The sequence below is a fragment of the Protopterus annectens genome, chromosome 17.part0 (assembly GCF_019279795.1).
Source record: "Protopterus annectens isolate FY-2018-M chromosome 17.part0, PAN1.0, whole genome shotgun sequence".
Classification (NCBI taxonomy): domain Eukaryota; kingdom Metazoa; phylum Chordata; order Ceratodontiformes; family Protopteridae; genus Protopterus; species Protopterus annectens.
Window position 1 is genome coordinate 51,581,080 of NC_056751.1, and position 72,089 is coordinate 51,653,168.

General features: G+C 41.6%; 1 protein-coding gene across 2 annotated transcripts; it reads left to right on the forward strand.

The window, feature by feature from the left end:
* The first annotated feature begins 17,850 nt into the window (after positions 1 to 17,850).
* On the forward strand, positions 17,851 to 31,297 carry LOC122791758. Of its 2 annotated transcripts, XR_006363194.1 has the most exons (3): positions 17,851 to 17,986; positions 23,287 to 28,590; positions 28,684 to 31,297. XR_006363194.1 is itself a non-coding variant. In XM_044059682.1 (2 exons), the coding sequence occupies exon 2, from the start codon at positions 25,361 to 25,363 to the stop codon at positions 26,456 to 26,458; it is 1,098 nt and encodes a 365-aa protein (XP_043915617.1). In that variant the 5' UTR covers positions 17,851 to 17,986; positions 23,287 to 25,360; the 3' UTR covers positions 26,459 to 31,297. The 2 variants fall into 2 exon arrangements, 1 of the variants encoding a protein (XP_043915617.1); XM_044059682.1 differs by having other exon boundaries at positions 23,287 to 31,297.
* Positions 31,298 to 72,089: the final 40,792 nt, after the last annotated feature.

Below are 72,089 nucleotides of genomic sequence, written 5' to 3' on the forward strand. Positions count from 1 at the left end.
AAACTCACCACATAGCTTTGCAGAGGCTCTCACTGGTCCAGCAGCAGTGAAGCCAGCATAGTCTTCTGGAGCTCCTGGGTTTGTGAGACTGAAATAGGCTCACAAGGGCCAGTGTTCTACTCCTGTCAGCATTTTTAAATAAGTAAAATATGCAGGCTGTTAGACTAAACCCATTTTCTAGTCCTGCTTGCTCAGACAGTTAAGACCTTACTTCACCCTTTTAACGTCTTCATTCCTCTTTTGACTAGTCACAGCCGCATTGCCATGGGGGTTGAGATTCAGGATGAAGCAAACTATCATTGTCAGCTGGTTCAGACTTTAATTCTTCCCTATGTCAGTCTCACCCTACTCAGATCATGCAAGGATGTCAGTGTGAGCAATGCTGCAGACTGGTGTATGTTCCCATTGTTGCAGAAGAGCTGGAGTAACTAGTCTGCAACATGGACTGTAGTCCTTGCTGAAGACTGATGCCTCTGTCCAGAATAAGTGAACAAGCAGAATTGCTACTCTATCCTACCCTTATAGCTCCTCAGGGATTGTGTCCACTAGCTGAACCTTAGATACCGGAATCTCATTCAGGACTCCATATATTGCTTAGACTTTCTGCATTAAGGAGTCCTATGTTTTTATTGCAGGGGTTATGTTTAGACTAGATGACATCACTTAGAAGAAATAAGGCAAAAGATGGTTATTAGCTGAGAGATGTTTTAAGTCATGAATAACTATTAAGATTTACGGGAAAAGCCCCACCATTGCCAAGGCCTGCATGGGCACAGAGTGACTCGGAGGAGGAACAACCTGAGCTTGCCCCAGTATGCAGAAGGAGATGTGCCCAGTATGCCCTGGCCTTGGCAAAGAGGCAACGCATAGCACATACACTGACATGGGAGGGACCCAGGGAATAACACCTCTCTCTGACTCTCACATACAGTAAAAGGAATGCCAAACATTACACTATCTGTGCCTAACCATGTGTAGGGAGTGTACTATGTGCATCTGATATAGACAGCCCTGTAGCACCACCCTCAATACTGGGACACCCACAAGGTAAGTGACTTACACATGCCAGTCGGGGGGGGGGGGTCACATACCCAACAACAGTCACAGCTAGCAGGACATGTGTAGACAAACACAAACAAATCCTGTGCTATGGCCTCTGAATGAGGCCTATGGGTAACCCCCCCCCAGGCCTACACAGACAGACTACAGCAGGCAAGGCAGTGGGATGTCAGTTGTGAAGGCTAGGAAGCCAGACACTAATATGTAGGTAATTAAAAGCTAAGATCTGTAGTACACTGGTATGCCTCTAGCCAGCATGATAGGTAAGACTACAAACTGAAATGGAGTACCCAACACACCAGTACAGTCCTATCAAATGTGGACAAGTGTCAGGTGTGCTCCCCCATCCTATGCAGACATATAGTAACAGTAAGGTGTATCCCCCCAATCCTGTGTAGAAATAGTCAGGTGTGCCCTCCCCTCATCCTACATAGAAATATAGTAACAGTCAGGTGTTCCCCCCGCCATCCTGTGTAGAAATGTAGAAACAGTCAGGTGTGTGTCCCCCTGCTATGCAGACATGTAGTAACAGACAATGCCAAATGATTGATGGATATCCTGCAGAGACAGCATGCTACCTGTCAGTGTACAACACAAAGGTCAGCACTGCAGTACAAACTACCTGGACGTGACCCACACATGCAATACAGATGGCCATACTGGGCATGCTCATACACTTAGAGAAATGAAGGCAATGTAAGTCAACAACATACTGAAAGGTCATACCCGGCATGCTCACACACTTAAACACATGAAGGCCATGTCTGCAAATACCAGTGGACCAGACATATCTCGCAGTCGCAGTTGTTAGTGCACACTCGTCAGTATGCACCACTCATGCCTTGCACACACAGTGGATAGGAATACAGACATATATGTAAGGACAACACACTATAATAAGCCAAAGGTAGAAGGACATAGATGTGTGGAAGAGGGTGACTGTCCAGGCCTGTCCCACCCAGCACACAGCCAAATGTCCCCAAACACATGAGATGCAGATGTCACTCACTGCAGATACTAGCCAACAGTATCTGACAACATTACAGACTATGTGGTGCATGTGCCAGCTGTGCAACATGACTGTATAAGGAAGTAGTCATCTAGCAAATGTATACACATATCTGTGAAATATGACCCTGTGTGTGGCCGCTTATGGGGTGTCAACCCCTAGATGAATGAGTAATGGCCCATGCACACACACTGCCCTCCTCATAGCCCTACTATGACAAGCCTGCTGTCATCCAATGAGAAATACACCTTTGGGAGAGTTGTAGCCTAGTAATCTCTGTGGCATGTCCCATAACTGCGTACTACTGTCGTGTGATAAGCTAGTTAGGTAGGAGTTCAAATCCCAGAATTGGCAACTGTGTTTGCTTGTGTGCGTGTCTGTTTGACTGTGAAGAGAGCAATGCTTTTTAGAGTAGTCACACTCCCAACAATTTAAACACTCAACCTTGGCAAGGCTGCTGATGTCATCCACCTAGAAATACACCTCTGGTAAGATTGTAAACCAGTACTCTCGATAGCTCATCCTGTAACTGCGTACTGCTGTCATGTGATAAAATAGGTAGGTGTTATAATTCCAGACCTGGCAAGTGTGTGTGTGTGTGTGTGTGTGTGTGTGTGTGTGTGTGTGTGTGTGTGTGTGTGTGTGTGTGTGTGTGTGTGTGTGTGTGTCTGTCTAAATCTGACTGTGTAGAGAGCAATGTTTTTCAGGGTACTCACATTCCCTACAATTCATATACTTAACTTTGGCAAGGCTGCTGATGTCATCCACCTAGTAATACCCTCTGGGAAGCTGCAACCCACTAATCTCCGTAGCGTGTCCTGTAACTGCGTACCACTTTAGTGTGATAAACTATTTAGGTAGGAGTACTATTCCAAGACATGGCAACTGTGTGTGTCTGTCTGTGTAGAGAGCAATGCTTTTTAGGCTAGTCACACTCCCTACAATTCAAATGCTCAACCTTTGTAAGCCTGCTGATGTCACCCACCTAGTAATATACCTCTGGGAATCTGCAGCCTAGTAATCTCCATAGCGCATCCTGTAACTGCGTACTACTGTAGTGTGATAAACTAGTTAGGTAGGAGTTTTATTCCCAGACATGGCAACTGTGTGTGTGTCTGTGTAGAGAGCAATGCTTTTTAGGCTAGTCACACTCCCTACAATTCAAATGCTCAACCTTTGCAAGGGTGCTGATGTCATCCACCTAGTAATACACCTCTGGGAAGCTGTAGCCCAGTAATCTCTGTAGCACGTCCTGTAACTGCATACTGCTGTAGTATGATAAACTAGTTAGGTATGAGTTCTATTCCCAGACATGGCGTGTGTGTGTGTGTGTGTGTGTGTGTGTGTGTGTGTGTGTGTGTGTGTGTGTGTGTGTGTGTGCATGAGTGTGTGTGTATGTGTTTCTTTGTCAGTGTAGGGAGCAATGCTTTTGAGTCCATTCACAGACACTACAACCTCCAATGGTCCACTTTGACAAGTGTGCCGATGTCATCAACTGTGAAATGCACCTTTGGGGAAGGGATAGGCCAGCAAACTCCATGACGTGTGTCGTAACTGTGTACTGCTGTAGTGTGATAAACTAGTTAAGTAGGAGTTCTAACCCCAGCCTTGGCAACTGTGTGTGTGTTTTATGTGTGTGTGTCTGTCTGACTCTGTCTGTGTAGAAGGCAATGCTTTTTAGGGTAGGCACACAACCTACAATTTAAATGCTCTACCTTGGTAAGGCTGTTGATGTCATCCACCCTGAAATACACCTCTGGGAAGGTTGTAGCCCAGTAACCTCCGTAGCATGTGCCATAACTGCGTACTGCTGTAGTGTGATTCAGAACTCTGGTAGGGTTCTATACCCACCAATGGCAGTTCTGGATGCTTTGTGTGTGTTTCAATGTCTGTGTAGGAAGCTATGCATTAGAGGCTAGTCGCAGTCAGTTCATTTCAAATGCTGTACTATGGCAACCCGCTGATGTCAGCCAATGTGGTATACACCTTTGGGGAAGGAGTCTTCTAGTAATCCCTGTGGTGCGTCCTATAACAGCTCCATGCTGTAGTGTGTTGTAGATGTCTGTTAGGGGTTCTATACCCACACATGTCAGTTGTGGATGTTTTGTGTGTGTTCCACTGCCTGTGTAGAGAGCAATGCATTTTAGGCTAGTCACACTCAGTACATGTCAAATGCCGTGCTTTGGCAATCCTGTTGATGTCAGCCAATGTGATATACACCTTTGGGGAAAGAGTACTGCAGTAATCACCATGGCACATACTATAACTGCATAGTGCTGTAGTGTAATAAACTAGTTAGGTAGGGGTTCCACTCCCGGACATGACAGGTGTGCGTGTGTACCTCGTATCCTGTGTGGAGGTGGGTATGCGTGTGTGACACCTGGACCCACTGTGTAGTGGGTTTGTAAATTTCTTATATGTTGGCTCTAGTACATATCACAATGTCCACTGTACAGGGATAACAGCTGTAAAATAGCCGGGAGGCTGGGATGCATATCCATACCCATACATGTGACATCAAGGCCAGGCAATCACAGTTAGCAACCCCAGTATTACCCAGAGCACACTCTCAACCCATGTCTCATACACACACAAACGCCAAGGCAACAGCCAATATGTGTGTAGTACACTGCATATTAGTGACTGATAGTAACTATGGTGTGAATGCAGTGGCCTACAGAGGGCATGGCACCCTGTCCATCAGTACGATAGGCAATAATTAGAGACAGTGCACCTTCAGTATGTTTCCCACTGGACGCCTGCAACGACTGTGGTTCTATCAAATGTGATCCACAAAGGACATACCATGCCTTACACACATGCCCATATGGACAGATGCCACTGACACCAGGGAATGCCTGTAGCATGCTATCAATGTAGGTGCAGGGTCAACCTGCTGTCCATTACCTGGCCCCGCCACAAGAGGGCAGGACTGTCACATCTGATGATAACATTCTGTGTACACAACATGGGCCAGACAAACCAGGTACAATTCCACATGCCACTGTACATGAGTGTGGGACGTGTGCACATCCCAAACACCATCCATGTCATGGCGTATAGAACACATACATGGCAAGCATTGCACAGCACTGGCTACGCACAATAGTAACTCAGGTGACTGGATGGTGAATACTATACCCACCTGTGTGGGTCATTCCAGACACTACACCCCATAGCTATAATTCAGACCATTCTCATGTGGCCTGATGCCAAGGTATACCCCTCACCTAGCCTTGTACAGCCATCTGACACCATCAACCACTACACACTCGTGAAGCAATGCACACATGCACGCCGGTACTAGCACCCTTTGTCTGTGTGTGTGGCGTATGATGATTCCGACCACATTCACACCCAGTACCACCCCCATTGGCATACTGAAGCATGCTGTCTAATGCCAGACACTGTCACATACCCTTTGACCATAGAACCCAGGGATAACCCCTGTGGGCCAATTGATACCTATGCATTACTGTATTGTGGCAATGTAACTGGTTAGGAAGTGTATTCGTTACCCTGCCAAGTGTGGCAATGTGTATGAGTCCCTTAGAGAGTGTGGCTGTGTTGACACTGACACCTGTTCATGTGGACAGGCTCATGTGCTACACCTACTGTATCCCAAGTGTGTTGCAGATGTCACTCACCAGCACATATACGTCTGGACAGCTCACCAAATGTAAGCTATATGGCGCATGCAATAACTGCATATACATGTGATAGCTATGCATAGTCAGTAAGGTGTGTGAAGCCCTGTACTGGTAGGTGTGTGACACAAACATGCTTAGGTTTTATTTACCCACACCTTCCCTGACATATTTTGTCTTTGTCGGTCTCCTTCACCCTCTCTGGTGGATGTGGCATGTACACCTGCTTTGCTTGGCAGCAGCTTGTGTTTTGTAAGTGATGGTCATGATCAGCTGATGGCCTCTGCACCAATTGCAGTCCTCCTCTAGCTGAGTGCATGTGGAACAGCTGTGGTAACATTCCCATAGCCAATTGCATGGAAACACACTCCATTATCTAGGAACATCATGTTGGTGTTGGCCCTTTACATCCACTCTGGGCAGGAACTAGATCTGTTGTTTGGCGAACAGCATCTCAGATGGATTGGGGATTTACCTCTAACAACATACACTGTAGAAACAGGGCAACACACAGGAGGGGGATGTGCCTGACCTGACTACAGACTGTAAGTGCTGCTATACTGCATGTAGAGTAATGTTGGTTTAACAGTGTGTGTGTGTATGTGGATATGGCTGCCCTACATGTTGTAATACCTGCCATGTCAGTTCTATGTTTATGAGGAATCCACATCTGCAGGGTCATCTGCAGACTGGGCAGTATGCTGTGCCCTTGGTGTCATGTGTTACCCACAGACCACGTATCTGTGAACTGCAGAAGGTAGTGTGAGGATTGCAGTCTGTAGATGGTGAAAGCCGTGACAGTTACTGACTTCATATCCCTCACAGGACACATGTTGCAACAAACCCTGTTATGACAGTACACGTATGAGGTTATCACAGCAACATGTCAATATTGGCCCTGTGTATGTGCTTCCAGCCACCACTCTGTAAACCTTTGTACATATGTTGTGCATTAAGAGGTGCATTTGTGCTGTACACCATGATTAGTGGCATCATATCTGATAGCAAGCCAGTGAGATATCAGACTGCTACTCATGTTATGTACAGTATGGGTAATATTTGACGACATTATCAGGACATTCCGTGGTCATTTGTACAGTACTGAGGTCTGCATAACTATGGTGAATGTCAACAGTGTGTGTATTGTTAACATGTTCTTTAGCCTGTGTACAGACTGTGGTAGATGTCATTGTTATAGGTCCCGACCTATCTGATGTGACATGCTGCTCCACTGTATGTTACCGTATTAGTTTACATGTTTGTAGGGCCATACACACACATGTCCCATACCACAGGCAGACAGCAGACCACACCTTGTAGCAGCCCAGTATATGTAGGGTTAGTCTGTGAGTGGCACATATGAGGATGGTGTTGAACAGATAGTCCATATACTGTACTTTTATGCTAGCTTGCCATATGTGGCTGTGGCTGTGTTCACATTGGATGTGGTTATGCACCTTCACACAGGTGTATCTTACCCTGTGCTGTAACATGCCTGCAGAGCCTACTATAATTGCAGGTACATGTGCATTCCCCCATAGGAGATGTTGGCCAGTGTTGAGCCAGTCTGCCTATAGCCTGCACAGTGCATTATTACATGTCTAGCAGCTTATTGTGCTTATCCAGTGAGATGTCATGTGGAGATACTTGCTGGATGTACTGCTGCCAGATCTCCCTTAACAGTCATGTATATCAGACAGAGCAGTGAGATGCTGTACAGATGTATATCAATATCTAGTGGGTAGTATGTGGCCATGGCACCCCTGTACCAGTGGTTATTATGTCTCAGGCCAGACAGGGGTGTGTGAATGCATAACTTATGGTGGCATATGTATACCAGTTGTTATGTGTTATACCCATCTATATGGCTGTTAACATCCATATTGTCATGCATGGTACACATGTTTAACACTAAGGGGTTCTGTGTATACCTCTGGACTGTAAAGAGTGTTTCAGAATGTCCATATATATTGGCCAATATCTGTGCTGCAGTCCACTGGGGCATTACATGCTAGCAGTGGTACTTTACTAGTATGTCCTTAGGATGTCTGTCAGTAGCCAATGGCACACATGTGGAAACCAGATGTGACCTCCCACACACACACACACACACACACACACACACACACACACACACACACACACACACACCATGTCTGTGAAAACAATCCCAATTTCAGTAGCAATAGTATGTCAATATACCTGATATGCATACCTGACATTGACTTGCACTACGACGTTGGGACTATAGAGGCTGGGGTAGGTCTACACTCCGTTTCCAGAGCATATGGTGAGAACATCTGTATATATAATCATCCAGATATATATATATATATATATATATATATATATATATATATATATATATATATATGATTACACATATATATATATATAGACATATATAGATGGGTATGTATATGTACATAGATATACATGTACACACCCAGATATATACACATACATAGCAATATATGTCTACACATATACAGATAGTGATACATATGCACATATATGTATGGATATCCACAGATATATCAACAGTAGTAGGTATATCGGTATAGATATGTATTCACATATAGTCATATATATATATATATATATATATATATATATATATATATATATATATATATACCAACATAACTAGGCATATCTGTACACATAGGATGTGCATACATATATAGCTATAAACGCATATATCTATATGTACATATACGTATACCTATATATACGCATATGTATAGATACATATATGTATATATATATATATATATATAGATATATATATAGATATAGATATAGATATGTATACATATCTACATACGAAGAGGTGCACACATGGCCATATATATGTAGCACTATACAGATGTGTATACAGACGACATATGTATGTGTATACCTGTGCATGTACATGTAGACATCTATACACCTATATGTATACAACCATATACCTGTCACGAGTAATCATCATGGTTGCATATACCCTCCCACATGTATCCCACTGTGTGTATCTGCTATGTGCTCACACCATGCTAGCAGCGGTATACATGTGTATAATGCATGTGCTTTGACTAGGTGATGCCCCTTCCCCTGGATACCTCTGCACCCATGTACACATTATTGCTGTAGACCTGTTCTGCACCCTGCCATGTACTGTACACCACAACTCACAGGTGTCCAACCCATTGCAGAATGTGTAGTACCATGTCAGTTATGCCAGCTTTACCTCTCACAGCCCCTATGTGTTTCAGCAACACATGCCTGGGATGATAAGTGGACTGTTGTCATTGGTGAATGCCTGATACCTGATTTACATCTGTCAACATCAACAGACCACGTGTGGCCATATGGCCACTGCAGAAATGCTTACACTGACAACCATCAGAGCATACCATGGCTATGGGGGGTGTACACACCTTTATTGCTTTTACACACACATCCGTGATCTGCCATGGGACCACAGCACTGCAGATCTTAGCTGTATACACACCCAATATGTAACATGTTTCCTGTACTTTCACATGTAGTGTCTAATGATTGTGTTAGGTGTGCAGCTGCTGACCACAATGCATACACACCAGGTGGGGATATGTGTGCACACCCTTATCATGACAGTTTATCACACCTCTTGTTTTGTGTACTACAGCAGTCACTGTTAATGGCAGGGGCATGCCAGTGTGGGCCTTCTGCAATTTCCAGTGTATGTCCAGCCTATCCTACACGTCTCCCTATTCTGCATGATTGCAAGGTCTACTCATGTGCATATCCCATTATGTTCACACAATGCTATCCCTATTGCAGTGTGGGTAGGGTTACTGCTGCCAAAGGTCCTGGACCTGACTATATGCAGATAGAGCCATTCCTACCATCCTTAGGATCCCTGCTGCAGTGCACTGGTGTTTCATGCTGAGATCTCCCCTCTGCATTTATGCAGATGTGTGACAGGTAAGCCCTACATATATGTGTCAGCTTGCAGTGTCCCATACACTGCACACCACATGTTGCAGCTTAGGCCCAGCTGATAATGTGGACTACTGTAATGCCATATGCCACAGTGTATCTCAGCAGCAGTTGGCATTGCCCTACAGGTATGTACACTGGTGTTGAACTGTATATGGGTGTTGTGCAGAACATGTCACTACTGTAGGCCATGTCTACCAACAGTATGTTACCCCCTGTGGACACATTCTGCAATGACAGGATGTTAGTTGTCATGCAGGTGTGTGACATAACCTTTCAATACCCCATCATGTTTCACCCCTGTGAGACCATGCATTTCACAGCAACAATACATGCACATGTACAGCATGCATTCAGGGTAGGTGTGTTAGATGTGTGCATGGAATATAGCATCATCATTACATGTCTGGTGTGTTGGCATGCATCTACATAAGACATACTCACCAGCTTCAGGCTGCTATCTTGCTGTTACCCTGGAGGGACCTACATAAGTGGGTGAGAGATGCAATGTCAGTGGCCATACCTGTGGCAATGCTACAGGCTGGGTGCAATACTACCATACATCAACCGTAAAGTCACACAATAATACCACATCTGGACATCTGTTTATCACTACAATGCAGCAACACAATATTTGTATGACATATCAGATATGCATGATTTACCTGTACCACTGAGGATATTTACACAACAGTGGTCTACTGATGTGCCTGTGTCCTTACCTGCACAATCCTTGGCTGGTGTGTGGGTGACACCCACCTCTACAAAGGGTTCCAGTGGTTGATGGTGTTCCAGACGGGCAGGTGCCATGAGGCTGGCCAGGAGCTCCTCCACACACATATCGGGGGGGGTGGATGGCATGCCCCCCCCCCGTGGCAAGGTGATCTCCCGGAATGTGGCAGCATGCCAATGGGCATTGCAAAGCAGGTCGCTGCAATGATGCTGGACCTGCTCATAACTGCAGTTATGCAGGCCGACATCATTGACCGTGGGGACGAGATTGTTCCATAGGGTGGTCAGCCCCTGCTAGTCATGTGCTGTCCTGCCAAACAGGACCTGGTAGTGCTGAACTAGATGGTTTATGATGACTTCATTCTCCTCCAATGAATACACCAGCAGCCTGATGTGTGCCATCTTGCCTGAAAAATATGAGGATGGGAACAGGCCTGAGCGACTCATATGGCAAGGTTACCACAGTTCATAATACACATCTCTGTCTCCCCTACCACCATATCAGCTTTAACAGACTATATATACAACTCATTAGGTATGGCTACAGCTTAATTACCGTTTGGACAGATTGTGTATTGTACCACACCTTCTGCTATGTGATTGTAGCCATGTCCCCTGTGTGGACAACAACATTGCTGGCCTGTTACAGACTATTCACTTACATGTCATTGTCAGAGCCACTATGGTTACATATATGCCAGTGGTATGGCTGCTCTGAGACTGCTGCACATCTGACAGTCTGTGTTATAGGGGGGTTCTATGCATGCTGTTGGACATGTACCGGGATTATGTAGACTATTACTACCAACACATGTACTATGACAGTGACACAATAACATGTATATGTTCCAGTGGCCAGTTGATCCACCTCTCCACACCCATCTGATCAGGATACCTGGCCACATCACATGTGTGTGTCAACCTGGGGCCTCCTCGTGTACTGTTACAGCAATACCATCAGGTGGAACCACCCAGGGGGATGTTGGCCCACCCCCCCTCAGGGCACACACCAACATGTTCTGGTTCCCTGAGCTCAGGTCTAGGGTCTGTTCCATACCAGGCTCCACAGACACATGAGGGATGTGCTACATCAGTCTAAGGTGCCCAGCACACATTCACACGGCCAACATGCTCTTCCTGCTCAGCAGCCAGACCTGGCACCTTCAGGACATGTACTGCTGTTGTGAGTGGCAGTTGGGGGGAGTCTTGTTCTCATTGTGCCCATATTGGGGACAATGGGGAATCCACATCATGGACCACACACACCATCCACTGTGTTTACCCACCACGTGTGTCACATACCACCCCTGCAAACTGTCCCCTATATCTACCAGTCCTGACCACCTCCACGTGTGTATCTGCCATACTTCTCCATATCCCCATTGCATACTTCACAGGCAGGGGCATTGCAGTGCCAGGACATGACTAACATGTGACATACCCATCCATGGTGCACACACTGCCAGCTGTAGCTATCTGTGTGCATTGCTATGTGTGCTGCTGCCTCACACATAGCACACATCACTGTGGTAGTGATATAGAGGACATGTCTTTCCATACATATCTGTTTGTATGTGTGTTGGTACAGATGTAGACATTTGCATATCTGTATTTATCTATAAGTGTGTAAATATATGTGACTTCATATATATGTGCACATATATATATATATATATATATATATATATATATATATATATATATATATATATATATGTATACACATGGGTATATGTATATTTCTGAACATACATGCTGATATACATTTATCCTTAGAAATTATAGATTCATAGGTTCATAGGTAGGTACTAGGCTTTCTGCCCGAGGGCATTTACAAGCCTAGCCAGAGTGTGTCGGCTTTCGCCGACCCATTGATTAATTAACTGATCCTCTGTCAAGCAGAGACAATGAAGTGATCCCAGGGGTGTATTTTCTGTTACCCATCCAGTCATCAAGGTTTCTATTGAAGAGTGTTAGTGAGGGGGCTCTGCCTGATGTAATTTGGAATTTTGTTCCAAAGCATGGGGAGTCTCTGTGACAGGAATCTATCCCTTCAGCATGTTCTATTTATTGTTGTGGTGAGGTTTAGCTCACTAGAGCGTGTGGCTCGCAGTGACTTGGATTTCTTTAGGTGGAGCATGTCCATCAATTCTGAGTTGGACATGGCTTTGTAAGTCAGATAGAGATCACCTCTGAGTAAGCGATATGCCACTGAGTACAGCCGGAGTTTTTTCAGCCGGGCTGCATAGGATGTATGTTTGAGACCAGTAATCCTCTTGGTGAGGTACTTTTTGTTGTCTTTCCAGCTGCTGGAAGTGTCTTGTGAGGTGCATCCCAAATGGAGCATTGTACTCTATGATGGGTCTAATGAGTGACGAGTAGAGGGGCACTATAACCTCTTTATTTCTAGATGCGAACCCTTTAGTAATTAGATGGGCCACATAGAAGGATTTCCTAACTACTTTGGCAATATGATTGTCAAAGGAGAGATTACTATCTACCTGGGTCCCCAGATCTCTCATTACCTCTTCTGTATTAAGGGGGCTGCCACCTATGTGGTAATTCGTGGGTGTTTTGTTTTTCCCAAATGGGATGACTATGCATTTTTGGCATTTAGCTTGAGGCCATGACTTTGACACCAGGTGCCCATCTCAGTTAGGCCCTTTTGGAGGATGTCCATGTCAGCTGGAGAGTCAATTATGGCTCCCAGTTTGCAGTCATCATCGAATTTGGTTAGCCATAGTCCTCCTGTGTTTGCCTGTACTTCTGAGAAGTATATGCCAAGCAGTAGAGGTCCCAGAACTGAGCCTTGCGGGACACCACTTGTGAATGGTTTAGAGTTGGACCTGGAGCCCACTATTCTTACCGTGTGAGTTCTGTCTGTAAGCCAGTTGGCAACCCATCTCATGATATAGGGGTTTATGTTCAGGCTGGTGAGTTTTTCTGTAATACCCGAGTGGGGAATGGTGTTGAAAGCCTTGGTGAGGTCATGGTAGGCTGTGTGAACCACCTTTCCCTCATCTATGGCCTTGGTCACTGTCTCAAAGAAGTCAACCAGGTTTAGCAGGCATGATCTGCCCTTAAGAAAGCCGAACTGGGTTGGGTCAAGTCTTTGGAGGTTCCCAATGTCTTTATTAATGAGTTCCATGATGATGCACTCCATAGCCTTGCAGGCCAGGCTAGTCAGGCTTATGGGACGATAGTTACCAGAGTCAGTTGTGGCCTCTCCTTTGTGGACAGGAATAACCATTGCTGCGCACCATTCTATGGGCACATAGCCTGTGGAGAGGCTGAGGTTGAACAGTGTGTTTAGGTGGGGGGTTAGTTTCTTCTGTAGTTCTGGCAAGATGCAGCCTGGGACACCATCTGGCCCCATTGATGCTGCGTTTTTGGCTTTTGAAAGGGCTGTTTTCACCTGTGCGTCTGTGATTTTTGGGACACTACACTTTTCTGGTATTGTTGTGGGCCCTTTTGGAGGTGAGAGGAGGGTGAAGTTTGCACTGACTCAATCTGCCAGGATGTTGGCAATATCAGTAGGTTCAGTATATTTTGTCCGATTTTGCACTAGTTCAGTGCATATCTGCGAGTTGCCACTTAGATTCTTAACATAGCTAAAGAAGGCTTTGTGGTTATCTTTTGAATCCTTGGCTATTTTTCTTTCAAAGATAGCCTTGGATGATTTCATGAGGGACTTCGGTTTCTTACTGATACTGATCAGGGATGTCTTTCCTTCTCGGGATTTGCTTTTTTTTCTGAACTAGTTTCCTCCTTCTATTGTATAGCCTGTTTATTGCAGGGGTCCACCAAACTGGTTTCCTTCTCTTAGAGGAGTGAGTCTTGGTTTTGCTAGGGATGGCATGATCCATGCTTCCTTGTAGGTGCTCATAGAGTGCATTTATAAAGGTTTCTGCAACTTGGGCAGCATTATCCTTTAGTGTGGGGGCTGTAAAACTTACCACCTTTGTCTTAAGTAAGGTGAAGTTTGCTTTAGAAAAGTTTTTTATTGTGGTTTCCTTAGTTGAGGGTGGTGGTGGGGTGTGGACATCCAGAGTGATTAGTTTATGGTCTGATCTAACCAGTGACGGGTTGACCTCTGGTGTGGAACACCTGTCGCTCATGTTGGCGATGACCAGGTTCAATATGTTTTTACCTCTGGATGGGGAGTTTACCAGCTGATCCAGGGCATTTGAGTTGATGAATTCCAGGAAGCGCTGGGCCTGGGAATTTGTACTTGAGTAGTTTTCCCAGTGAATGGTAGGGTAATTGGAATCGCCCAATATCAGGGTGTTCAGTAGGACCTTCATGTTTTCCAGTGTCTCCAGAAAGGTGGAGTGGTGGTCCTGGGTCATGAAGGGTGATCTGTAGCAGGCCACAATTTGCATTGCAGATTTGCCCGATGTTAGTTGCACATGGATGATCTCAGAGGTGTCATGCTGTGCCACTAACCTGGAGGTGTAGGTATCCTTTATTAATATGGATACACCACCTCCTTTTGTGATTTGGTCCATTTTCTGTGGCCAAAACATGTGGTATGAGTTGTAGCCCAGTAGTGCTGAGTTGCTGTCTGGAGCCTTGAACCAGGTTTCAATTACTGCACAGATGTCGACGTTCTCCATACTGAGGAGTGCTTTGAGCGCGTGCATTTTGAGATTTAAACTCCTGGTGTTGAGTAGCATAACCCCCAGTTTTTTGTTAATTATGCTGTTTATGGAGGTGGGTTTGACTTTTGAGCCTTGCCTAAGAAAGGCACTATGGGGGCAGCAAGAGCCTTGGCCAGTATTTAAAAGCCTAGGGGTGACAGGTGCAAGCCGTCTCTTGCGAAGCAACGCGGCTTGTCAAGCATGTTGTCCCAGGCTGACAAGCACTGGATCCCCTTTGAATGACACCAGAAGCTTAGCCAATTGTTGAAATTGATAATTTTTTTCTTTATACTGAGGCATCATTCTTGATGAGGGCAGGATGCTACTCAGGGTCAGGGTCATACCAGCCTGAGCTACATGATCAGAGAGCTCTTCCATGTCTCTTTTCATGTAGTCCAGGGAGGTACGTCTCAGGTCATTCACACCAACATGAACAATGACAGAGTCATATTTGTACTTGTTCTGGAGTGACCTGAGTGCTTGTGTTAGGTGGCGGATTCTGGCTCCCGACAGGCAGCTAACAGTAACCTTCTGCTTGTCCAGCCTAGTGAGAGGGACGTCAGTGTGCCTGACTATAGAGTCACCTATTACTAGTGTGTTAGGTATGTTATTTTGCCTTAAGGGCTGTGATTGTACAGCACACTGATTTTGTGTTTTATCTATTGTCTGGTTTGTGATGGGAAGTGCAGGTTGTTTGGGTGTCTGCCTTGGAGGTCTCTGATGCTTTTGCAGGTTTTTATTTAGAGCCTCTGAGTATGATTTTGAGTATTTATGTGTATTTTTTGCCAGTGCTGTTTTAGTAGGTCTGTGTGTGGCTGGAAGTGTGGTGCAAGTGTTAACCTTCTCTTCTTGACTGTCTGTTCCAGTCTTGGGTGGAGACAGCTTAGCTTTCAGTTTGACTGTATAATTGCATCTCTCGCATATGTTAGTGTTTTGTGGTAGGAGGAGAGGGTTGTCTGTGTACATGAGGCAGTTGTAACATTGCCTCAGGATACCTAGATTCACCAGCTGGACTGGAGAGTGCACCTGAAGTTGCCCTTTGGTCATGCCTGAATAGTAGGGTGAGCTGCTTAGTCACTTGATTGGTGAGGGGTGAATAAAGAGCCTTGCCCTGCTGGGCAATCAGTGTCAGGGTATATTAGTGCTTGCTATTAGGTCTGAGCAAGTGCTGGGCTGTAAGATGCTTTTTGAGTGCTTAGGTTGAGAATTAGACTAGTTTCAAGGGAAAAACTGAAGAGGAGACTTAGTGGAGCCGGGAATAATTTAACCGTAGCTAACTGGCACTGCACGGTGCGCAAAACTGTGCAAACGCATTTTTTATATTAGGGAAATGAAAGAGATAGAAATTAGCCCACAATGGCCAACAAACTACTAACTTCTGGACTGGAACCACTCCTCCAGGGACAGATAGGTTGCTCAAAGCTCCCCTCTCTCACAGGTGAATAAAGAAACTTCCTTCTATCCAGGGCCGGCCTTAGGCATAGGCGAACTAGGCGGCCGCCTAGGGCGCCGTATAGTCCGGCCTCAAAAGGGCGCCAGTTCAAGCACGAACTTGCTAATTTTTTTATTTTTTTTTTTTTATCGGATTCGGAGTTCTGCTGTGAACTGACTAGAAAGCCGAGATGTGTATAGTCTTTCCCCATCTGTTTGGTGTACATCTCTTGTGTTGGATCTTTGCACTGGTGCTGGGAGTCGGGACAGCCGCAATGGAGTCATTCGGGAGTAGTTTTCGACCTTTTTCAGTGTCAAGCTCTAAAGTAAAGTATACCGTGGGTGAACCGTAACGCATTTGCAGATTTCACCGCTGGGCGCCCATAGACTGAGGTTAGGCATTGGCAATTGCGCCCTCCCCCCTAGACCCAGTTCAAGCACGAACATTTTTTTTTTTTTTTTTTTAAATATCCTCCACAGTAGCACAGCCCCCACCCGGTCCCTAAGCCATGTTCTCACAGTCATTCCCTCCCTCTACATGACGTATAGGCTTGTGTGATGTGAGTGGCTGCTCTTATGGGGCATTATTCAAATCATCCTATCAGCGATGATTCTGCACCACTGACATCACGGCCACTGATCAATTGAGCGTATATAAACAGCTAACTCCCGCCTCTCGTTCCTTCCTTCATTGGCGTGCTAGAGAGGCGGGTGCAGCTATTGGCTATCGGACATCGCAGTTCTTGGAATCTGGACTTCAGCGTCATTTTGTTTGCCTGCTTCGTTCTTCTTCCACGTGGGCTACTACGGAGTTTGGAGTTTTAATTTCAACACCGGCGGCTAGGAGGTAAGTTAGGGATGGGTCCGGCCTGGGATGATTTATTTGTGATGTGTTGTGAACGAAGTTTTTTTTTTTTTTTTTAGTCTATTTATTATTTTTGAATTTTGAAAGACTAGAATTTTAGCCTAGGCTTTCAGTTAATCCCTAGAGTCGGCCAGATTTTGTGTGTATGTACTTGGTGGGAAGTGAACTCCTCGTGTGTAAGGATCTTGCTTATTTTACATTTGTTGAGGTTGTGCAAGTGTGCTGCAAGGGAGAAGAGAGCGTCATTGCATTTAGTGAGATTTCCACACAGAGCCCTATGTTTTCTATATGTTAGGGTTACTGGGAAGTCTGCGGTTTGTGGCGTGTCTGCAGATATCTACCTGTAACATGTAAACGCAATCTCCTCATCCTCCAGTTCGGTTTGTGCACTGCTCTTGAGTTATACCGACACACTTCACAAGGATCTCAGAGGCATTTTCGTTCATTAGCTATTATTAACAGGAATTCTGCAGGGCTTGTGCTTCCGGTTAAAATGTGGCAGTATAAACCGATATGCAGGATGTGTGCTAGTTTATTACTGATCTTACTAGTGTGCTTCACTCCCTTGCAATCGGTTCCTGCAAGTACAAGGACTTTATTAAGGAGAGCAGTACATCTAAGAGTTGCAGATAAGTACGATGTATGTTGTTTTAGCTACCGTTAATAGTAATATTAATTGTGATGAGATGAACTTTACTTAGAATGAGTGAGATTTTTAATACAAACCATCTTCAGAATCATTTGCATGATAATGACTGTGTATCTCTGTCTGCATTACTTCTTCTTATGGCAAGTTTTAATGAAACTGTGTCGACTTTTGCAGTGACGCTAACTAATTCAGAGTAGGATATGCCAGAACTGTGGAGTACACTCATTCAGAATAGGAAATGTAAGAGCTGATGTACTAACAGGAATTTGTGCTACTTATTGGGAGACAAAGATCTAACTAACTTCCTATAGAAATATAATGTATAGGAAAAGACAATGGTTGCAGCAGAATAACACGAAAAATGTTAACTGTTTGTGGCCCAGCAAACATCTGGCTAATTATCCAGACTTTGCTTCAGCTGCATAAGGTGTCTGTATAATTCTGGTTAAAAGGTTTATGTGAAGTACACTCTGACCGCATCTGGTCCTTACTTGATTTTGCTACATGCTAGGACAGGCCAGTATGGCCATGGTAATGCAATATATGTACTACCAAAGCCACCACAGCAAGGTATATCAGACGGGAAGTACCCGTCTCTGCTTCTGAGCATACACCCTTGCATGGTTATCCCCCCACCATAGCTATTGGTATGCTCTAGACACTTGAAACCAAGAAATTAAAAATAGGGATGTCTCTGAGAAGGAATTTACTCCAAGGAATATCCAAAATACATACCTCCCCAGATATATTAAAAAATTATGAGCATGCAACCCTTAGCAGCAGTTTAAGAATGACAGAAATGTGAGACAGGTCTGTGTCTGCTTTACTTTGACACTTCAGCATATGAACAGTGAAGTCTTCTGTGGAGAGGGTAGGTGTATAATGTCTATGCTGGTGGGCTAGTTTTGCTTTGCTGTGGGATTAGTGAGCAGGCACTATGGTATACTGCGCAGTGGGTAAGTGTCTGTGTGTGGCTTTCAAAGGCCTTTTTTATTTGGGCTTTATTCTGGCTTGTGCAGTTTGTGGTTACTTGTTTTGTTTATATTTCACCCCCAGGAGGCAAGCATATATGGGCCATACAATATGGCTTTGCTTTTCGTTGCAGTGGTTATGTAGAATTTTGTTTCTTTTTTTTTTTTTTGAAATGCATGATAAATACTAATCGTTTTCTAACCTGAGGACTGAAGCTAAAATTGGTCGCTATTATACATTATTCGCTTGGGGAGTTAATATCTAAGTGGTTTTATTACTGTATTATTATTACTTTTATTACTGTAATGCCTGATATTGTTCAGTGGTTGTTTCTCCTTTGCTTTTAAATTCCACGTTACAAAAAATTACAGTTGTTAAACTAAACTTGCTGTAACAATAGATGCTAGAATGGTCACTGCTGGGTCTGCTGCCATATTTATATTATGTCTGGCAAAATATACAACAACCTGCCAGATTCAAAACCTTCAGGGCACCTTCCTCACACTGCTGACAGTCGCAGATACGTCCTGTGGTGGACATGTGTCGGGCCCACAACTGATTTATGAAAACATTATTGTAAAATGTAAATGCTTAGATGCTGTAAAGTTGTTTTTTAGATAACTTTGGGCAAAAGCCATATATGTGTCTTGCTTTGGACATAATTGAACTTTAAAGTTCCAATGGTTAAGGAAGGCATTCATATTTTCAATATCTAGTCGGGAGCCCGGATAATCTTGGTGTAATATTTTGTGGACATCAGTATTATTAACACAAGAAATAAAGTAGTGTGATATTGCCGCTTGTATACAGTAAACTATTTATTCCCAATCCACTGGTTCTTGAGTTTGTTCTCTACCTCTGCAGCTGATGGTATGTTTTGTTTACTGCTGTAAGGGGTGTGGTGCTTAGCCTACTTTCCTGTTAAACAGGAAGAAATGTGTTTGCTTGCTGATTTCATTGTGGGAGGCTTTTGGCAGAGCAGAAGTTGGGACAATTTGTTCAAGCTTCTAATGTGAAGGGGAAACGCATACAAAATAGCTGGCAATCAGAGTACTTTTGGAAAGGCATTGAAGCCATAAGTGTTTGGCTAATTTTATTGATCTAACCAGCACATCACTTGAAGTTTTTTTTAATTAATTTATTTTTTTTGGGGGGGGGGTTTGAATTGTAGATCTTTTGTGAAACCCAGTATTAGAAGTGGGTAAAGGAGGGACGTGAGACTAAAGTTTCACAGTTTTAATTCGAAAATTCTTGGAAAACTTGTATTGAGACATAAAATGTTTTTTTGCAGTCTATTAATTTGATGTCTTTTTAGCTCCAGAAAACCTTAAACAGATAGTCAAACCATCTTCACTAATGGAATACTGGCGGTCTCTTTTTAGAGGACAATAAAACTACTTTAATTAGGAAATGATTGGATAATATTGTGCTGCTTTAGAATTTCAGTCAAATATCAGAATGAAGTGCAGAAATAATGCATTGTTTGAAAAGCAGCATCTGGGGTGCAGGAAGTGGTATTAGAGTTGTGTGCAGGTAATTCTTAGGGGAGCCAGTACATACATCTGGGGATGTTTTACACTCTTCACTATTATAATCAAAATTACAAAAAAGTTTTAGTTGCACTGCTACACTTCGTTTTGGGGGAGCAGTCTCCTACCACTGAGATGCTTTTCTTGTTGAAGCAGTCTGTTTACACTGCCTTTCTTCCCATGAAGCTTGTGTGCTATCTATTTTTGATTGTAGCTCCTAGTTTAGGGGGGTGGCCATGGTCGTCTTGCACGGAAATGTAAACTTTTGGAATAACTCTTGACTTCATTCAGTAAACGTTAACGTTTGTTGAAGCATTTGATGCAGTCTTAAGTATACTGATTCATTGAGTGTAGGACTTTTTTTTTGTTGTTGGTCTAAAACATGGGAGGTTATAGTTGTCTTTGCTAGGGGAAGAGACACCATGCCTGAGCAGTAAATCAAATTACTGCATGTTCCTTTTTGGTGCGTCAATCTCTAGCACACAAATACCTACTATTTGTAGATGAGCTGTAGTTACATTTTGAGTAATAGAGGGTTGGAGTATTGCATCAACCCCCCCAAAGTATTCTTTGTGGATATATAGTACTGTTGGCTTATACAAAGGAAAGTTGTGTTTTCTTCCGTCAGGCTTGGCTGCTAGCATTGTCACCTCACAGCAAGATGCTGTCCGGTTCGATTCTCAGCTAGACCGTCTTGTGTGGAGACGTGTATGAATAGGCGTACCTTTGTGCATCAGGGCTGGCACCTCAGCATGTAAAAATCTACTGCCAATCATTAGAGGACCGTAGTTCCACTGTGGCGACCCATAACCAGGAAAAAGCCGAAAGACACAACACTTTAGTAAGATTGCTAATATAATCTTATGGGTAGCATTCCTGGTCATTTTACCACATAAATGACATTGTTCCTGCAGCTCATTATATTAAAGAAATAGAACATAGTTCACACCAAATCAATCTAACATCTTATTTGTAAAGCGTGATATTTGTTTTAGCTTGCTAGCAAGTTTGTTTATGATAGATGTTTGGGATTGTGAGGACAGTTGGTTATAAGAATTCAAGCTGAGCCTGGTTGCACATGAAGTGCGTGTCTGTTTGTAGTCCTTATAAATTATGCAACAAAATGATAAATTGGTACATCTACTGGTCGCCACATTTAGCCTAATACAGCTACTGATCTCCTTTCCATTCCAGCTCTACAAAAGTGCCGAGCTGTTTTATTAGCCTCTGCTGTCCTTGCTTCCACACTTGTACCATTAATTATTCCATTTCTTAGGCTTCCTTAAAAACTTGATGGCTGCTATACTGAATCAAGAATTGAAGCTGGGATGTCTTTTAACAAGCATTGTGATAAAAAAACAGAATTGTGAGTGTGTGGTACTGAGATTTGGTTGAAGAGAATGAAGAAAGACTTCAGCCCGAAGTTTCACTGGGGTGTTGGAGGGGTTTGCCTCATTGGTTCAAGATTGATGTAATGTGGCTATATGTGGGAGTGGGGGCATATTGCAATGACATCAGTGACCTTAATGTTAAGGGAGAAGGTCTACATGGTTTAGAGGAGTGGTAAATGACTGGAAGGACTTTTTATTTTACAGAAGAAAACCAGAAGTGTTCTAGTTCAGAATGATAACTCCATGGATAGGCTGCGCAGCCAAGTGCTCTGGATTATGCGGAATGCATGTGTTTGTGAAATGTGAATGAAGCAGAGGCATTTTTCTAGTGTGTGATTTAAAGTAGGGGCCAGGGAAGCACTTAATTGTGTGATTGAAAAGAAGCAGGGAAGCATTTTGCAATTGTGTGAAAGAAGCAGGGAAGCACTTTGTAATTGTTAGTTGGTGTGTCTCTCTGGGTTATGTTTGCAGGTGTTTTGGCATGTTCTCAGTCTGTGCAGGTAATTTGGTTTATGACCATTCATGACTTGCTGCTGGTACACTTTAGCTGTTTAAGTAACCAGGGTGTTTCATTCAGTCTGGCCATTTTCTTTGCTCATTTTTCATAAGTAAGATATAAAAGTGACTATTTTTCAGTAGAAATGTCACATGATTTATCTAGATTTCAGTCTTTAATTCAGAGTATATAACCATTTTCTTTACGACTAAGGTGCTTGTTTGCTGTGTGTTGGTTGGGATGATTCTGCTGTCTAGTGTACACTATTCAGCTGTGATTTTTCCTTTTGAAAATGTCTAGGACAGTTCAGTGTAGTTACCTGCAAAGGTATTTGGTGGTAGGTTTTGTATCGCATGCTGCTGAAGTTCAAAATACCTATATTAAAACATGTAGGAAGAAATAACTGAATTTACTTGGCATGCTTGCCATAGCAGTGTATGAGTGGGACTGATGGAGACGCTATGTATAATAGCAGGGAACTTTGTAAACCTGGTGTGGGTTTATTTCTACTGCTTCAGTGTGACTTTCTAACAATACATCAAACATGTGAATTTTTTTACTGTTTTTGGTACACTGTCGCACCAAAATAATTTGAATGTCGAATGGTAATATGGTTTAACATAGTAATTCATGTTCTGGTTTATATATAAATATTTTGTAGTACTAGTAAAAGAAGCAAGTGTGGCTGTCTTATAGGTCCTTCCATCTAAGGAACAGACTGCTGTGCTATAATATATCAAGGAGATGTTGTACTGGCAGTAACAGTCATATTATAGGGAGGTTCTGCAGTGGAGTTGTAGAAGTGACTTCGGATTGTCTGTGTGGTGGTGCATCAATGGTGTTGACTTATTTCTCTTTTTTGTGCCATACAGTATGTTTACACTAATGTTTCGTCCTTCATAGATATTTGGGAAACTGGTTACCTTGAACATGATAGGAACCTACTGTTGAAATATTCGGAAGCTTCAAGTGCTCCAATGAATACCGCATCCTCTGCAATGAATACCGCATCCTCTGCAATGAATACCGCATCCTCTGCAATGAATACTGCCTCCTCTGCATCTGTGAATCGGTAAACAGTTTCATGACAACTGAATAGCATTCCTGATGCCTTACATTGTAGGCACGATCTGTGTGGACAGTAAATCAGATGAAAATTGAGCCACAACATCACTTTATGAACCAGTACAGTAATAGCATTCAAAATGTTTACAAGTAAATGAATAGGATGAGATGGGAGGGTAAATGTGCTCAATGTAAGCAAGCTCTAGTTCCAGATGACTGATTCTTGTATTTGGATTGGCTGTTTAGTGCCAGTAATTGAGAAGCCTATAAAAATTCTGCTGTTTTCTAATTTTGTATAGTATAAAGTTGGCTCTAATACATGTACTAACAACCATTTGTAGTTGCAAGGCCTACTTGGGTGAATTGCAAGACTTGGGTGGGTAGGCAGCTCTAAGAATTGAGGGAGTTTATGAACACTGCAACTTCCAGTTCCTGCCAAAGTCCCAGCAATGCTTGCTGTATGGTAGATGTTGAGGTGCCAAGCAGTCCTTCCAGACCAGGTGAAAGTGACAGTTCCTGCCAAAGTCCCAGCGATGCTTGCTGTATGGTAGATGTTGAGAATACTGGTACTGGATGTACAGATAATGAATCTGAGTCACAGGTGTGTGATAATGGCTCTGACCTTGCAGTTGGTAATGCTGAGTGTGTCAGAGAGTGTGGAGCTGAGTCGGTGTCTGGGGCATCCATTGACTCTATTCCTGTGTGGTCAGAGCTAGGAGCGAGTCCTGTATCTGACCAAGTAGTAGATATATGTGAGGAGGAAAATAAGGAAGTAGCTCCAGTAACATGCAGGGAAGTCGATAGTGACCCTGGTAAATGGCCAGATCCCATGGATGATAAAGTTCGCTGTCTGTTAAGTGCTAAAGGGCCTGTTCAGATAATGAATCACACTTTTCCCTATGATGATCACCATAGAAGATTTAATCCTATCTTCTATACAAAAAGACTTACAAATGGTGAGACAGTCAGAAGGTCTTGGTTGGTGTATTCTGAAAGTAGTGACTTAGTATTTTGTTTTTTTTTTTGCAAACTCTTCAGCAGTACTCATTTAGTTGCCCTGTCTAGTACAGGAACATGTGACTGGAAAAATTTGGGCCAAAAGCTTGTAGAACACGAGCGGTCAGTGAAACATAAAGAAGCTGCTGCTAAGTGGAGCGACTTGCACTTGAGGCTTAAGAATAGCTCCACCATTGATCACCACCGTGAGAACATGATTAAGTCTGAGAGAAAATACTGGAGAAACGTTTTGGAAAGACTTCTTGCAATCTGTCAGTACTTGTCCCAACATAACTTGGCATTTAGGGGTAGTGAGGATCGACTCTACAAGTGGTAATGGCAACTTCCTTGGGTTAGTGCAGCTGTTGGGCAAGTTTGATCCAGTAATACAAGAGCATCTTCGTCGGATCAGTAATGCCGAGATCCATGATCACTACTTGGGGAAAACCATTCTGAACGAGTTGATAATGTTAATATCGAAGTCTGTCAGAGACTCTATTTTGCAAAAGATAACAAATGCAAAGTACTACTCTATTATATTGGATTGCACTCCTGACTGCAGCCATCAGGAACAGATGTCACTGACTGTCCGTATTGCTGAATGCAATGAAAGTGTGGAAGCTAAGGAGTACTTCTTGTCCTTCCTCCAGGTTACTGAGACTACTGGGGGTTTTCTGACAGACATTGTGTTAAATGAACTCAAAAGTTTGGGAGTTCCCCTCGAAAACTGCAGAGGTCAGGGTTATGACAATGGCTCTAATATGAAGGGGAAACATTCTGGTGTTCAGGCAAGAATCTTGGCCTTAAATCCACGTGCATTTTTGTACCCTGTGGCTGTCATAATCTCAATCTGGTAATTGGTGATGCTGCAAAGTCTTCTATAGATGCTGTTTCATACTTTGGTAATCTGCAACGAATGTATACTCTGTTTACATCCTCTACTCAAAGGTACAAAATATTTCGGGATAATGTGTCTGGTCTAACTGTAAAGCCACTGTGTGAGACCAGGTGGGAGTGTAGGGTAGAAAGTGTGAAAGCAGTGAGATACCAAGTGGGTGCAGTTTATGATGCCTTAGTTTCAGTGGCGGAAGTTACAAAAGGGAAGGATCCTAAGGCATATTCAGAAGCAGCATCCCTGAGCAGTACAATGAAAAGTGCTAAGTTTTTAATAGCACTGGTAGTCTGGTATGATGTATTAGTAAGGGTTGGACAAGTCAGTAAACTTTTACAAAGCTCATCCATGCAGATTGCTCAAGCAGTTCTGCTTGAAGAACTGAAAAGGTTTTTAACAGAATACAGGGCCACAGGGTACGAAAAGGCAAAAGTGACTGCTACTGAGCTAGTTGAAGAACTGGAGGTAGAACTCAAGTTTCCTGGTGCAGATGAGGTGAGACCCAGGAAAAAGAGGAAGCTTTTTGGTTATGAAGGTGATGATGAGTGTCTAACTAGTCCTGAACAGAATTTTAAAATCAACTTTTTCAACTCTCTTGTTGATGTTGCACTGTCATCTGTGCAGGACAGGTTCACACAACTTGCAGCTCATAGTGCTACTTTTGGCTTCCTCTACAACATACAAGACCTCTGTAATGTTTCTGATGATGAGCTATTGCAGCTCTGTAAAGACTTGCAGAATCTTTTAACGCACAATGACTCTGCTGATATCGATGCAGTACAGCTGTATGAGGAATTGAAAACCCTTTGCCACATTATGCCAAAGGGATTATCAGCACTGGATGTCCTTAATGTAATGAAAAAGCGTGGGTTAGTGGAGATATTCCCACAGGTAGTGGTAGCTCTATGCATTTTGTTGACTTTGCCAGTGACAGTTGCATCTGGGGAGAGAAGCTTTTCAAAACTCAAACTAATTAAAACATACTTAAGAAGTACTATGCTACAGGATAGACTTGTGGGCTTGGCTATGATTTCTATTAATAATGAAATATCTTGCCAGATAGACTCTGCTGATATAATTGATAGATTTGCTCAGTGCAAGGCAAGAAAAGTGCGGTTTTAGAAAGTGGTTATGTATGAATCTAACAATGTGCAAATTTTGTATGACTTTACAACAGTTGTAAGCAGAAGGCACAGTAGTTCTGTAGTATGCGAGTTCCTGTAGGGAAGCACTACAGTAGAGTTGGCAGGTAAGCACCAAGTATGGCCAGCTATGCACTTCTATATTGTAACATACCTGAATGGGTATAGCGAAGCCAACTGCACATGTTCTTGCATGTGTACTGAAGGTATAGTTGCCTACTGCCAATAGGATCATTGCCAGTCTTTGATAAATTATCTGACTGGTACAGTATATTTAACATTGTGAAAACAAGCCTACTGATTTTAAGTGACTCAAGTAGAAATGATAGTCTGAACAAGTGTAACATTTCACTGAAGCATTGCATCTAGAAATGTCAGACTGTCTGTATTGCTGAATGCAATGAAACTGTGGAAGGAAATGTGTACTTTTGTCCTTCCTCCAGGCTACTGAGACTGCTGCTGGCTTTCTCAGTGACATTGTGGTAAATGAACTGAAGTTGGAGTTCCACAAAACTGCAGTGGCCAGGGTTATGACAATGGCTGTTAACATGAAAGGAAACTGTTCAGGCAAGAATTTTCTTTACATCCACATGCATTTCTTGCACCCTCTGGCTGTCACACAATCACAATCTAGTAATTGCTGATGCAAACTAACTTTTCAGTAGATGCTGTTTCATTCTTTGGTAATCTGCAATGAATGTACACTGTTTACATTCTAACTCTAGTACAAACTATTTTGGCATGTGTTGGGTCTAACTGTAAAGCCACTTGGACCAGGTTGAAGTGTAAGGAGAAAGTGTCAAAGCAGTGTGATTTGAAGTGGGTGCACTTTGCAATGCCTTGGTTTCAGTGGCAAAACTTACAAAAGGCAAGGATCCTAAGGCATTTCTGAAGCAGCATTGCTGAGCAGTACAATAAGTGTTAGTCAACTTTTAACACTCTTGTTGTTGCACTGTCATTTGAGAAGGACTGGTTCACTCCGCTTACAGCTCACAGTGCTACTTTTGGCTTCCTCAACACACAGGAACTCTTGGTAGTTACTGAAAATATTTCAATTGTCTGTTAACCCACTTTGCATTTGCTGATTGATGCAGTACAGCTGTATGAGGAATTAAACACTGATAATCCCTTTGGAGTAATGTCAGTGCTTGATTTCCTTAATGTAATCGTGTATTTGTCTCTTACTAGAGGTAGCGCTGCGCATTTTGTTGACACTGCATGTGACAGTTGCATCTGGGGAGTGAAGTTTCTCCAAACAAGTACTATGTTACAAGGTAAACCTGTGGGATTGGCTATGATCTGAATTAATAACTGCTCTTGCCAGATGTTATATGCTGATATAACTGATTACAAGGCATGAAAAGTGCAGCTTTTGTAAGTAGCTAGGTAGAGACTGAACAGTGTGCAAAGTATGTATGATTTCACATCTTATGTACTCTATAGTCTGATCCTACAGCGGAAGGCATAATACTTTTCAATGCCAGAGTTCCTGTAGGGCAGCAGCACAAAGTACTGCCAACTAGGCACTATTCTGTACTACTGTAACTGGCTTACTTGAATTGCTAGGACAAAGTTGAACCCTATTCTTCTGTCTGCTAATGTTTCTGCATGCATAATGGAAGGTGTGGTTGCATAATGGCAGTAGGGTCATTGCCAGTCTATCTGCCAGTTGCAGTATACAGTGAACTGTGCCAACTGAACACTAGTTGCCTCATGCAGACATGACAATACAAGTGTAACATGTCACATGAAACTGTCCATTTTGTGAATGCAATGAAACTGGAAGGAAAGGGGTACTTTTTGTCCTTCCATGTTACTGGGACTACTGGTGGATTTCTCAATAACCATGTTAAATGAACTTAAGTTTGGGAATTCCACTAGATAACTGCAGAGGCCAGGGTTATGACATTGGCTCGAAATATGAAAGGAAACATTCTGGTGTTGCAGGAATCTTGTCTTTAAATCCACATGCATTTTTTGTACCCTCGGGCTGTCACAACCTCAATCTTGTAAAAAGTGATGCTGCAAAGTCTTCAGTAGATGTTTCATTCTTTGGTAATCTGCAACGAATGTACACTTTTCAGAGGTACAAAATATTTTGTGATGTGTCAGGTCTATCTGTAAAGCCACTTTGTGAGACCAGGTGGAAGTGTAGGGTAGAAAGTGTCAAAGTGGGTGCACTTTCCAATGCCGTGATGTTGTCAGGTCTATCTGTAAAGCCACTTTGTGAGACCAGGTGGAAGTGTAGGGTAGAAAGTGTCAAGCACCCTAAAGTGGGTGCACTTTCCAATGCCTTGGTTTCAGTGGCAGAACTTACAAAAGATCCTAATGCATATCTGAAGCAGCATGGCTAGTACAAGTGCTAAGTTTTTAATAGCACTGGTGGTCTGGTATGATGCATTAGTGAAGGTTGGAAAAGTCAGTAAACATTTGCAAAGCTCTTCATGCAAATTGATCAAGCAGTGGTTCTGCTTGATGAACTGAAAAGTGTTTTAACACAATACAGGGCCACAAGGTACAAAATGGCAAAAGTAACTACTACTGAGCTAGCAGAAGATCTGGAGGTAGAATTCCAGTTTCCTGGTGCAGATGAGGTGAGACCCAGGAAAGCGGAGGCTTTTATCAACCAAATGACTTAGTCCTGAACAGAATAAAGTCAACTCAACACTCATGTTGATGCAGTCATCTGTGAAGGACGGGTTCACTCAATGTCCAGCTCAGTGCTACTTTTGGCTTCTCTACAACATACAAGAACTCTTGGTAGTTACTGAACATATTTCAATTCTGTCTGTTAACCCAGTTGGAATCTGCTGATATTGATGTAGTACAGCTGTATGAGGAATTAAACACTTTATCACATTACTCCAAAGGGATTCAGTGCTGGATGTCAATGTAATGCAGCGCGTATTACTTGAGATATTCTCACAGGTAGTGGTAGCTCTGCACATTTTGTTGACACTGCTAATGACAGTTGCATCTGGTGAGAGAAGCTTCTCCAAACTACAACTAACATATTTAAGTACTATGTGACAAGATAGACTTGTGGCCTTGGCTATGATCTCAATGAATGAGGTATCTTGCCAGATAGACTATGGTGATATAATTGATTTGCTCAGTGCACGATAAGTGCAGCTTTAGTAAGTAGCTAGGTAATGAATGGTGTGCAAATTATGCATGATTTAACCTGTAGTCAAGATTTTACAGTGTAAGGCATAACAATTGTGCAGTATGCCAGAGTTCCTGTAGGGAAGCAGTACAGCAAAGTTGGTAGGGAAGCTGAGTACTGTCAGTTGTGCACTTCTCTACTACTGTGACTGGCAAACCTGAATGGCTATAACAAAGTCAAACCCTGTTCTTGCATCCGCTAATGTTTCAGGGAATTGGTTATGGCTAGGCTTGTGTAGACTCTAGGGCCAATCTTGGGTTCATTGTGTAAAGGTGGAGTTGTATAATGCCAATAGGGTCAGTGCCAGTCTTTAATAAATTACCAGACAATGATACACCACATTTCAGAGGGAATGTGCCAACTGAAATCTCTAAGACTGCAGTAGACATGACAGTTTGTACAAGTGTAACATTTCACTGTGAAACATTGCATATAGAAATGTACATCAAATGGCAGCAGGGGAATAAAACCAAACTATTACAATGTCTGAAGCATGAACCAGCTAAATGAGTCTTCAAATTACTCAAGTGTACCTGACAGTTTGGCAATTTAAACATTTTAAGTCACACATTAAATAGAAATGTGTAGTAGCCAGCAATGAAATAAAATCTGACTATTTCAATGTCTTTAACATGAACTATGCCTAACCTTTTCAAAATTACTCAAGCAGACCAGACACTTTTTTTTTGTTCACGTTGCACATTAATTGTGAAGTATTGCATATAGAAATGCATGAATAGCAGCAGATAAAATGTGACAAATTTTGATGTCTAACATTGAAGTGCACCAACTGAAATCTAACGTCTTCAACTTAAGTGGACCTGACAGCTTGTACAAGTTAATCACTTTTTACTGTTGAACACTGCGTTTAGAAATGTACATCTAATAGCCAGCAAAGGAATACTTGAATGAATATTGTTGACATGAAGGGTGTCCATTCACGTGGACCTCACACATTTCATTGTGAAACATGTACATATAGAAATGTACATCTAATGGCAGCAGTGGAATAAAACCGGACTACAATGTCAAGCATGAACTGAACCAGCTAAATGAATGTCTTGAAGTTACTCATGTGGACCTGACACTTTGCAAGTTAAACATTTAACTGTCAAATATTGCATACAGAAATGTCTAGGAGCCGGCAATTAAATAAAATCTGACAATTTCAATGTCTAACATTAATTGTGCCAACTGAAACCCAATGTTTTAAATCAAGCAGACTGGACAGTTTCTACAAGTGAAACACTTTTTATTGTTGAAGACTGCAGTTGGAAATGTTCATCTGGTCATCTGGTAGCCAGCAAAGGAATAATTAAATGACAATTTCCAATGTCTTTCACATGAAGTGACAATTCAAGTGCACCTGGCAGTTTATACAAGTGTCAAACATGCATATAGAACTGCACATGTAATGGGAGAGCAATGCAATAAAGTCATCTGACAATTTATGAACTGTATAAAGTAAATGTCTAGCAGCCAGCAATGAAATAAAATCTGACTATTTCAATGTCTCTAGCATTAATTCTGCCAACTGAAACCTGTTTTCAAATTGGTCAACCAGACCTGACAGTTTGTACAAATGCAAAATTTTACTGTCAAAGATTGCATATAAAAATGTACTTGACAAGTAATGGAATAAATCATTTGACACTTATCGATGTCTCTCTCCTTAAATATATCTTCAAATTACTTGCATTGACATGATGGCTGAAAGTAGTACACTGCTGTTTAAAACTGAATTTAAAGGTCCCATATCCATCTGCAACCCATAATGGATAAACACTGCCAATACAATTCTGAAATCTGCTTAGTGTTAAGTTGTATGCAAAGTTCAAGACATCACTGACTGTAGTAACACTGCTTTCCTTTTTGGCCTCTGGGTCAGCATACAGCTGCAGCACCACCACATCACTATGTAGCTGTCTGAAGTATGTAGACTTGATTGCTGACCTGTGAAGAGCATGAAGCACATCAGGGTATATAGTAAAAATGTAGAGTTGCTGCTACACTAGACCAAATGAGAACTTCTACACAAACATCAATGAAACATCAATGCACATTGCAAAAAAAGGTAATACTGTCTCATGACTGCAGATGAACACTACACAAGCAACAGATCAACCAGGTTTAAGGATATTCAGCCTTCAATTGCAGTCAACTAAACTACAAGATGTCTTACAGTATTACTTGGATTTTCATGCATTTAAACATGGAAAGAACTGGAATGTTTTGTGGGAGTGACCCTTATGTGGGCGTGGCTCAAATAGGGGTGTTCCTTGTGTTCAGTGTGGGTGGGGCTTAAGGGGCGCCAGAGCAGTGCTTCGCCTAGGGCGCCGTTTGAGCTAAGGCCGGCCCTGCTTCTATCCAAGTAAGGCATGGGCAACTCAGAAACTAGTATCACAGCCCTGAATTCAGCACTAGCCTGAAAACTGGATTATACTAGCTTAGAAAGGCAGGAAACAAGGAATGTTTTTTTTTTGTTTTTTTTTGAAAAGATAAGGCAAATACAGTAAAAAATATACTTAAAACAGCTTTAAACTACTACAAACAATCAGAAAAAGCTATTGCACTTTAGTGTGTAGCCTACAACAGTTAAATTATTTAAACAAAAAGCTTTTTAAAAGTGCAGGCAGTCAAATAAGTGCAATATGTCAAAAAAACAAGCATTTAAATCACAATAAATGCTAGAAAATCTGTTTTTAGGCTGAAAACAGTTAAGTACAGCAAGAAAGTACAGAAGACTGATACTTAATCACTCCAAAGTCTCTCTCCTAAGCTAGAAGGCTTGTATCAGTTTAAGGCTTTCTAGTGCTAGCCAGTAGGTTATTTACAGGAAAGATGGGAAACAAATGCAGATGTGGTCTTTTAAACCAGAAAGTTGAAAGAGACGGACAAACTGTCCAAATGGTCAATAAACTACAATTTCTGGGCCAAGAACCTCTCCTCTCATGATAGACAGGCTACCTAGTGCTTACCACTCCCACTGATAAGCTAGAAGGCTTTCCTCCAACACAGAAAGGCTTGCAGGGCTCAGAAGCTTACAAAGAGTCCTGGAATACAGCAAATCTGTACCTGGACTAGACTAGTTACAGGAAAGGTGGGGAACAAGTACAAACATAGGCTTTTAAGCCAGCAAGTTGAAAGGGATGGAAAACTGCCCAAACGGCCAAATGAACTACAATTTCTGGGCCAAAACTCACTCTTTCCATGGAAAATAGACTACCTAGTGCTTACCACTCCCACTGATAAGCTAGAAGACTTTCCTCCAACACAGAAAGGCTTGGGGGCTCAGAAGCTTACTAACAATCCTGGATACAGCAACTCTGCAACTGGACTAGGCTAGTTATAGCAAAGGCGGGAAACAGGTAGAAGTGTGGCTTTCAAACCAGAAAGTTGAAAGAGATGGAAAAAACTGCTCAAACAGCCAGTAGCTACAATTTCTGGGCCAGGGACCACTCCTCTTGTGGTAGATAGGCTACCTGATGCTTACCACTCCCATTGATAAGCTAGAAGACTTCCCTCCAACACGGAAAAGCTTGGGGGGCTCAGAAGCTTACAAGGAGTCCCGGATACAGCAAATCTGTACCTGGACTAGACTAGTAACAGGAAAGGCAGGAAACAAGCACAAACACAGGCTTTTAAATCAGAAGGTTGAAAGAGATGGAAAAGCTTCCCAAACTGCCAATAAGCTATAATTTTTGGGCCAGAAACCACTCCTCCTGTGGTAGATAGGTTACCTAGTGCTTACCACTCCCACTGATAAGCTAGTAGGCTTCTCTCCAACACAGAAGGCTTGGGGGGGCTCAGAAGCTTACCAACAGTCCTGGATATAGCAAATCTGTATCTGGATTACACTAGTTATAGGAAAGGCGGGGACCAAACGCAAAACGGGCTTTTAATCAGAAAGTAGAAAGAGATGGAAAAACTGCCCAAACGGCCAATGAACTACAATTTCAGGGCCAAAACCCACTCTTTCAGTGGTAGATAGGCTACATAGTGCTTACCACTCCCACTGATAAGCTAAAAGGCTTCCCTCCAACACAGAAAGGCTTGGGGGGCTCAGAAGCTTACCAACAGTCCTGGATACAGCAAGTCTGTATCTGGACTTGACTACTTACAGGAAATTCAGGAAACAAGCTTAGAATTTTTTTTTTTGTTACAGAGAAGCAGCTAAAACAGCAGTAAATACAATTCAAATTGTAGTGCAGGCCAGCACACCCGAGCGTGTAGCAACACTACGGCAAATACAGTTCAAATAAATGCAATTAAATTAACAAATTACTAAAAAACAAGTGCAGAAGGCAGTAAATTAGAAGGCTACTAACAAGCAGTAATAAGTGCAGAGTAAGAGCGACTGAACAGATAGCATGCAGTAGAGCAACTAAGACAGTTACAGTAAGAGCAGATGAATAAGATATATATATATATATTTTTTTTTTTTTTTTTTTGAGGGAAGAAACAGAGCGGGATTAAGAGGCTACAGGGGAGTTATACATCCAGCTGATTTCAGGTAGATGTTAGCTGGCCAAAGCTCTGATAATAAGCAGAGATAACTCAAAATGTACCACTTATATAAGGCAAGACAGGATGTTAGTGATGAGCTGAAACTACCCCCCACTGCTATCAATGACTACAGAGAAATTATAAAAAAGTACTCTGTAGAGAGACAGCCACAACTTCAGTTGAGTTAATATTCAGTGAAAAACACAAATAAATAAATTGAATACAGTACTATATGCAAAAGACTAGATAAAAGTGTACTTAAATTCACTTATATGTCCAGCTGATTTCAGGTAGATGTTAGTCAGCCAAAGCTCTGATATTAAGCAGAGATAACTCAAAATGTACCACTTTTATAAGGCAAAACAGGATGTCAGTGATGAGCTGAAACTACCCCCCACTGCTATCAATGGCTACACAGAAATTCTAAAAAGTACTCTGTAGAGAGACGGCTACAACTTCAGTTAAGTTAATATTCAGTGAAAAACACAAATAAATAAATTAAATACCGTACTATATGCAAAAGAGCAGATAAAAGTGTACTTAAATTCACTTATACGTCCAGCTGATTTGAGGTAGATGTTAGCCGGCCAAAGCTCTGATATTAAGCAGAGATAACTCAAAATGTACCACTTATATAAGGCAAGACAGGATGTCAGTGATGAGCTGAATCTATCCCCCACTGCTATCAATGGCTACACAGAAATTCTAAAATGTACTCTGTAGAGAGACATCCACAACTTCAGTTGAGTTAATATTCAGTGAAAAATACAAATAATTAAATTAAATACAGTACTATATGCAAAAGAGCAGATTAAAGTGTACTTAAATTCACTTATACGTTCAGCTGATTTCAGTTAGATGTTAGCCGGCCAAAGCTCTGATATTAAGCCTTAAGCATTATATCTGTGACATATGTACACATATGCATACCAATATGTGGGGTACATTCAGACATCAGCTCCACGATCTCATGACACCTCCCTGCATAGATGCACTGTTCTGCCTTGCTACAACACAGACAGGTGCCACATATGGACACGGCTTGACATTGGTGGGGTATATGTGGGACCTGTTTGCAGGTAACTCTATTATACACCTTTAGCATTCCACCATGCTACATTACAGATTCACCTGGGTATCCTGCCAGTGGTGGTCTTTGGCTCCCACATGTCCATCATAGGTGCATAGGTTCATAGGTAGGTACTAGGCTATTGGCCCTAGGGTCTATATAGGCCTATCCAAAAATGTACTCTGGCTTTTGCCACCCAAGAAAATTATTTTCCTGTGCCCCTGTTGAGCAGAGCCACAGAAGTGATCCCTGGTGTGAATTTCCTATTTCCCATCCAATCATCAAGATTTTTCTTGAAGTGTGCTAATGAGGAGCTCTGTTTGACATAGATAGGTAGTCTGTTCCAGAGTATGGGAAGTCTCTAGGACAGGAATCTATCCCTCCAGCATGCTCTGTTTATTGTGGTGACAAAATTTAGGTCCCTAGAGTGTGTAGCTTGGAGGGATTGGGATTTCTTTAAGTGGAGCATGTCCAACAGCTTTGGGTTTGACATAGCTTTGTATGTTACGCAGAGATTGCCTCTGAGTAGGCAAAATGCGACGGAGTAAAGCTGGAGTTTTTTGAGATGGTCTGTGTAGGGCATCTGTTTGAGGCCAATAATCCTCTTTGCAAGGTATTTCTGTGGCCTTTCCAGTTGCTGTAGATGTCTTGTGAGGTACATACCAAAAGGGGCATTGTACTCTATAATGGGTCTAATGAGTGATGAGTAGACGGCAACAATTACCTCTTTTTTTTCTGGATGAGAAACCTTTTGTGATGAGGTGAGCCACGTAGAACGATTTCCTGACCACTGTGGCAATGTGATTATCAAAGGAGAGACTACTGCTCACCTGTGTCCCAAGGTCTCTTATCCCATTTTCAGCATTAAGTAGACTACCAGCTATGTGGTAGTTCATGGGTACAGAGGTTTTACCAAAGGGGATGACAATACACTTTTTGGCATTGAGCTTCAGGCCATGGCTTTGACACCAGGTATCTGTCTCAGTGAGGCCCTTTTGTAGTATGTCCACATCATTAGGAGTTTTGATTATGGCTCCTAGTTTGCAGTCATCTGCAAACTTTGTTAGCCAAAGACCTTCTGTGTTAGCCTGTACTTCAGAGAAGTAGATACCAAACAGGAGAGGACCAAGGACGGAACCTTGTAGTACTCCACTTGTCACTGGTCTGAAATCTGATTTGGAGTCCACTACTTTCACAGTGTGGGTTCTGTCCATGAGCCAGTTGGCAATCCATCTTGTGACATAGGGATTTATACCTAGTTTAGTGAGCTTATCTATAATTCCAGAGTGGGGATGGTGTTGAAAGCCTTGGCGAGATCTAGATAAGCTGTGTGAACCACTTTACCCTCATCTATGGCTTTGGTGACTGCTTCAAAGAAGTCAATCAGGTTTAGGAGACATGATCTGTCTTTTACAAATCCGAACTGGGTAGGGTCCAGAGTTTGGAGATTACCAATATCTATGTTTATGAGTTCCATGATGATACATTCCATGGCCTTGCAGACCAGGCTCATCAGGCTAATGGGGTGGTAGGTCCCGGGGTCCCTCGTGGCTCCCCCTTTGTGGAGTGGGATAACCGTCGTGGTGCACCATTCAGTGGGCACAAAGCCTGAGGTGAGGCTATGATTGAACATGGTACTTAGGTAGGGTGCCAGTTCATTCTGTAGTTCATGTAGAATGCAGCCTGGGATATTGTCAGGTCCCATGGATGCTGTGTTCTTGGCTTTGGAGAGTGTGTTTTTTATCTGTGCAGCCGTGATTACAGGAATTTTGCATTCTTCCAGTATAGAGATGGGCCCTCTAGGGGGTGAGAGGGGGGTAAAGTTAGCACTGAACCTATCTGCCAGGATATTGACAATATCAGTTGGTTCTGTATATTTAGTGCCATTGTGCTGTAACTCAGAGCAGATCTGAGTGTTGCCATTGAGATTTTTGAGATATCTATGGAATGCTTTGTGGTTGCCTTTAGAGTCAGTGGCAATTTTGTTTTCGTAACTAGCTTTGGAGGATTTTATGAGGGATCTCAGCTTCTAACTGAGGTTGACCAGGGAGTTCCTCCAGTCATGGGATTTTACTCTTTTTTGCAACCGTTTCTTTCTTCTGTTGTAGAGTTTGTTTATGGCAGAGGACCACCAGATTGGCTTCCTTTTTTTGGAGGATAGTATCTTGGTTCTATTAGGAATAGCATGATCCATGCACTCGTGTAAGTGCATATAAAGTGCATTTGTGTAGGATTCAGCAGTCGTACCTCTATTGTCTGTCTGCATGGGTGCCATGAAGTTTGCCACTTCTGTCTTAAGAAGTGTGAAGTTGGCTTTGGAGAAGTTTTTTACGGTGGTTTCCCTAATTGGGGGTGGGGGCAAGATGTGGATGTCTAGGGTGATTAGCTTGTGGTCGGATCTGACCAATGAGGAACTGTCCTCCGGTGTGGAACACCGGTTGCCCATGTTGGTAATGACCAGGTCTAGGATATTGCTCCCCTCGTGGGGGTGTGAATAAGTTGATCCAAGGCATTGGAATTTATGAATTCCAGAAAACATTGAGCAAAAGAGTTGGTACATGAGTAGTTTTCCCATTTAATGGTGGGGTAGTTGAAATTGCCCATTATTAGGGTGTTGGGTTGTACCCTAATACTTTCCAGTGTATCAAGAAATGAGGAGTGGGAATCCTGGGGAATGGTGGGGGGTCTGTAACAAGCTACAATTTGGATTGTGGTCTTGCCCAGAGTTAGTTGCACTTGGATAATCTCGGATGCATTACTTCCACCACCAGCTATTGGCCACATCAGATGCATAATCCCCATTACACAACACACACTATGATGGCTTACATCCTGTCTGTCAGTGCTGACTTGCACAGTTAACAGCTATGGCCCTCTACCCACACGGACAAACTCTATCGTCCATAGCAGTTGTTCAGTTGACCATCATCACAACAACACCTGCTGGCACATATAACACATTCCACCTCATCTATCACAGTACTATGGACCAGGTACTACATGTGCATATATTTCACATACCTGTTGTGGGATGTATGTATTAATGACTGGCAGCTGCGTAGGTGGCTGTGTTTTCAGCTGTAAATGTTCTGTGCATTTTCTTTTTTCCCCATTTTATTTATTTATTTTTTCTTGCTTGCTTTCTCTCTCCTGTGAATGGATTGAGCTGTTTGGGGTAGACTGCAGTCTAGCTTTAGTAGGTGATGCACTTGTTCAAGTGACGGCCTCTGCACCAATTAGTATCCTACACTTGCTAACTGCATGCAGCTTGCTGTGTAGTACTTCCAATTACCACTGTCATGGCAACCACCTACTATAAATCCCTACATCATGTGGGCATGGTCCCTTTACCTTTCCTGTGTGATAGACATCCTTCCTGTGTGTGGGCATCATTGTTACAGAGAGCAGATATCAGTACCTCTTCCAGGGGAGCCAGCACACTTAGGCCAGCTACATATTTGTAGGAGGTTCCAGAACTACAGACAGAGTGTGAGTAGAGTTGTGTTATGCTTTGTATAGTACTGGTGTTACAGGGTGTGTGTGTACATACTAGTTTACCTTGGAATGCAGTCTGTCTGCATAGCTCTCAACTGTGGGCCTATCCTGTTGGTGGCCAGAGGTGTACCTATCATGTTTTGTCTGTCCACCGCATAGGTCCTGTGTTAGATATGTCACTGGTAGTTTGTGTGTTGAGTGCTATCAGTACATGGCTACATCCATTTATGTTTCTAACCTCAATTCCCTGGCTAAGGGTATGTTGCAGACTATCCTGTAACATCAGCAACTTGCTTTGTGTATGGTAACAGTTTCCCACATATGGGCCTGTTTTCCACCCTCTGTCCTCTACATACCAAGCTTTGCACATATGACATGCTGTCAGGGGTTGTTCTGCAGTGGGCTGTGTGTATATCACACTGCCATTGCTGCCATCAGTCCACTGCTGTTATATCCCCCACACATACAGTGGTGCTGGAGCCATATATGTGTGGGCTACACCAAAACAATACATGTGTGCCCTTATGAACTCCAGAGGCCAGTGTATGTAACAGTGGTATATGGGCCTGTAGTATTGAGTCTGGTGGGGGTGCAACATAACTGACCTAGGCTGTTACAATATGTGGGGATATCAGGGGTGAGCTGCTATAAGGTATCCACATGTACAGTACTGTATACTTCACCTATATTTACATTACTCACATATATTGGATTAATGCAGGCCTCTTGCCTCCTGCCATACATGACTGTTCTGTTTGTCAGTCTGCTTGTAATGGTGTCAGTTATGCCTTGTTATGTAACAGTTACATCCCATTTGGTCAACTGAAGTCTTCAACGCCTAGTGCATTTGTACAGAGTGTAGATGGAGGCTGCTGAACTATACACCTATATTACATTCTGTTGATTGTTTGGTATCCTATGGCCCAGTCTGTCTTTACTTTTGTACAATATGAAGGCATTTGCCTGGATAGCAACAGTTGTGAACCTTTCCAGACTACTGTATTAGTATCACTGTTTCACAGTTGCATTACTCTGTTTATATAGATGTCAATGTCTACACAGCTATATGACATGGCATATAGAACTTTATTAGTACACAAATAAAGGTTTTCCATTTCTGCAAACCTGTGTGTGGTGTTTTACCTATGACCTCTCTGTGGGTATATGTTGAAGGCAACAATTGTAATTGTATGGGTGGCCCATACAGTGTCCAGTTGTTCAGGTGTGAACTGTAGGCATAGTGGCTGTCCCATATTGGGTGCACCTTCTACATATGTATCTTACTGTACATATTTCTGCATCTGTCTGTGTAGTCACACACACACACACACACACACACACACACACACACACACACACACACACATATATATATGTGTGTGTGTGTGTCTGTGTATATGTATCCTGGGGATGTTGATAGCTTCCATATTTTACATTTCCTATGGTAGCCACACTGTACTGCATGATATGTTACCAATACCAGCCTGACATCATACAGGTGGGTTGTAGTGCTGTTTACATGTTGTGCACATGTCATGTCAGGTCCTGCTTATGGGATCTGTAAAACTTTAGTGTATTGCAGGTCGGACGTGTTTGGCTTTGGTGGGGGGGGTATGCCTATTTGTACATGACGTATACTGTTTGGGGCGTCTCAACCCCATTAACGGTGCATGTGACATATTTGTATTTGTCAATCTACCATTGTTATCTACAGATGTGTGGCTATATATATATATATATATATATATATATATATATATATATATATGTGTGTGTGTGTATATATATTTCTATAGCTATATAGATATCTACATCTATTGATATGTTGTATCTGTTTAGATATTAATATATTTACTCCCACACATACATTTACATGTTGGAATACATTCTCTGTACTGTTGAATGACTGAGCTGGTTGATATGTTTTGAATACATCAGGGTTATGTATATCTGACGTGGCTTTGTGGTAATTCACTTTGGCTATGATGTGTGGGGTTCTGTGTTCATGCCTAGCAAAGGCTGTTTATTTTGTTGCTGGGCAGAACAAGAGCCGTTGGATACAGAGTGGTTAAGGCACTTTTAAGCAGTTGTTAGTGGGTGTGTGTGGAGGTAAGCACTGCTAACCTGCCGTTACATCTGCTTACAGGGTGTTAGATTTGCTTAACCAGTGTAGGTTTTGCTTACCGCCACACAAATGGGCTTAGGCCCGCTTACTAGTGCTTACATATGCTTACTATTGCTTATTTGTACTTAAACCTGCTTACTAGTGCCTTATTCATTCTGACACTGATACTTCACATGTGCATGTCTTGCTGTACTCCAGTTCATAAATATGTCATTTAGTGGGTTTTGCAACAAAACTATTGGTTATAATGTGCTTTGCCATGTAAAACAGACTGTGCTGCAGTGGGACTCGAACCGGGAATGCCTGCTCATTAGGTGGATGCTCTGCCCACTACACTATTGCTGTGCTGCTTCATTTGCATATATCTTCTATAATTTCATACCCATGGTTCCCTCCTCCGCCCCCAAGTTCCATGTACACAGCAACCATCCATTCTCCAGTTGCTAGCCCAGCCATCCCACACCTCCACACATTGCCCTCTATCCACGCCTCGGTACTCATCCAGTATACTGTCTCGACCCAAGTTTCTTCAGGCTCTTCATCCGTTTAGTCCATGTACATATGAGCCTTGCCTTGTTCATCTTTCGAGACACATGTACACATTGGATTGATTCACAATTTTTGGTTCATCCTGCCACGGACGGACCTGGTTTTGTGTCAAGATTAGACTTAGCTGGTCTACACTGTTTCTCCCACTGGTAGCATCCTGCCAGGAGTTTGAGAAGCAGCAGTTTCCTCACAAACCTGCCCAGCCTCATCTCCCGGTTCTGCGGAACCAACATCCCAGGTTTGACATTCTGCTGTATGTGTATCTGCCATGGCTTAGTGGTAACTCACTTTGACTATGGTGTGCAGGGTCTGGGGTTTGCAACTTGGGAGTGCAGATTGTTTTGTTGCTGGGCAGGACAAGAGCTGTTGGATACAGAGTGAATAAGACACTTTTAAGCAATTTTAAGTGAGTTTGCGTGAGGGTAAGCAATGCTAACCTCCAGTTGCAGCTTCTTACACTCAGTTAGCTTCTACATTGCTTAACCAGTGTAGGCATTGCTTACCGCCATGCAAACAGGCTTAAATCTGCTTACAGCTGCTTAAAAGTGCTTACTCCCACTTACCCCAGCGCTAATTTCTTTAAAAGAAAAGAAAAAGGGGTTGATAGGAAAGTGGTGAAAAAGGGGCACAATGAGGGAAAGACAGTAGGGGAAATAGCCAGAGATGTTCAGGAAAGCTGAAGGGAAGGTCCATAGCTGGCCATTTCTTCTACAGCAACAGCTGTGCATATACACTGAATTTGGAGGTAGATTTGGACACACAAACCCCTGGGTGGGGGTGAGGACAACAATAATAAGTTGTGATGCCAATTAGACCAGATTACATGCCTACAGTAGGGCACTGATACCATGTGTTATTTGGTGTTATTTCGTGGGTTTTGCAACAACAAAATTGGTTATAACATGCTTTGCCATGTAAAATAGACTGTGCTGCAGTGGGACCCGAACTGGGAATGCCTGCTCATTAGGTGAATGCTCTGACCAGTTCACACTATTGCTTACATCCACGAGGTGGTCTGATTAGATCCACTCCATCCAACACCTGCACGCCTTGACCCATAATTTCATACCCATCACCCCCCCCCCCTGTTCCTCCTCCGCAGCAATCATCCTTTCTCTGGGTGCAGGTTGGGTCTAACCACACCACTACACACTACCCACTCTCTACTTCTCAGGACCCATCACGTACATTGTCTCGACCCATGGATCATCAGGCTTTCCCAACCTTGTACTCCAAGAACATACTTGACGAATCAATGTAATGACGGGAATCCGAAAATGCTATAATTTTTGGGTTGTCCCGCAAGGGACGTTCTTGTCTTTGCTTGTAGATTAGACTTAGCGGGTCCACAATGTTTCTCCCACTGGTTATACCCTGCCTGTGGTTTCGGAAGCAGTGGTTTGTTTACTTTTTTGTGTGTTTGTTTGTAGGTTTCACCTGTTTGGCTGTGGGAGGGATATTGGTACGTGTAACACATATGTTGATTGAGACCTCTCACCCCAATTGGCGGTGTCTGTGGTCATATATGTCATTCTTATGTGCTGTATCATATCATAGATATATATCTGTGTATGTATATATTTATATATATATATATATATATATATATATATATATATATATATATATATATATATATATATATACACACACACACACACACACACAGACACACACACACATATATATATATATATATATGTATATATATATAAAAATATATATATATATATATATATATATATTTATATATTTATATATATATATATATATATATATATATATATATATATATATATCGGTCTACTTCTATTCGCTGACAGCCCATTTCACTGAAACCCATTTCGTTGACAGCTCATTTCATTGACAAACATTCTAGGTGGGGCTGCCACACCCCAACTATATATAACAACTCCACAGTCACACAACAGTGGGGAGGGGGGCAAAACCCAGGTTTTTGCCTTGAATACTTTTGTCAATGAAATGAGCTGTCAACGAAATGGGTTTCAGTGAAATGGGCTGTCAGCGAGTAGAAGTAGACCCATATATGATCTGACTTTCAGATTCAAGCATAAAAGCACTTTCAGCCCTCCACTTCCACACATGGTTGAATGTTTTGTAAAATCTTGTGAAGTAGACTTGTATAAGTTTTATTCCTCTAAACATGTTACTAACAAATTTTGTAACTTAGATAGAGAAGAATTTAACTCACTTAATAAGTTACGCAACCATCCGAGCATTATTGTAACTACTGCCGATAAGGGAGGGGGGGTTGTACTGTTAGATAGATCTGAATATATCAACAACATAGAGAATTCTTTTACAGATGCTACATATAAAGAACTTGAACTAGGACAGGTAGTGAGTATTATTAACAACATCAGTGTTAACTTGTATGATTTACTCATGTGTCGCCAGGTTAGTTTGGAAATGTATGAATTTCTACATATAGATGAACCTCTTATACCAGCATTGAAAGGTCTACCCAAAATACACAAGGATACTAGACCCATACCAATGCGACCAATAGTGTCTGGAAGACAATGGGCGACATATAATATGTCGATCTTTATAGAGAAAATGTTGAGACCCATTGTAGATAGAGTAGACACTATCTTAAAAGACACTCAACATTTATTGAGAGACATAGAAGAGTTCAAAAAAGATAGACCAGAAGTTGATTCATGGATTCTAGTAACTTTAGATGTCTGTAACTTGTTTACCTGCATACCTAATGACTATGGTATGCAAGCAATTCGAGAAGTCATGGTATCTGACAGTGGCTTCTCTACTGACAGACAGATTTTGATTGGCCAATTGCTTGACATTGTGTTGAATAACAATGTGTTTATGTTCAATCAGAGATACTATCTACAGACATGGGGTGTTGCCATGGGCACCCCATGTGCAAATTCTTATGCCAACTTGGTATTATATTTCTGGGAAACCAATTTTTTGTTCAATAGTGTCTGGATGAGGAAGATAGGTCTCTATAGAAGATTTGTGGATGATGTTATATTGTTTTGGGCAGGAACCACAGAAGAGTTAAAGGAATTTGTGAAGTATCTAGAGTCCACAACAGACTTTCTCAGATTTACTTTTGAGTATTCCAAGTTGAGCATTAATTTTTTAGATGTGAACATTTATTTTAACCAAGAAGGTACCATTACATTTAAAATCCACAGGAAGAATTGCTGGAGAAACAGTATATTAGATCATAGCAGCATGCATCCTAGGCACGTGTTCACAGGAATAGTGAAAGGCCAGTTTACTAGATTAGTCAGGATCTGTCAGGACCCGTTGGTGCTTGAAGAAGAAGCTGACAACATGGAGAGTATTTTTGCAGCTAGAGGTTATAATATGAAGCAAGTGAGAAATGTAAGGGTCAACAACGTTCCTTTGAATAGAACATCAAATAGGATTCTAGATATGCATGAGTATAGTTTCGGAAAGAACAATACTCAGTATGATGGAACAGTGGAGGAACGGAACATTGATCCCAATAATTTTAATTCTGAAATACATTACAGACACAAGGGATTTGATAGAAATAAAATTGTTTATTTTATGAAATATTCTAATGACAATGAACAGATTAGAAAAATTATTCTTAAACATTGGAATATACTAACTGCCACAGAAGAAATAAGAACACTGGTTGGTACTAGACCTATATTTATCTTTCGAACATGTGACAACTTGAAAGAAATTTTCTCCAGGAATTTTACCAATAACGTGGTCTATCACAATCATCTAGCTCTGGGCACTTTCCCTTGTAGATCATGTAATATGTGCAAGTATATCACAAGTACACAAGATTATATTCATTCTCAAGGTACTTTTGAGTTCAAACCGAGAGGGCATTATGACTGCAATAGTACTAATTTGATATACATGGCAAACTGTACATCTTGCCCAGCCTTTTATATCGGTCTAACTACTAGAAGATTGAAAGACCGTTTATATAATCATATTTATGATATACGCAGGAAGAATGAGACAAACGCTCTAGCCAGACATATTAACCAGTATCCTATGCATGAGTTTAGATTTAGGGTCCTGCAGAAACTAGAAAAGAGTATTAGAATGGGGGACAATACAAACCATTTAGCTAAGCTAGAATTGAAATGGATTTTCAAGACAGGGGCACATAGAGACCCAGGGATTAATAATTACATTTCATTGAGACCCATCTTAAAACAGAGTTAATTCATCCAGTCATAATAGCTTTGATCTTTACTAATATATTTTGTTCAACATTCCATTTTGACATACAGAATATATGAATTAATGGGGTTACTCCATCATTCCCCATTTCCATACTAGTTTTTAGGAGAGTGACTTATTGAGCTGATGTCTTCCGACGTTCTTTGTCAAGCCCAATAGCTGCTGGGCACATCATATACTTCACAGCACTGTTTGCATTTGGGTTTCTAGTTTCCAACTATATTCATACCTGCTTAATAGTTCTGTTTCTATGGGGAATTAGCTCAGTCTATATTTCTGCTTTAGTTTGTGTCTATTTGCATTTCTGTATTTATTTTAATCAACAACATTACACTCTACCATTGATTTGGCGGCGTATGAAATTTCAGCCCTTTTTGGTTGAGTAACATACCATTAGTCATTGTACTATAGTATGACATTAATTACTTTGGATTCTAAGTGTTCAATGGGATCTTATTTTGTCCATGAGAGTAGATTTGTAAAATAGGGTTGAAAGGATTTAATGTGAATCACACATACTTCCTTTTGAGATATATTGTTGGTTACGTTTATTATAATATTTAGTACAATATTCAGAAACGTTTATTGTCATTAAATAAGATTAGTATAATTCATCATCAATTTTAATATATATATGCATTTTTGCTCTGTATTGTCACCTCAATAATTTGTATATTTGATCCACATCAATTTTAGTCATTTGAGTGTTTACATGTTATTAATTAATATTTGCATGTACACATATTTTTAGTAATTTTTATATTTATATAGAATATTTTTTACTCATCAAGAACTTAGAATTAATCACATGATTTGTTTATTATCTTTTAAAGATTTTTTTCAGAACTATCATCTATAGTTATAAATATTATTGAGGTGACAGATTGGTTATTTAGTGTAATTTTGTTATATAATAAGCCTGACTTATCTACATTTCTGGTTGTCTGTGCATTTAATATGTATTATTTATAGATTATATTTTTATATTACATGATTTTCTGTACTCATGTTTTTTGAGTACGTGTATCTTGAGTGGTCCAATTCGCTAGCTAACAAGATAGAACATGATATACAAGTTAATGATAGTATTTTTATATTTTTTATACGTGTTCAATACCAGTTTTGATCTACTATTTGGATGTTTATTTTTACATATTTGTTTGATTATTAATCATAATAATAAATTAGGTTTTGAGTATTTATTTGTTCTTTTATATATGTTTTTAGGACATATGAGCATTTTAGCTTCCAAGCGTATTGCTGCACTGAATATATGCGAGACGTTTCAGCGCCTTGTGTTAGTATTTTATTAGTGGTGTTTTTTTGGATTAACATCACTCGTATCAACTTAAAACAATACAATTATATAAACACAGATTATGGTTTCTTATGCAGCACAGAGTTATACATTTCACTGTGCTCTTATAGCGTTGTTCCTGTCTATGGAAAATGTTTATGTGCCAATAACAAGTGATTTATGTCCTATACATTATACCAGTTTTGACGGGCTGCCATGGTAACCATTGGAAGGACACTGAAGGAATAGCTTCATTTACTCCTCTCCTGTCTTGTTTTTTTTGGTTTTTGTGACGGTTTATTAAGACGACTGTCTCATTGATATTGGAGTACGGTATAACAACAGAATGGTTATATTACAAGAATGTTCGTTGAATATAGCTTTTATTTTTGTTTTTTAAGTGAACTTGTTGCATACTAGGGTCTGGAATGAGTTGGAAGCATTAGGTTACACTATACATCATTTAATGAGACCACACTATTTATTGATTGATTAATCAGATATGACCTAATTTGATTTAGGCTTTTTGAATTGAAGAGCATTTTTATTGGTTGTTGCTTATTACTTAACCAAGGTTGCATTTGTTGTTAAATGAGATCTGAAGAAGCGTGCACAGTGCACGCGAAAGCGCTTATCTTTCCCTGTTTTATGTGCTGTTTTCAATAAAAGAAGATTTCCTCACTTCTCGTGGTGTGTCCCATGGTGTTTTACTTGAACATCTTAAGTTACTGAAAGTAAGTAGTCCCATATAAGAGTAGGAGTAGATAGGTGCATTTATTTATGATGACTGAAGCATTTGCAAACAAGCTGAATTAGTGAGTGAAGTATACGTCCAGTGGTATTTAAGATAACAAAGTATTTCTACATGTACTTCGGTCAGAATTTTTTGTCTGCTCTGCCTTTGCACAAAATAGTTTATTAGCCACAGAATTAGAAGGGTTAAATGGGCTTACAAGAGCACAAGCACAATTACAAATAACAAGTTTAGCCCTTCAACATCACATTACACAATATCTCAGATTGAATAGTTGATGATTCAAGTTTATTCTGACATTTCAAACAGTTTTATAGAAAGGAAGTTGTTTAAATTCATAACCCACTTCAAGGGAGTTTTTGTGGCTGTACTTTAAAATATGTCACCTTGTCATATAAAATATTTAATCAAGAAAATTTTTGTAAGTATTTATTGTGAAAAAATGTGAATTTGCTATTGTGTAATGTAACTGCTTGCAACTGTTTCCAATTTAAGTAAATGAGTTGTTTTTGATGTTTAAAGTGATTGAATACATTTTCCTTTGATGTTAGAATCTACTTTTCTGTAGAGCTATTTATCTGTTTTTCTTCCCCTCCTTCTTCTTCTTCCTGTATTAAGCTTTGAACCTTCCAGAATAAGATTCTTGCATGGTTGTGATGCATTACTTTAGGAACACTGGACTGAATAGTACATGGCATACAAGAAAAGGCAATCAAAAGCAAGGGTCATAAGCCTACAAAAAGAATAACCATTAGCAGAATTTAAGCCGTCAACAGCACCTATGTGTCACAACACAATAGACATGCCCATGGCAAAATCATGGAATGCCAAGTAGCCAGACAGTGATGAGGAGAGCAGCAGAAAGAGGAGCAGAGCAGTAAAACAAATCTCCTAAACTACAGCTCAAATATATATCAACGGTAGGAAAGGACTATTTAAAAAATTGTACGTACAGTAGTCATAAAGCAAATTTGCTTTTGACACAAGGCAAGAGTTATAAATAAAGATGTTAGATTCAGGAAGTACTGACCAAACTGCAGAAGTGTGCAAACCAAATACTCCACAATAAATTAGCAGCTACATCTGTGTATATATATTGTGTATTTTTTATGTGTATCATACTCCTTGAAGGCTTTTGGCTGAGACGTCAGAGAGAGAAGCTATCTTAGTTTTAATAAACGGTTTGGTGGAACCTGTGGTTGTTGTTTATACTCCACAATAAAACCACTGGTATATTGATGCTGTAGAAAATGCTGGTAGTCCACAAAGTAAAGAAAAAAAATTTATTGTAAGACAATAAAAAGCTGGTAAGCGCTTTCGTCCTCAACAAAAGAACTTCATCAGGTCTGATTAGCAGCAAAATATTTACACACACTAATGCACCATCAACTGAACAATATTTTTGCATTCAAAAGGTACATTCCACCAAGGGTAATCAGCCTTATGCATAACTTGGGAAGGGGTGTCACCACTGGAGTAGGAGGCATAGGGATTATGGGTGCAGACTCCCCGATGAGCTGTGGTCACAGGTTCCTGCGTACTATGTCCCAAACTCTTATATGTAAATCTCTGTGAGGGCCGAATCAGTCTCTGAAGTTTTGTTTCGGAAGAGGCAGCTAAGGAATTTTGCTCAGAAGGTTTGTCACTCACATCACATTCAATGTCCAGTTCTTCAGTCAGCATATTGTCTACTTCTAAGATCTCCTCTTGTATAACTTCACTTTCATTTTCCATAATGGTATGACTTTCTTCAGCACTATTTTCTGAAGTTTGCATAGCAGGGCCTCCATCAGTATCAGGTTCTGTAAGAGGCACAGAAACATTACTTGGCTGCTCAAAATGACAAGGAATGAATTCCAGTGCATTTACATTGAGATTACAGCTCACGGGGTCTTGAACATCCTCATAAAAAAGCCCACTGAAACTCCAGTCATCATCACTGTCCTCCTTTCCTTCAGCAGGAAGAAGCATAGGCTCTTGAACATTGGAGAGGATAGTTCCTCTCCACCTTAGCCTTCTGGATTACCTTGAGTTAGGCTTCCGCTGAGCCATTCTGGGTTCCGGATTCATGAGTCTCACTGATTTTGCCAAAGGCATGAAGTTGTTGCGGTGCCAGGTTTTAATGGGTCCTTCTTTCCCCTCAGGGCAAACTTGGTAGACAGGGATATTAGGTAGCTGAGAACAAATTATGTAAATCTCAGATCCCCAGTGGTCAGCTAGTTTATGTTTTCCTTGTAGTCCCAAATTTCTCAAAAGAACTCTGTCCCCTGGCTGCAAAGCATGCATCTTTACTTTTTTGTCATAGCGAGCCTTGTTTTTCTGATATCTTTGTCATGTTGATTTTTCAGCAAGCTCATAAGCCTATCTGAGGTTCTTCTTGAGTCTCTCCACATAACTACCATGAGATTGCACTGATGTATCATCAGCTGTGACTCCAAAGGTGACATCAACAGGAAGACGAGCTTCTCTTCCAAACATTAGGAAGTAAGGCAAGAATCCTGTAGCATCATTTTTAGTACTGTTGTAAGCATGCACCACTGTGGCTACATGTCTACTCTATTGGCTCTTCTTCTCAGCAGATAGTGTCCCCAACATGTCTAGTAAAGTTCTGTTGAAACGCTCAGGCTGAGGATCCCCTTGAGGATGATAAGGAGTGGTGGGGCTTTTTTGGACTCCCAGCTGAGTGAGTAGTTCATGGACAAGCTTGCTCTCAAAATCACATCCTTGATCAGAGTGTGTCCTTTTTGGCAGGCCATAATATACAAAGAACTTCTCAACTAGTAGTTTTGCCACTGTAGTAGCTTTCTGATCACGAGTGGGAAATGCTTGAGGATATCTGGTATAGTGGTCTGTCACCACCAGCACATTACTGATCCCGCCTTCATCCAGTTCAATGCACAGAAAATCTATACAGACCAGTTCCATGGGTCCACTACTTTTCATTTGACCCAGTGAGGCAGCTCTGGTCAGCAGAGTCTTTCTCTGAATGCAACAAAGACATATACGACAATAATCCTCAACATCTTGCTTCATGCATGGCCAGTAGAACCTGTCTTGTACCAGACCCATAGTTCTGTCATAACCAAGATGACCATGTTCATAGGTTCATAGGTTCATACTAGGCTATCTGCCCTAGGGCATTTATAAGCCTAGCCAGAGTGTGTTTGGCTTTCGCCACCCATTTTAAATTAATTTTGCTATGCCCTTTTTCGTGGTTTGTAAACTGTGCCTCTGTCTAACAGTGACACTGAAGTGATACCCGGGGTAAACCTACAATCTCCCATCCACTCGTCAAGATTCCTCTTGAAGAGAGTCAATGAGGGACTCTGCCTAACCTGGACTGGGATTTTATTCCAGAGTGAAGGGAGCCTCTGGGTTATGAATCTGTCCCTCCAGCATGTCCTATTTATTTCAGTGCTGAGGTTCAAGTCTCTCGAGTGCATAGCTCGATGGGATTTGGATTTTCTGAGGTGCAGCATGTCCATTAATTCCGGGTTGGACATGGCTTTATACGTCAGGCACAGATCGCCTCTGAGCAGGCGGTATGCCACTGAGTAGAGCTGGAGTTTCTTTAACCAGGCAGCATATGGCATCTCTTTGAGCCCTTTGATCCTCTTGGTGAGGTACTTTTGGGGTCTTTCCAGTTGCTGCAGGTGTCTGGTAAGGTACATCCCAAAAGGAGCATTGTACTCAATTATGGGCCTGATGAGGGATGAGTAAAGAGGCACGATGACCTCCCCTGATCTAGATGTGAATCCCTTCATGATTAGGTGGGCTATATAAAATGTTTTTCTAACCACTTTGGCCACGTGGTTGGCAGATGAGAGATTGATGTCAAATTGGGTCCCCAGGTCCCTAATTACTTCTTCTGTACTTAATGGATTACCACTTATGTGGTAATTTGTGGGCACTTTGTTTTTGCCAAAGGAGATGACTATACACATTTTGGCATTTAGCTTGAGGCCATGGCTCTGGCACCAGTTGTCTGTTTCTATGAGGCCCTTTTGGAGGATGCTTGTGTCGGCTGGAGAGTCGATTATGGTGCCCAGTTTGCAGTCTTCTGCGAACTTGGTCAGCCACAGTCCTTCTGTGTTGGCCTGTACCTCCGAGAAATATATACCGAACAAGAGAGGTCCCAGGACTGAGCCTTGTGGGACGCCACTTGTAACTGGTTTGGAGTCTGACATGGCTCCAGCAATTCTAACCATGTGGGTTGTGTCCTTGAGCCAGTTTGCAACCCATCTAGTGACATAGGGGTTTCTATTTAAGCTGGTGAGCTTATCTATAATGCCCGAGTGGGGTATTGTATCCAAGGCTTTTGCGAGGTCCAGGTAGGCTGTGTGGACCACCTTCCCCTCATCAATGGCCTTGGTGACTGTTTCAAAGAAATTGACCAGGTTTAAGAGGCAGGATCTGCCCTTAACAAAGCCAAACTGGGTAGGACCCAGTGTCTGTAGGTCCCAAATATCTTTATTTATGAGGCCCATGATGCTCCTTTCCATAGCTTTGCAGACCAAGCTAGTCAGGCTTATGGGGCGATAGTTTCCAGGATCTGTTGAGGCACCACCTTTGTGGAGAGGGACCACTGTTGCTGTACACCACTCTTTGGGTACATATCATGTAGTAAGGCTGAGATTGAACAGTAGTTTTATGTTTGGGTTTAGCTCTTCTTGGAGTTCATGTAGGATGCAGCCCGGGACACTGTCTGGTCCCATTGATGCTGTGTTTTTTGCTTTGGAGAGGGCGGCTCTTACCTGAGCATCTGAGATATCAGGGGGGCAGCACTCTGCTGGGATAGATATTTGCCCTTTTGGTGGGGAGGGAGGGGAGAAGTTTGCACTGAATCTGTCAGCTAAGATGTTGGCAATGTCTGTGGGTTCGGTGTATTTTTTGTCATTTTGGACTAATTCTGAGCATATTTGGGAATTCCCACCCAGGTTCCTAACATAACTAAAGAAAGCCTTGTGATTATCCTTAGTGTCCTGTGCAATTTTTCTCTTGAAGCTGGCCTTAGACGATTTTATGAGTGCCCGTAGTTTTTTACTAATACTGATCAGAGATGCCTTCCCTTTTTGGGATTTTGCTCTATCATGTAGTAGCTTCCTCCTTCTATTGTATAGTTTGTTTATGGCTGGGGTCCACCAGACAGGACGTCTGCCTTTGGAGGATTGGGTCTTGGTTTTATTTGGGATTGCATGATCCATGCATTCCTGAAGGTGTTCATAGAATGCATTTATAAAGGATTCTGTGGTCTGGGATGTACTTTCCACAGACCCAGGGGCTTTGAAGGATTCCACCTCAGTTTTGAGGAGTGTGAAATTTGCTTTAGAGAAGTTTTTCACTGTGATTTTCTGGGCAGGGGGTGGGGTCGGGATGTGAATATCCAGTCAGATTAGTTTATGGTCTGATCTTACCAGTGAGGGATACACTTCTGGTCTGGAGCATAGAGTCCCCACGTTGGTGATGATCAGGTCCTGTATCTTTTCCCCTCTTGTGGGAGTGGTAACAAGTTGTTCCATAGCATTTGAGTTTATAAATTCTAGGAACCTTTGGGCTAGGGTGTTGGAGCTAGAGTAATGCTCCCAGTCTATGTTTGGATAGTTGAAGTCACACAATATAATGGTGTTTGGAGAGACCTTCATATTTTCCAGTGTTCTCAGGAAGGCCGAGTGGGGTTCCTGGGTTTGGGAGGGTGGTCTGTAGCAGGCTATAAACTGGAAGGCAGTTTTACCCACTGTTAGTTGCACATGGATAGTCTCTGATGCTTTGTGCTGTGCCACCAACCTGGAGGTGTGGGTATCTTTGACGAATATTGATACTCCCCCTCCTTTTGTGGTTCGGTCCCAGTTTTGGGGCCGGAAAGCATGGTATGAGGTATAACCTGGTAGTGTTGGAATGCTCTCGGGAGCCTTGAACCAAGTTTCTGTTACTGCACAGATATCGATGTTCTCCATGCTAAGGAGAGTTTCGAGTGCATGCATATTAAGGTTTAGACTTCTGGCATTGAGTAGCATTACTCTTAGTTTCTTATCCCGTGTGATACCTATGGAGGTGGGTTTGTCTTTTGAGCCTTGCCTAAAAAAGGCACTATGGGGGTAGCAAGAGCCTTTGCCAATATCTGAAAGCCCAGGGGTGACAGGTGCAAGCCATCCCTAGCGAAGTATCGTGGCTTGTGGAGCATGTCATCCCAGGCTGACAGGCATTGGATCCCCTTTGAATGACACCAATACTTAAGCCAATTGTTGAAATTGATCATCTTGTCTTCATATTGTGACATCATTCTTGATGAGGGTAAGATGCTACTCAAGGTCAGGGTCATTCCGGCCTGGGCTACATGCTCAGAGAGCTCCTCTATGTCTCTTTTCATGTAGTCCAGGGAGGTACGTCTCAGGTCATTCACTCCAGCATGGACAATGACTGAGTCATATTTGTACTTGCCTTGGAGTGACCTGAGTGCTTGTGTTATGTGGCGGATCCTAGCGCCCGACAGGCAGCTCACCGTGACCTTCTCCTTGTTCAGCCTGGTGAGCGGGACATCAGTGTGCCTGATGATAGAGTCACCCATTACAAGTGTATCAGGTGTGTTGTTTAGCCTTAAGGGCTGTGACTGTTCGGCACACTGGCTTTGTGAGCTATGTGTTGCACGTGTTTTGTTTTGGGGTAGCGGTTGCTTGGGTGTCTGCTTTGGAGGTCTCTGCTGCTTAGGCAGATTTTTATTTAGAGCCTCCAAGTATGTTTTTGTGTGTTTATGTGGTTGGTTTGCTGTCGTGGTAGGTCTATGTGAGACTGGAATTGTAGTGAGTGTGGTTTCCTTCTCCTCCTGACTGGTTATGCCAGTACTGAGTTGAGAGAGTTTAGCCTCCAGTTTGGCTATATGGTTGCATCTCTCACATGTGTTGGAATTTTTGGGAGGAGGAGAGGGTTGTCTGTGTACATGAGGCAGTTGTAACATTGCCTCAAGATTCCCAGATTCACCAGCTGGACCGGAGAGGAGACTGACAACTGACCTTTGGACATGCTAGAATAGTATTGGGAATTCCTTTATAATTGAAAAAAGGGCCAATGGGGAACAAGGTACTCAAGGGGAGTTTGTGAGGGTGTAGTGCTTTTAATTTTTTAGTGCTGACTTATACAATTGCTTTAGTGAGCAAGTGCCAGGTAACTTAAATGCAATGTGTTACAGGTAACATAAATGCAAAAATGACAAACAGTAACTTTCTTTCAAGTGAAACAAGGAAATAAGTACAGTAAGCAATGCAGATATCACTAGGGATCCACAGAAGCGCTGAAAAGCCGCGTTTTAGGTGGAATTAGCGTTTCAGGGAAATAACAACCAAACAAGCAACAAGCATACAAACAAAGCTAGATTCAGCAGGCCTGGATCTAGTCTATGCTACCGCAAACAAGGTGTACCAATTTCAGTAAGAAACAGTTCAAATATGCAGGCACTATAAGCCTTTAACCATAAATTCCCAGCTCAGAAGGGCAGAGTCCAGCCTCTCCTCCCACAAGAGTGCAGACCACGAACCTTCTTAATGTAAAATAACTGGCTTGAAGTCCAAGTGCTTAAACCAGAACTAATACACTTTTAGAATAACAGACACTGAGCCCTCAATCAGTAGTTCCCAACTTAGAAGGATGTAAGCTACCTGTCCTGCCACCACAGTGCAGGCCACAAACCTTCCTAATGTAAAACAACTGGTCTGAAGCCCAAGTGCTTAATCCAAAAGACTTAGAATGATAGCTACACTTTAATCAAGTTACTACCAAGCAGTAATAAATACAATTGAATACTTTAAAGAATGCCTGGATTAGTGTTCAAGTTATACAAACAAAGCTAGATTCAGCAGGCCTGGATCAAGTCTATGCTACAGCAAACAAGGTGTACCAATTTCAGTAAGAAGCAGTTCAAATATACAGGCACTATAAGCCTTTAACCAGAAATTCCCAGCTCAGAAGGGCAGAGTCCAGCCTCTCCTCCCACAAGAGTGCAGACGATGAACCCTCTTAATGTAAAATAACTGGTCTGAAGTCCAAGTGCTTAAACCAGAATTAACACACTTTTAGAATAACAGACACTGAGCCCTCAATCAGCAGTTCCCAACTTAGAAGGATGTAAGCTACCTGTTCTGCCACTACAGTGCAGACCACAAACCTTCTTAATGTAAAACAACTGGTCTGAAGCCCAAGTGCTTAAACTAAAAGGCTTAGAATGAGTTACACCAAGCAGTAATAAATACAACTGAGTACTTTTAAGATGACGCAAAAGCAAAATAAAGTAGGAAGAAACACAAATACAGTAAAAGCAGATGCATTTTTTTTTCACAACTGAACTTCTTAGGTAACAGAAGGTTAAAACCTGAGACAGCTTTTAAGAAAGAAATCTCAAAAGAACCAATGGGGTGCTTAGTCTAAGCTGTAGTCCAGGTGACCTCAGTCAGCCAATGACCTCAAACAATTCTCTCTCACTGAAATGCCTGATGGCTTTGGCTAAACCATGATGTCACTGAATATGTGCTCAGACACACAGCCTCCACAAACACTAGGCCCAAATACAAGCCTGAATATGGAAATGCTACAAATATCCCCACTACTTAGAACAAACTGCAGAAATGTTTCTCACAGATGAAAAGCAGCAGTGAGCCTTTAAATGAAAGTTTTAAACAGCTAAAGGTGCCTCTAGAAAAAAGAGTTTAACTGCAACAAGTTATCAGAAACAAACAACCCAACAGATGCTTAATAAAAGTGGACAATTTCCAGTGAATACCTCACACACAGTGAAACTAGCTAGAAAAATACACAGTACACAAAGTGCTATAAATAACAAAGAAATAAAGAACAAAATAAACAAAAAACAGGATACTTAATATTATATATTATAGCTCCGAGTTTCCTCAGTGTCCTTCCATCGATTAGCTCAGTGTGAAATGGCAGAACACTCGCAACTGAACTTCTTAGGTAACAGAAGGTTGAAACCTGAGACAGCTTTTAAGAAAGAAATCTCATAAGAACCAATAAGGTGCTTAGTCTAAGCTGTAGTCTAGGTGGCCATGCAAAGCATATTAAGTTGTTTCTTCTCTAAAGCAGCTACCACCAGCTGACCTAAGGGGTCTTCTCTTTGATCTCTCCTGAGGTCACTGTTACTTAAAGCTGGTAGCGATGAAGCCTGTAAAGTGACCAGACTACAGTAAGCTTGGGGTATGCTTGCTGCAGACAGACCCAACTTCTGGGCCCAACATTCAGTGTGTTGATAGCAGGTTGCAATCTGACACATAGCTCTCACCCCTGGTGCTGGAATTTCCACCCATTCATCGTTGGGTGCAAATCTCCCTGAGGTCTTCTGGACAGATCATCAGCATCTCCATTTTCATGTCCTGGGTGGTATTTCAAATTGAAATTATAGTTGCATAGAGCTGCCATCCATCTGTGGCCAGTAGCATCTAGCTTTGCAGTGGTCTGGATGTATGTCAGAGGATTGTCAGTCTGCACTTCAAATTCAGACCCATAGAAATAGTCATGCAGCTTGTCCACTACCGCCCACTTTAAGGCAAGGAATTCCAACTTGTGTGCAGGGTAGTTTCTTTCTGTGGAGGATAAACTCCGACTGACAAAAGCCACAGGTCTCAGCTTTTTGTCATACTCCTGATAAAGGATGCCTCTTAAGCCATCCCTGCTAGCATCTACATGTAAAGTGGATGGCTTTGTTGAGTCAGCATATGCCAGCACAGGGGCATGTGTGAGGCAATACTTAAGCTGTTCAAATGACTCTTAGCACTCAGGAGCCCAACGTCTCTCAATGAGTTCTTTAGAACCTCTCGGTCCCTTCGTTTTTTTTTACAAGGATATCTTCATCTATTTCATCTGCTTTCTCATCATTTCAGAGCAAATGGTTGAGAGGTATTGCTATCTTTGAAAATCCTTCCACAAACCTTCTATAGTAACTGCAGAACCCCAGGAAAGATCGCAGCTCTGTGATAGTTTTGGGTCTGGGCCAAGATGTCACCATTTCAACTTTGCTGGGATCTGTGAATATTCCATTTGCAGACACTACATGTCCCACATAGGTCACTGAAGGTTGGAAGAACTTGCATTTGTCTAATGACAACTTCAGGCCTTCCTTCTCAATCCTGTCCAATACCTTCATCAGTCTTTCTTCATGCTCCTCTGGGGTCCTTCCAAAAGCAATGATGTCATCCAGGTAGACTAAGACTTCCAGGAGATGCATGTCCCCAACTGTTCTTTCCATGATTCTCTGGAAAGCTGCCGGTGCATTTGATAAACCTTGAGGTAGGTAATCAAACTCAAAAAATCCCAAAGGGATGATGAAGGCAGTCTTCTCTTTATCTTCTGGGTGCATAGGGATTTGATAGTATCCACTCCTTAAGTCTAGCACACTGAACCACTTATCGCCCACCAGGCAATTTAGAGTATCTTCAATTTGGGAAGTTATGTACTGGTCTGGAAGGGTTCGCTGATTCAGAGTACAATAGTCAACAGACATGCAAATTGACTCATTCTTTTTCCTGACAATGACAATGGGAGAGGCATATGGACTTCATGACTCTCAAATTATCCCTGTGGCTTTTAGTTCTTCCAAATGTTTTCTTAAGTCCACTAGGTCTCCTAGAGCTACTCTTCTGGAACATTCCCTGAAGGGCCCGTCCTCTTTTACTCTTATTCGGTGTTCTGCACTTTTTGCACAGCCCACATCTAGTTCACTAGTAGAAAACAATTTTTCTTTTTCATTAGTAGCTCTTTAACTCTGGTTAGCCACTCAGAGGGTAAGAGACCCCCTCCTATATCAATATCTTCCAGCTTCAGCTCATTGGCCCTGCTCTCATTCCTTGTCAACACAGAAGCAGGTAAGGGAGTGGCAGCATAAACATTTCCCAAACGCGCTTGTGAATGCAGGATAATGGGAGTGCTTTCTTTATTCTTTAACCCCACAGGCAAAGTGTCATAAGGACGCTTTAACTTGTCTGCAGGCCAAACTTCTGGGACTAGTTCCAGTCCAAGTGGCAAGTCACTTTCTGGATCCATTTTGATTTTTCCATCATGAAATGAGAGGAAACTGTTTGTCCACACATCCTCACTTTGGCTCTCAAGCAGGTGACCTGACCAGGATATGCTGTTTCCCAGACAGGGTCCACACATGACCAATTTTATCTTTCTTACTATCCTTCTCCCTTTGAAGGGCACAGAAAATTGGTCTCAGGAGAGGATGTAGTGTTGGGTGTTCCTGGGTCAACTAAGGCATTAGCATTCTTCTGACAAGGTCAGTATTTGTCCCCACTAAAATAGATGCTGAATTCTTTCCTTTTCATCTGGGGCACACAACAGCAAGTGTTTCAAAAACTTCTGTTGACCCAACAACTGAAGTGGAAACTTCTAACTTGAGTGAGACATAACCATCATAAGTGAACTTCGTATCACTTAGCCCCCAGATCTTCAAATCTTCTAACTTTTCAAGTGGCAAATGCTTTAAGTATTTTTGGTAGAAGTCTCTGTACAGAATGGTGATTTGTGCACCAGTACCCAACAGTGCTTTACTATACACTCCTTCTATTTTTACTGACATGACAGGGGACGGTCCCAGTAGGCCATCGCATAGTTTCTATTTCTGGTGCTGCTCAGCTGTATGGCAGTCAGCATGTGGTTGAGGTACCACCGGTTAACCTCACCATTTTAATGGATAAGACTCTTGCTTAGTAATGCTTTGTGGTCTCAGATGCTGAGATTTTGGCTGAGATGGCTTTCCAGTTCTGTTGCTCACCTCAGATAAAGTAGAAGTGTGATAAGTAGGTAGTTTCTCTTCCCTATTACAAGGCTTTGTGTGGAAAGGAGATCCGGGATGCTGTCAATTGATGTTAGATTTTATGGAACTCTTTGTAACTGGGCACTCAGCTGGTTCCTTCACTGAGGTCCTTTGAAGTTTCCTTGCATTGCACTAGCCAATAATAGTTCATTCACTTTTTTCAAGTTCTTTGCATTAGGGCACTGTCGCTTTATATGCCCTGCAGCCCCACAGTGAAGCCAAAATCCAGTAAGAACTCTGAACATTGGCTGATTCAGTTCTTCCCTGAGTCCTTTCATGGAGGTTCTAGCTGATGTATTCTTCCCTTCAGCTAAAGTTACCATGGCTTTCTGCAATTCTGCGACTTTCTTGGTGGCTTGAGCTATGGCGTTGGTCAGGGAAGATACCTGCATCTGCAACTGTGACACCTCTACATTGCAGACATTCTGGGCCAGGACTCCTGTTTGAGTAGTAAGCATGGCTATAGGCTTCCACTGGTATTCACTCACTGTTTTAGTTGCTGTTGAACACTGAGATTTGGCTTCCAACAGGGCTTTCTCTTCCCTCACCTATTTAACCAACTGAGAATAAGTTAAAGTCTCTTCCCTATTTCTCATCCTCATTTTCCACACAATGGGGTCCATAGCTTGAGCTCCCTGTAAAATTTGTCTGATCCGTACTTGTCAGCTACTTTCAGATCTACCCCCTTCTTTAGGATGATCTGGTGGAGCATTTTATCCAATCACTTAATGTAATCAGATAGTTTCTCACCAACTTTTTGGTATCTATGTTCAAACTGATACAGTAGGTCAGCACTCTCTGTCCTTCCAAACACATTCTGCAGTACTCCTAAATAGTCCTTGGCCATGCAATCTTGCTTACCCATCCTTAGGTGCATATGGTATCAGCAGCTAATCCCTTTAGACTTTCAGCTATCCACTGCTTCTTCTGAGATTCTGGGATATCCCACTCCTCTATGGCTTGTGAAGCCTGATCCATCCAGGATTCAAAATCTTCCTCTCCCTGAGGTGTGGGTTGTTTGCCAGAAAAGAAATGCAATTTGTGGTAGCCAAACCCAGTGAATGACTGTGTAGGCTTTAAGCATTTTTCTACAATACTTCCCAAAGCATTCAAAACTTTACAGCCTATAGTATTTATGGGCAGTGAAGCTGCAGCTTCTGGTGTAAGGTTCTGACCTACTTGGATAGCTTCCACAGGTATTTTCTCTGTTGCTAAGGTAGTGCACTTCTCTGGGATTACCACACAATCATACACTAAAGGACTTTTCCATTCTAAAAAGGCCAATGTGCTCTGCTCAATAGGGTCCATAGTGCTGTCTAATAAAAATCCATGCGCTACAACTGGTAAGGATCATGTGACTTGATGTAATTGCATATCAGTCCATGTGACCCCTGACAACACCAGAACTAAGCAATGCTCTGACTAAGAATCGTGCTGTTTGCACCACTTAGCAGCTACTTCTGGGTTCATGTTTCTGCTGGATTTACTTTCCACACATACAGGGCAATAGAGTGGAATTCAAGGCACTACAGGCAATCCCAGATGAGCCCCCAAATGTAGCGCACCAGCAGGTGTAGCTGAAGTAGATATGGGTTCCTTCCTACCTGACTTTGTTGACACCCCTATAGGCCCAACACACCAAGGTGGCAAGAATGACAGATTTTATTCTAGGTGACACATCTAGTTTAAAAGGCAATAGCACAACCACAAGCAAATTATTTCAACAGTGCACCAGTTAGCAATAAGGCAAAGTGAGATATACATGCAATGAAAACATGCATTCACCCTCTTCCCCAAATCTCAACAGAAAAATTCTTGACATTCAAACATGCACAAAGAAGGTAATATCAATAAGCAGTGAAGCTTTATAATGCAGCAATACAAACACGGGAAAAAGGCAATGTCATTAAGCAATAAAAGAGTTATAATACAACAATACAGATATGAGAAAATGCAATGTCATTGAGCAGCAAAATTCTTGAAGGCAGCAGTCCTAACACGAGCAAAATGCAATGTCATTGAACAATGAAGATTTATAATGCAACAATACAAATATGAGAAAATGCAATGTCATTGAGCAGTACTAACACCCTCAACTCCCTTGATCAATTCTAAACAGACCAACTATGAAACACTCTATTATACCCTGTTCACTGGCCAGTGACTACTTACAGTCTTGCTGTCGGCATGATGGGGTCCAAGTTAGAGCTCATATGGATCCCAGTTATTTGTAATCCACAAACCATTTAGGGGGGGGAATCTACAATCTTATAAAAATATAAAATGACGGCCAGTGCCTCTCACCACTCCGTTGAGAATATCCTAGTGACCAGGCACCATGGTTCCTCTGATGAGAAAAGTAGAAAAATCACCTGCCAGAACTCTGGTAATCATCTATGGCTTCTCTGTACTAGGCCCAAAGGAACTCCTTTTCTTGCTGAATTATATGCAGGTGTGGAAATACTGGTTTCAGACTTCTCTCCTGAGTCCACAAAATACCATCACCCAGGATTTCAGCAAAAAACAGACACAATTTGCTACTCCACTTCTCTGTCCCAAAGCACTAGAAAAGAAAATCCAGTCATGCTGCAAGGCCCTTTTTCCTTCAGCTATCTGTTTCAGTCTTCCCTCCTTCAGCTAGTCTTTCAGTCTCCTCTTTCACTTTCAAAATTGTCTTTTATATTCTTGAAAAGAGCTCCACCTTGTGGTGTAATGAAAAGCTACAGTCTATTACTTCTACAATGAAATGCAGTGGGAGCTACACTTAGTAATGAGATTTGCCACACAGAAGGATTTTCTGACCACAGTGACAATGTAGAGGTCAAAAGAGAGGTTGCTGTCAACCTGTGCTCCTAGATCTCTTATAATGCCTTCTGTGTTCAGTGGACTACCATCGATATGGTAATTCAAGGGAACCAGGTTTTTCCCAAGGGGGATGATGACACATTTTTTGGCACTGAGCGTGAGGCCATGGTTCTGGCACCAGTCGTTGGTCTCATTGAGGCCTTTCTGTAGGATGTCAACATCACTTGGGGAGTTAATAACAGCTCCCAACTTACAATCGTCTGCGAACTTTGTCATCCAAAGTCCCTTCATGTTGGCCTGGACTTCAAAGAAGTAGATACCAAACAGGAGAGGACCCAGGACCAAACCCTGTGGGACTCCACTCATGACTGGTCGACAGTCTGACTTGGACTCAGCTACATTTACACTGTGGGTTCTATCTGTGAGCCAATTTGGAACATACCTAGTGATATAGGGGTTGATGCCTAGCTTAGTGGTGGCTAGAAACAATGAGTTAGGATTGTCTCCTGTGGGGCCATTATTGTTAGTTAACATGCCACCATTAGTAGGCATAAACATATGGTCATGTAAAATAAGAACATACACATTGTTATTTCTTTTTTCCATTACTTCAACAACTAACTCCTGAGTAAGTTCTTCAGGATAATCTCTCCTCATAAACATAGTTTTTAAATTATCACATTCCTGTAAAAAAAAAATCATCTGACCTAGTTGTCATATGGACTGCCATTACTATCTACCCTTTAACTACAGATTTATTTTTCTTATAGGGATGCGCACTTGAAAAATGCAGAAATGCATTTGAATAAGTGGGCTTTCTGTAGATAGATGACACCAAACTTAAACTAGTAGGTTCCTTTCCCAACCATACATCCAGGTGAGATATCTGATCTTTATCCACCTGGTATCTAAACTTAAGGAAATCAGTGGTCCCATTGATGTATTCTAGAATATGGGAATTTTATGTTTTTCTGAATCAGACCATAAAACAAGAAGTTTTATTTTTGTGGACTTGCTTGAAATTGTTTTACATAGCAATTATATATATTTTTGAAAATCAATATTTTTTACAAACTAAAGGGGTCACCATGGGGTCTGCCCATGGGGGTTTGTATGTTAATGCAGTTATGGTCACATGGGAAAATATTTTTTTCTTTAACAGTGTACTCTGTAACCTGTGGGTACCTTACATACATTACCAAGATCATAGCCCAGTGAATGCAAGTGTCCCTTTTCAGGGGCAGCCTAGGAGCACTGCCTGGTGAAGTGACTTTGTCAGAGTCACATAGTAGACAAATAAAGGCTGAGGGAATCAAACCCTTCTCTATAAAAGCAGATCATAGTCTTACTCATCCAGACAGACTGTTGCAATCTAACACAGTGCATTTCACACCTGCATGCCTGTAAAAAACAAGGTTAATTAAAAATGTATTCACAGTTAAAATATTCACATTAGATTCATAGACTTCATGCTGTCCATTTAATGCACACCCAAATAATAAACACACTGTCAACAGTCTACAAACCAAGGAAACCAATGATCATAGCTAAAGAACATGGCTCATATGATGATGTTCCTATGTACTGGTTTATATAATGATGTTCCTGTTTACTATAATCATTGCCATTCTTTACAGCATAACTATTGTGAGTTGCAGGAATTAAGTATTCATACACACACACACAGCCATCAGGTACTACCATTGCATGACTAAAACACCTCAAATATCTGCATGAGAACAAGTGAATAAATGCATTCATAAATAATGGGCCATAAATATATCTCAAACCCTATAGTGGAACCATTGCAAACCCCCACTGCCCTCTCAAATTCTTAGCTCAAATCAGAGACAAAGACCCAAAAATTAGAAACATTTTAAATGTTTCTCTTATATACTTCTAAAGTTGTTAGAATAAAAAGTTTTCCATTTGCTTTTTTTTCCCCTACAGCCAGGCTGGACCCCCAGCCAGCACCAGGCCCTAGGCAGCTGCCTAGGTTGCTTTGTGCTGGAGGCGTCTATGTATATTTGACACCTTTGCACAATGTTTGCTGTGCAGGCCAATATACACAACATAGAAGTATTCCCTGCAAACTTCCCAGGAAACCACTTAATTAAAAAGCACCCTTACCTTTGCATGGCGATCTTTCTTCATCCATTTCTTCCCAGTATTTAGGATTGAAACCATAACACCTTCTGTGAGAATTTATTTGTACAAGTCTGTGTTTGGAGGAATCTCATCTCATCTCCCTTGGGTGAGATACAAACTATAATAATGCTGCCTTTTTTTACAACTGTATATAGCTAGACAGCGCCCTCTTCTATATGATAGTATTCAGAATGAAACACTGTACAACAATGGCCAATGAAGTAAAGTTCTCTTGGAGAATAGGTAGTGTGGTTAAATTAAAAGTGCAACATATATAGCAAAAAACTTGCATACATTTCCAGTACTTAAATTAAATGCACTTACAAGATATTCACACTGTGAATGCAGTTATACCATAGTGAAATGATGGCTCCAAAGTATCCAGTCTTATGATGGCTTCAAAGTATCCAATCTTTTTGGTCTGATATACAAAGTATCCACACTGAAGATGTAGTAGCTGCTATGTGACTGTGATGAACTGTGATAACAGCTTAACCAGTCTAACAGATCAAATAAAAGCTTCTAGCTTTAATGGCAGTTAAAATCCTTTTATTGTAGGAAAAGTTAAAATCTTCATGTCAAGTTAAAAACTTGATGTAGAATAAAACAGTCCCTATGTATTCCAAATGATAAGCGCTTTCGGTATCTTCTTCAGATCGTAGAGATTGGGACTGGAAGTTCCTTTTTATAGTGCTTGCTTCCTTTACTGTTGAGACAATCATTCAATCATCACACTGTCAATCAGCTGTTTTAATGCACCAATCCTCTTTCCTCTCAGCTGGGGGTGTTACATTTCCTATACCTTTTGCTTTTGAGGGGTGTGACCAGTCATGAATTATTAAGCCAGACACATCTCCATGTTAGCTGATAGTTGGTCTTCTAGCTTTTAGTATAGGTTTCAGTGGAATGATGTTATTCAAGCCTGGCTCAATATCAGCACGGAGGTTCACAATCCACTTACTCTCCCTGCATTCAGTAATATTTTCAATGTCGCCTTTCCTTATTCCACTATATACATTCTCTATCACCTTATAAGTGAAAGAATGACTGACATTTCTTTCAGCATACGTTGCCAAAGCATTATGTGGATCTTTATTGGTAATGTCTCTTTGATGTCTCAAAATGCGATTTTTAAACATCTGATTAGTTTTTCCTACATAGAATGCAGGGCATAGTTTACAGGTAGCAAGTGGCTTTGACATTAAAGGTGTATTTCTTCTTTGTCCTTGGATGTTCAAATTCATTATTACAGTCAATCAGTGGGCATGCTGTGCAGTGGCCACACTTGAACGTGCCTTTATGTCCAACAATTTTATGTTTGCTAAACCCATCCTTTGTGCAAAGTAACCTCTTTAAATTTTTCTTATTCTTGTAGCCAAAGCATGGTGTTTCACCTACAATGTCTTTTAGCTTGGCATCCTAGGTGAGGATTGGCCAAAACTGCCTTATTATGGATTTAACTTGTGTGTTGTCTGTGCTGTAAGTTAACATCACTCTGGTGGTTCTGTCTTCTGTCTTGTTTTTCTTTGGGATAACTTCTTGAACATTCACATCTTTTTCATTATAGCTTCTCTTTATTAGGTTTTGTTGTAGAAACAAAATTTCCTTTTTTCTTGTCTCATCTTTGTTACATCTTTTATGTATTCTTTGTGTTTCATTTCACATAATATTTTTAGTGACATGTTTAGGATGCATGCTGCTTTTCAACAAGTAATGATTTTTCCATGTATTTTTTCGGTGTAATTCGGTTTCCAACATGTTTTCGTTAGGAATAACATTCACATCCAAAAATGCAACTTGATTATGAGAGTGTTCTGCTGTAAAGCTGAAAAAAGTAGTAGTCTTATTTAGATATTGATGGAATGATTCAAATTGTGGTACGGTTCCTTCCCATAAAATAAAAAGATCATCCGCAAATCGACCATAAAATTTGATGCATTCATGCCATGGATTATTTGAGTTCAATACATGCTCCAATTCCCAGTCTACAAGCACAAGATTTGAGTAGCTGTTCACACAAGGGGTGCCCATGGCTACCCCCCATTTTTGTCAATAGATTGATGTACCATACGCAAAATAATTATTTTCCAGTATTAAATCTAATAAAGCACAAATCCTACTGGTTTCATTAAAAGTTTTTTTGTGGCTTAAGATCTTCCTTACAGCTTACAGCTTCTACGCCTGCTTCGTTGGGAATGGAAGTGAATAAACTATTCACATCCAGGGTGGTCACAAGTAGGTGGTCATAATCCATAATGTTATTCATGGTTTGATTTATCTTTCTTAAGAAGTCATCAGTATCCTGCAGAACTGTATCAAAATATTTTAAAATAGTTCTCAATTCTTTCTCCACAAATAGTGACATTGTTTCTGTCACCCACCCTTGTCCTGCTACTATAGGCCGTAGTGGAAGGTTATGAAGGTCCTTATGAATCTTAGGAAGTCCATTAATATTCGGAACAGTGGGTTTTGTGATGTTCAAAAAATTGTAAAGGTCCAGATCTACTTGGCCTTCAGTCAACATATCCTGAAGTAAGGAAGACACTTTTTGTATAGTTTGATTTAACTGGATTGGTCTAACTCTATGGTATGTCTTTTCTTCTTTTAACATGGTGAATATTGTTTTTACTTGTTACTGATAGCTGTACTTTAGCATTAGGAGGTACCCTTTCTTTACTCTTCTATATGATAGTCCCTGGGTAACAAAAATTAGTATATTGTCTCTTCAGTTCATATGGCTGTGGCCAATGAAGAGTCCCAGGATAAACTTTTAAGTACTCCCCCAAAATAGAGGGAACTAGACTCATGGCTAATTTGCATTAGACGTGCCCACAGACTGCCACATTTGCGTGCAGCTTTCTGCAGAGCAATTTTTGTAGCATTACAGTCAAGAGCCTTCTGACCCCAGTAGCACTACAGCAGTATTTGAATCACTTCTTTATAATGCATTGAGAAACAGGATTGTACAGTACATTATGTGTTTGTGAATTCTTGTCAGTATGTGTAAAGCAACAGCTGTAATATAAAAATCACATAATTAAAGATCATAGTGTGATATAATGAGCAATGCATTAAAAAATGTTTACAATGTCTTGAAGACATACACTCATTGAAGTCTATGGCAGGCTCAGACCACAGCAGATAATAAAGGTAAAGATAAGGACTGAAAGAAATGCTGCATTTTTGAAGCAACATGAACAAACATGAAACCTGACAAATCTTCTTCTTTCGGCTGCTCCCATTAGGGGTCGCCACAGCAGAGCAACTGTTTCCATTTCTTCCTGTCTTCTGCATCTTGCTCTGTCACACCATCCACCTGCATATCCTCTCTCACCACATCCATAAACCTTATCTTAGGCCTTCCTCTTTTCCTGTTACCTGGCAGCTTCATCCTTAGCATCTTTTTCCCAATATACTCTGTATCCCTCCTCAGCACATGTCCAAACCAACATAATCTTGCCTCTCTGGCTTTGTCTCCAAACCTTCCAACCTGGGCTGACCCTCTAATATACTTATTCCTAATCCTGTCCATCCTCGTCACACCCAGTGCAAATCTTAACATCTTCAACTCTGCCACGTCAAGCTTTGACTCCTGCCTTTTTGTCAATGCCACTGTCTCCAACCCATATAACATAGCTGGTCTCACTACCCTCTTGTAGACCTTCCCTTTCACTCTTACTGGTACTCGTCTGTCACAAATCACTCATGACACTCTTCTCCACCCACTCCATCCTGCCTGTACTCTCTTCTTCACCTCTCTTCCACACTCACCATTACTCTGAACTGCTGATCCCAAGTACTTAAACTCATTCACCTTCACCACCTCTAGCCCCTGCATCCTCACCATTCCTCTATCCTCCCTCTCATTCACACACATATATTCTGTCTTAGTTCTGCTGACCTTTATTCCTCTTCTCTCTAGAGCATATCTCCACCTCTCCAGGGTCTCCTCCACCTGTTCCCTACTCTCACTACAGATCACAATGTCATCTGCAAACATCACAGTCCACGGGGACTCCTGTCTGATCTCGTCTGTCAACCTGTCCATCACCATTGCAAATAAGAAAGGGCTCAGAGCTGATCCTTGATGTAATCACACCTCCACCTTAAACGCATCTGTCACTCCCACTGCAGACCTCACTGCTGTCACACTACCCTCGTACATATCCTGTACCACTCTTACATACTTCTCTGATACTCCCGACTTCCTCATACAATACCACAACTCCTGTCTAGGCACCCTGTCATATGCTTTCTCTAAATCCACAAAGACACAATGCAACTCCTTTTGACCTTCTCTGTACTTCTCCATCAACACACTCAGAGCAAACATCGCATCTGTAGTGCTCTTTCCTGGCATGAAACCATACTGCTGATCACTAATCGTCACCTCCCTTCTTAACCTAGCTTCCACTACTCTTTCCCATAACTTCATGTTGTGACTGATCAATTTAATCCCTCTGTAGTTACTACAGCTCTGCACATCACCCTTATTCTTAAAAATTGGTACCAAAACACTTTTTCTCCATTCCTCAGGCATCCTCTCACTTTCCAAGATTTCATTAAACAATCTAGTTAAAAACTCCACTGCCATTTCACCTAAACACCTCCATGCTTCCACAGGTATGTCATCGGGACCAAAAGCCTTTCCGTTCTTCATCCTCTTCATAGCTATCCTTACTTCCTCCTTGCTAATCCACTGCACTTCATGATTCACTATCCGCACATCATCCAACCTTCTCTCCCTCTCATTCTCTTCATTCATTAACCCCTCAAAGTACTCTTTCCATCTGCTCAACACACTCTCCTTGCTTGTGAGTACGTTTCCCTCATTATCCTTTATCACCTTTACCTGCTGCACATCTTTACTAGCTCGGTCCCTCTGTCTAGCCAATCGGTACAGGTACTTTTCTCTCTCCTTAGTGTCCAACCTTTTATACAACTCTTCATATGCCTTATCCTTAGCCTTCGCCACCTCTCTTTGCCATGCACCTCATCTCCTTATACTCTTGTCAACTTTCTTCATCTCTTTGACAATCCCACTTCTTCTTCGCCAACCTCTCTCTCTGTATACTCTCCTGTACATCTTCATTCCACCACCAGGTCTCCTTGTCCTCCTTCGTCTTTCCAGATGTCACACCAAGCACCTTTCTAGCCATCTCTCTTACTAGCTCTGCTGTAGTTGACTAGCTATTCGGTAACTCTTCACTGCCACCCAGTGCCTGTCTTAACTCTTCCCTGAACATCACCTCACAATTACCCTTTTTCAATTTCCACCATTTGATCCTTGATGCTGCCCTCACACTCATCCTCCTCTTCTTGATCACCAATGTCATCCTACAAACCACCATCCTATGCTGCCTAACTACACTTTCCCCTGCCACCACTTTACAGTCTCCAATCTCCTTCAGATTGACCCTTCTACATAAGATATAATCTACCTGTGTGCATTTTCCTCCACTCTTGTATGTCATCCTATGCTCCTCCCTCTTGTTAAAATACGTATTCATCACAGCCATGAAACCTGACAAATACACAATGAAATTTGTAGACAACAGTTTCACTAAGAACAGTGTGATCATATATTTTCTAGAAGTTGTGCTCAACAAAATACTGCTTAATCACTGTATAATTATGTCAAAGCAAAACTTACATGATGTTAACAGCTTGTTGGTATTCAGCATGCACTAGAGATTTAATACATTTAGTTAATAAATCCTGAAAGTGTCATAGTACATAAAATTCTGTGGTCAGTAAGTTGTCTAGTTTTAAAGGGTTCAGAAGGCACTGTGCTTCCTCCATTCATTGTAGATGAAGATTGCTAGCCTGACTCCCCATTTGGCTGCAGTGTATGCAAGATCTCACCTTAGATGGGAACACAGTAAGCCAGCTGGGTTTTTCCATAGCTTCCTGATCACCTTTCTTGAGATAGCAAACAAATTTAAGAGCCAAGGTTGAGTTGACCTAAAAGGGAGAGCATTTTACTGTACTAGCCAGTGAGTCATAGGAAAGGGTCCACTTGTGCATTAACAAAATACTGAGATTGTGTCTTTGCAGAGGGAGAACACTATTTGGTATTGCAAAACTTGTGGCATTTTTTAGCCAGGGGATGTTGAGAGCCCTTGTAGCAAACAGAGAATCTGTATATGTAGGTTGTGCTATGCTTAGGGGTCTCATGGCTCTCACAAATGAGTATTCGGCAGCACTCTTTAACAGAGGAGAAGGTATACTACACTTCAGTAATTGCAGGCTTTGTTTTTCAGAAAAAGTATAGTCAGTGTAGAGTGTACCGCTAGATGCATTTGCAGATGTCTTTGATCCCTGGCCTTCTGAACATTGCAGGCCATATCACTGTGAAGATTTAACTGTAAGAAAATCAGCGATATTAACCCCTGGGCAAGACCCTAATCTCAGAGAAATAGAAGGTCAGCTGTCAACTTACTGAGCCTTGATATCATGATTGCATGCCTTATATGCAGTTATTGCCAGAAACTGGATCTTGGGATTGCGTTCTTAATGGATAGTTAACTGTGTAGCTTTATCCCCAGTAGTTATTTACATACAGCCCCTGAGAGTTAATTGATCTATCTGCACATAAATTCCAGTAAATAGATTAAGCACTGGCCAGCCCCACAGAGGGGTATGTACAGTCAGAAAGCCAGGTACATGAAGCAGTTTTCAGAGTTTTGATGTGAATGGAATAGTGTGATGCAGTGAGCAAAGCATTAAGAAAGTACACTATCTCTTGATGATAGACGATCTTTGATGTCTATGACAGGATCTGGGCTATTAGTGCCACAGCAGGTAACTACTGTGAAGCTGTGTGTGTTTGTGTGTGTGTGTGTGTGTGTGTGTGTGTGTGTGTGTGTGTGTGTGTGTGTGTGTGTGTGTGTATGTGTGTGTGAATATTTGTAGTTGCTTGTCTAAAAGCATTGCATGGATTTTATGTGGAAACACTTTAATGCAGCTGCTTTTAACTGTGCAGTGTTAGACTCAGAAGCATTCTAATGAGCCACTAATGAGCTTTTACTCAGAAATGTGACATATTTTCATGACTCTAAATCATATTTTAATATTGTCACTGTAGCACTACTAGGGCTCAAAGTGAAGCCTATTAGCACTTTTGTGACATTTTCTTTGAATCCCAGGGATTCCTCTGTTGTAATTCTGCTACTGGTTGCAATAAAACGTCTGTTCACACTTAGCTGATGATTTCTCTAAATCAGAACACTAAATCAATCAGTATATGAAGTTCCTGGCCAAAATGTTTGAAAAAAATGTTCACTCACAACTTTGTCTCCGCTTAGTTTCAACTCAGTATGATATCATAAGAGACAGCATAGATATTATATTAGTGAAACTGAAAAACCACATTATCATAAATAATTATAAGGGCAACTGCTCAATAGCTATCATTCTTGATCTGTCCAAAGCTTTTGAAATGGCTGACCACTCACTCCTCCCTCAAAGATTGCAGATTTAAAGTGGTTGATGACAACTCCATTGAAAAAGATTGCATTGATACAGAAGTGATGGTTAGGTTAATCAGAAACTGAGAGCTTTATGTATATATTGAAAAATTCTACTGAAGCAAAGACCTTTAGCTCATTCCATACTCATTCATTAAGTTACATAAGGCTTTGTTGTTCTAACTA

Excerpts from the sequence above, each read along its gene's own strand:
- LOC122791758 (XM_044059682.1), top strand. The coding sequence starts at position 25,361 with ATGTATACTCTGTTTACATCCTCTACTCAAAGGTACAAAATATTTCGG.